At 50.4% G+C, this 67,221-nt stretch overlaps 7 protein-coding genes across 10 annotated transcripts; 4 read left to right on the plus strand and 3 right to left on the minus strand.

The window, feature by feature from the left end:
* Positions 1-3,970: 3,970 nt before the first annotated feature.
* On the plus strand, positions 3,971-8,981 carry LOC130159674 (11-beta-hydroxysteroid dehydrogenase 1-like). 2 transcript variants are annotated; one of them, XM_056361526.1, is made up of 6 exons: positions 3,971-4,407; positions 5,064-5,194; positions 5,775-5,886; positions 6,524-6,709; positions 7,580-7,723; positions 8,406-8,981. In XM_056361526.1, the coding sequence occupies exons 1-6, from the start codon at positions 4,320-4,322 to the stop codon at positions 8,624-8,626; spliced, it is 882 nt and encodes a 293-aa protein (XP_056217501.1). In that variant the 5' UTR covers positions 3,971-4,319; the 3' UTR covers positions 8,627-8,981. The 2 variants fall into 2 exon arrangements, with proteins under 2 accessions (XP_056217501.1, XP_056217502.1); XM_056361527.1 differs by lacking the exon at positions 8,406-8,981 and adding an exon at positions 7,815-8,287.
* Positions 8,982-10,208: 1,227 nt separating this feature from the next.
* On the plus strand, positions 10,209-14,360 carry LOC130159672 (11-beta-hydroxysteroid dehydrogenase 1-like). Its single transcript, XM_056361525.1, has 6 exons — positions 10,209-10,401; positions 11,366-11,496; positions 12,089-12,200; positions 12,333-12,518; positions 13,072-13,215; positions 13,648-14,360. Exons 1-6 carry the CDS (start codon positions 10,314-10,316, stop codon positions 13,866-13,868), a joined length of 882 nt encoding a protein of 293 aa, XP_056217500.1. The 5' UTR covers positions 10,209-10,313; the 3' UTR covers positions 13,869-14,360.
* A 149-nt stretch (positions 14,361-14,509) lies between these two features.
* On the plus strand, positions 14,510-30,471 carry TRAF3IP3 (TRAF3 interacting protein 3). Of its 3 annotated transcripts, none has more exons than XM_056361521.1 (16): positions 14,510-15,001; positions 17,807-18,165; positions 19,461-19,575; positions 20,104-20,161; positions 20,383-20,407; positions 20,833-20,862; positions 21,108-21,203; positions 25,268-25,339; positions 25,607-25,747; positions 26,451-26,579; positions 26,796-26,931; positions 27,709-27,771; positions 27,853-27,912; positions 28,466-28,614; positions 29,761-30,033; positions 30,207-30,471. In XM_056361521.1, exons 2-16 carry the CDS (start codon positions 17,863-17,865, stop codon positions 30,288-30,290), a joined length of 1,734 nt encoding a protein of 577 aa, XP_056217496.1. In that variant the 5' UTR covers positions 14,510-15,001; positions 17,807-17,862; the 3' UTR covers positions 30,291-30,471. The 3 variants fall into 3 exon arrangements, with proteins under 3 accessions (XP_056217496.1, XP_056217498.1, XP_056217497.1); XM_056361523.1 differs by having other exon boundaries at positions 29,920-30,033; XM_056361522.1 differs by lacking the exon at positions 14,510-15,001 and adding an exon at positions 15,111-15,323.
* A 582-nt stretch (positions 30,472-31,053) lies between these two features.
* On the minus strand, positions 31,054-32,376 carry C16H1orf74 (chromosome 16 C1orf74 homolog). The gene has a single exon (XM_056361528.1). The coding sequence runs from the start codon at positions 32,205-32,207 to the stop codon at positions 31,368-31,370; it is 840 nt and encodes a 279-aa protein (XP_056217503.1). The 5' UTR covers positions 32,208-32,376; the 3' UTR covers positions 31,054-31,367.
* Positions 32,377-32,830: 454 nt separating this feature from the next.
* Positions 32,831-40,366, minus strand: IRF6 (interferon regulatory factor 6). The gene is made up of 8 exons (XM_056361524.1): positions 40,210-40,366; positions 36,809-36,985; positions 35,706-35,910; positions 35,134-35,256; positions 34,884-35,030; positions 34,263-34,655; positions 33,710-33,828; positions 32,831-33,401 (listed from the first exon to the last, which is right to left on the minus strand). The coding sequence occupies exons 2-8, from the start codon at positions 36,980-36,982 to the stop codon at positions 33,180-33,182; spliced, it is 1,383 nt and encodes a 460-aa protein (XP_056217499.1). The 5' UTR covers positions 36,983-36,985; positions 40,210-40,366; the 3' UTR covers positions 32,831-33,179.
* A 4,192-nt stretch (positions 40,367-44,558) lies between these two features.
* GUCA1B (guanylate cyclase activator 1B) lies at positions 44,559-51,580 on the plus strand. Its single transcript, XM_056361977.1, has 4 exons — positions 44,559-45,036; positions 47,144-47,293; positions 48,709-48,823; positions 49,446-51,580. The coding sequence occupies exons 1-4, from the start codon at positions 44,833-44,835 to the stop codon at positions 49,571-49,573; spliced, it is 597 nt and encodes a 198-aa protein (XP_056217952.1). The 5' UTR covers positions 44,559-44,832; the 3' UTR covers positions 49,574-51,580.
* Positions 51,581-54,195: 2,615 nt separating this feature from the next.
* GUCA1A (guanylate cyclase activator 1A) lies at positions 54,196-59,426 on the minus strand. Its single transcript, XM_056361976.1, has 4 exons — positions 58,989-59,426; positions 56,926-57,075; positions 56,279-56,369; positions 54,196-55,897 (listed from the first exon to the last, which is right to left on the minus strand). The coding sequence occupies exons 1-4, from the start codon at positions 59,184-59,186 to the stop codon at positions 55,737-55,739; spliced, it is 600 nt and encodes a 199-aa protein (XP_056217951.1). The 5' UTR covers positions 59,187-59,426; the 3' UTR covers positions 54,196-55,736.
* Positions 59,427-67,221: the final 7,795 nt, after the last annotated feature.

The raw sequence follows: 67,221 nt of genomic DNA on the forward strand, positions 1-67,221 counted from the left end.
TCTGCAGAGTGATGAATTAGACATGTATTAATGGCTGATTTTACCACAATGACCATATAAAGTCTTATTTAAAACCACACAACAATAAATTCGGGGTGCATGGAAGCTTGGTAATCCATTTAACATCACTTTAACTATGATGAATGACGGACTTGCCAGGTGCAGTAGATTAAAAAGCTTCAGCAAACTTCCCTGCCTTTAAACCACGGCACGACTCTCCAAACCGGCCTGTTTCCCAGCCCCATCTCCAACCCCTCACAGCTCTATCCTGACACCAGACAATCGCAGCAAATCCTGGCCAACACAATGGCCACAAATGCAAACCCATGCAACCAGCAAAGAACATCCACACACGTCGGCAGCGGAGCACAGCAGAGTCATTCCGAAAGCCTGTGTGTGAACTGCAAAGGCAAATTTTAATTGTAACTGCTGGGATATACCAGAAAGCAACCAGATGGAATAAGATGTACAGTCAGTACTAGTAAGGACACCTGAGGCAAGCTATGGTGTGGAAGCATATGGAGCATTTAAGGCTAAGTTAAACTGAAGTCCTGAGGGATAAGCTCCTGAGGAGAGCCACACATTGCCCAAGGTGGGAGTTACATTGCCAAGTTTGCATGAGGTTTATTTCTATTATTCTCTTTAAGACTCAGCCGAATCTAGTTTACTCTAACCTACAAAACGTGATGTTTTCCTGGTGCATTAAATCCTCAGGCAAGTTGCAGCTGGCATGAGCTCTGGTGAGCATTTGTCTGCACCCATCCTTCAAAGATCTTATTTCAGCTTGGAGCTCTTGTCCAGGCTTTCATCACACAAAGTTGAAGGCCACCTAAGACCCTGCAGCCCTCCCTGCACAGGCCAATTGGTTCAAGGGCATGAGCCGAACATCTTTAGAAGCCCTCACTTGCTATTTGTGGTTTGGACTCTGGATGTTTCAAGAGCGGCCAGGCTAAATTTAGGGGCCCAAGATAAGCATATCAGCCTCTGCCACCCAACACCAAGGGCACCGGGAACATGGACAGCGGCCAAGACTCAAAGCAGCCACAGCACCAACAATCAAATATCAAAGCAGCAATTCCTGATTTGGTCACACAGGAAGAAAATCAATGTCGCGCTTAGAAATGACTTGAACATCACAGTATTTTCTCTAAACCGGCAGTGAGTAGAAATACCATGTCAAAACAAACACAGTCCTGCAATCACCTCAAGTCTCCCTTGGGACCTGAGAGTGCATTTTCCCGAAACGGTGCAGCCGGGACAGTGATGGAGTTTGCAGGGTGTCAGCACTGCCCGCGGGCCATGCCCAGAAGCCACAGTGAGACGGCGTGCAGCCGTGCCAGGACACACGCACGTCTGTCATGGTGCAACAGCATCCCGCTGACAGGCACATCAGCCTAAAGTGTCACTGAGGGTGGCCCTTTATAAAGGTGATATCCCTATCTGTAAAGAAAGGAATTAAATCTGTGTTCATGGTAAAGTATGCCGGGTCTGCGAAATTAACATTTTAATGTCTATGTGATAAAGGAGAGCAAGGGGCGGTGGCGGGAGGAAAACGCCCTGCTTTAACAAAGATTTGATGACGGGTTGAAAAAAGCCAAATATTACTCAAAAGAGAAAAAATAGAAGCGGTATCCCAATTTCTGCCAAGTGCTTTAGAGTCTCTGAGCTGCACGCACAAACCTGCCTGAGCCTCAGCCCTGCCCCGGAACGCGCTCCCTCCAGGCAGCACAGGCTGCGGGCACGGCGGGGGCTCTCCAGCAGCCCCCCTCGGCTGCTCTGCCCGTTTGCTGTCAGAACAAGTCCCTTTCCATACCCATTTCCTCCAAGCGAGCTCCGGGGGCACAAAATGAAGCCACCCCCCTGCACAGAGCAGCACAGCGCCTAGCATCACCCCTTGAACAACGCGGCTTCAAAAAAACAAGCAATAGAGAAGGGACTTGTAGCAGGGGGACACATCCAGGAAAACTTGGGTGAAGCTGTTTCAGAATCAACAGGCTGCCCCCCTCCCCCCGGGGCGCCCTGTCTGCGGAGCGGGCATGCCGTGCCACCCAGCTCCCCTCTGCCAGAGCAGGAGTGTTTGGCAGCAGCAGGGCCAGGACCAGCTGAGATCAGAAAACGCTTCTCCACAGTCACTTCTTCCTGCCCTCCTCTCCCATCCCTCGCTCCCCGCCCTCAGGAAAAGGTTAAAAACAAGTTCTTAAGTTGCACACAGCAAAACAAACCCAGAAAAAGCTGCGAGTAGGAGTGAGGAGCAGCAGCACCCTGGAAGGGCAACAGGCGGCAAAGAGCAAACCCACGCGGACAGCAAAGCAGGGACGGATCCGGCAGCTCCTGCTGCCGCCGCAGCCCCCAGCCCTCCCGGGGACCACGCCAGCACCGCCCCACGCTTCACCTCACACAGGACACCCTAAAGGGCACACGCAAAATTTTCTTTTATAAAAAGTTTAAGTTATGTCCAAAATACTCTGTATCGCAGTCCTTTCTTATCAGCTACTTTGTTTCACACAAAAACCCAACCCAAACAGACAATTGCCATCAAACACCACACCGGCAGGGCAAGCGCAGCGTTCGGCTCCATAGTCACCAGGCTGCCTCCGGCCACGCATCTCCTCGCACCAGGCAGAGCAAAGAGCACGATACCCTCCCAACGTGCTTGCAGCCAGTGCACAAAGGTTGACAGTTATTGCTCTACTGCAGTATCCTAACGCTAGTAATAAAAGACAACATCTGAAAAGAGCCTCTCTCCCTGCTGGCAACACAGACAAGACCACAGCAGAGGTAAGGTTAATGAGTTTTTGGTTTTTTGTTTGGTTTTTTTTTTTCTCCCAAGCCAAGGAATGAAATGGTTGCCCCATGACCATGACCCAAGTTAAAAGCAAAAGGGGGCAGGAAGAGGCAGAGTGGCTGTACTGGTCCAACCTGACCAAAGGGGGTTGAGTGCTTCTTATCAGAGGGAAAGTTGAGACAGAAGTAGGAAGGCAGAAAAAAACCCACAATCCATAAAGCAGAAGCAATGCCAGAGAGCTCCACTGCCATACCAGGTATGCCACTAAATTAAACCATCTTTATTTTAAAGCTGTGATAGGGGGAAAAAAATAATTCTTTACATAATTCTTTCTGACTGGTTACAGTAGGGGGGGGTCTGAGAGGGACAACCACGGCATTGTGCCCACTTATATCAGAGCACGGTGCAGCCCCCGCACTGCGGATCAGGCTCTTGTCCCAGCAAACGCGATGTTCCGCCGGCTCAGGAGCTCTAGCGAGCAGATCCAGGGGCACACAAAGCTCCCGCAGTGCGTCCCCATCCCATGTACCACAGCCGGTACTGGTACTCCACAACAAAGATACCGGTGCCAAACCAAAGCTGGAACATAGCTTACACCTATTGCGCAAGATCGATGGCTGTGAATTTGCTGCTGCTCAGGGAGCTAGCGGATATTACGTGGGTTTTCTTCAGACCATATTCGCTTAAAAAGTAAGAACAAAACTCTTGCAAAACTCAAAGCAGGAACCACGGCAGCAAGGACCATTTTTCCCTGCAGAAAACAGCATTCAATATTGCATTGCAAACCTTCCTGTGCCTGCACGGCCCCCTGGAGCTGGGGTGGTCACAGCCCCGGTGGTGGGCTCAGCTCAGCCCCTGCTCCCTCATCTGCTCACAGGAGCAGGCAGAGATGAAAAAAATAAACCCTGCCTCTGCACAGCATTTTTGGAGCCATTTAGAGGTGGTACGCACTGCTGGGCCCCGCTGCCCAGCATCCCGGCGGCAGGCAGCTGCTTCGGGTCATGGAGCAGTGATGCCCTGGGGAGCACAGGACCTTTGCTGCACCCCCCCCCCACACGCACAGCAGCCCCCAGTCCCTGACCCGCTGCGAGCAATGGGACCCGGACTGCACATCCACGCGGACCCACGGACGTGCCAGCAGGAATAAGAGACAATGTTTAACCACCTGCACTGGGCTGCCTCTAATATTCTCCAAGTGAAACTTGACGCTGCTGAGCAAAGACACACCTCTTCCAGGGTGTTGTGCAAAGTTCAGCATTTTAACGTAGGACAGGAAATATGAAAAGAGCCGGGCAGAACCCAAACAGCACCGCCGGTTAGGCCGAGGCTCGCCAGCTCCAGCGGGGAAGCAGATCAAAGGGTTTGCTTCACTCATCCATCCACCCGTGATTTTCCAGTGCTTTGGAAGTTGCAGCTCCTTCGCTAACAGGTTTTAAAGGATTGGCATTGCTGTTTCCCCCTGGAGCAGCTCTGCAGAGGGATTTTTTCCCTCCCTTCTTCTCTCTCATGCTTTATTTCCTGACTCCACAGTAGGATGGGTCAGTTGCAAAAGATTCTCATTCCCTTTTTGGGATTGGTTTTGGCCTTCTGGTTTTATTCTGCGAGGGAGAATTTCAAACCGGGTAAGTATTAAAAGTGAATCTGTCTTTAAGGAAAAAATACTAAAAGCCATGTTTGAGTGTTTTGCATAGAAACTGTGCAGCGCTTGGACCAAACCATGTCTGAGCCTTTGTGTGGTCGCTGATACTGGAAAGTTGTTTCAAAAAAAAGATTGGAAACCAAACTGAGCAAGTAATATGCAGAAATACTTCCTGAGGGAGCAGGTGAGCCAAGGGGTCTGAGATGGAGAGGGGTCTGAGACGGAGAGGCTCTGAGCACTCCATTTTCCAGTGTATAGCAGAAGAATTTATAAACATGACTTCTACAGGTTGGATTGCAAGTTTTGAAGCATGCACTTAGTCCATGATTTTTATTACAAAACAGTCAGGGCGTTTATAAACGGTGTCCTGACTTGTGGAAAAAACTGCTGAAAGATTCGAGCACCGTCCCTGTGTCACTGCATTCAGTGAGGAGCTGCAGCTGCTCCTCAGCGCTGCTTTTTCCAGCAGATGGAAGAGACGTCCTGGTACGGGACACTTTGCACTTGCAGGCTCACTTAGCTTCCAATTAACTACTTACCCTGAAGGCATTAAAGGGATTTTTTTTTCGGGTTTTTTTTTTATTATTTTAGTTTTAAATAGCATTTGGATAAATTAAATTCCTGTGCCTTGGTCCCCAGAGATGCTGAAAGGGAAGCGGGTGATTGTCACTGGAGCAAGCACTGGAATTGGAGAGCAGATGGCATATCACCTGGCACGGATGGGATCCCACATTTTGATCACAGCACGGACAGAAGCCAAGCTCCAGAAAGTAAATGGCAAGCTGAGCACTCACACATGCGTGTTCATAGCAGTGCACACACAAACATGTGAAGGCCAATCTCACACCACAGGTACATACATTAATATATGCACACGTAATTGCCGTGGCACACATACCAGATAGGTGGTTACGTTCATGGGGATGCATCCTTGTGCTGCCTGGGGCTTCCACATGCACAGAAGTCCCTCTCCTACAGATGCACGCACTCTGTGTAGCACATAGAGGTTATTTGAACTTGCACGGTTATGTACACATACCCCCATACACACAGGCTCCCTCAGTGCACACACCCACCCTCATTCCACTGCAGTGATATACAGGCTCCTGCTCACCCTGCACGCACGCAACTCCAGCACAGACCGCATGGATAAAGAGCCAGACTGCCTTGGGTAACGCATTCACCAAAGGAAGAATTTTTCAGGCTCCCTTTGAAGCTTAAAAGGCTCCAAACATGCTCCAAAAACTCCAAACCACTTTTCTAAGGCAGGGACACATCACAGGGAGCACAGATGCTCTTGCTGCCCGGGGCAGGGAAGGGGGTTTCTGACATGTGGTGTTGGTGTGGCAGGTGGCGGAGCGGTGCCGGGAGCTGGGGGCAGCCTCTGCGCGGTACATCAGCGGCACCATGGAGGACATGGCCTTCGCCGAGCACGTGGTGAAGGAGGCAGAGACCTCGCTGGGTACGTTTACAGCCTGCTTGCTGCAAGCGACAGCAGAACATCACTTCTTACCTTGGCCATGCTGCTTTTTGCCATGCACCCACTAAAAAAAAAAAAAACCAAAACAAAAAACAACACAGGAGACATGGAGATGGGGAAGATTTGTCCCCAGTTCTGCCCAGCTTCATCACTCCAGCTCAAACTGAACTGCGCTCCCGATTTCAGCGCTGTGCCCTCATAACATCCTGTTACAGTACCATAATCCTGGATTTCATCACCCCAAGCTACTGCGGTCTGAAACCGTCCATCAGGCCCCTTGCAGCCTCGCTATTGTGGGCATGGGTCACGGCTGCGGAAACATAGTGTCTCAGCTCTGCATGGAGCGCTCCCTCCCCCACCCCAGGCCCACAGACAGCCCAAGGGTGATTGCTCTTGTGCCATGGTGGTTTTGTATTGAGCCAAAAAATAAAACCACAGCAAAATTTTTACTGGCAGCCACCATCCGGACTATAGCCCTACTCCAGAGAAGACAGGCCACAGCTCTGACCCAAAAACCTGATTTCTTTCGATTATGTGTATTCTGCTCCCCGGAAAGGCTCCGTTTTGCTGGTTGCAGCCCTCTCCCGCCCAGCACTAACACCTGTTCCTCTGCTTGCAGGAGGCCTTGACATGCTGATTCTTAATCATGTTGGCACGTCGTACTTCGATTATTTTAACGGGGATGTTGGGCACGTACGAAAGCTCCTGGAGATCAACTTCCTCAGCTACGTGGCCATGACCGTGTCTGCGCTGCCCATGCTGAAGGAGAGCGAGGGCAGCATCGTAGTTGTTTCATCCATGGCAGGTGAGTGGGAAGTGAGGTGGGTGACATGGGATTCAGTCAAAAGGCACCATGGGCTGATTTTCAGAAGTAGCATGCAGAGACACCAGGCATCCTAAAGGAGCCGTAACTGCTTAATACACTCAAAAAGAAAAAACAAACCACACACACGCGGGGAAAAAAAAAAAAAAGAAAAAAAAGGAAAAAAAGAAAGAAACCATCGAGATCTTTTTTTTGTATTTTCTTGATGGAATTTGTTCTCTGATAGAATCCAATTGCGCCAGCTTGCTTTCTGACCAGCCCTGTAATTAAACCCCACACCCTGGTGTCAGGCTCATTATAGCAGCAGAGCTCATATACCCCCTATTTTATGGAGAAAAGTGGAAATGCAGTAATTTCTCACTGCGTTGGTTCTCTGACAATCTTGGTTTGGTAGGTCAAGTTCCTGCTAATATTTGTGGAGTGAGTTAGACTGATTCTATTCACAAAAACATGACTCTGTTTGAATAAATTTCCCTTCAGTCAGGAAACTAAATTACTAACAGATGTCCCCACTCACAGCTGGTATTTTAGTCTTCTGATGATCAGCTTAGCTCAGTGTCCAGAGACAAGAACTCAAACTTTGCTCCATCTCTCCCCTCTGAGGGTTTCATAGTTACTGCGGGTTGCTTGTACCCTGAGCAGAGACATGAGCCATGGGTGTTAAGGCCTTAAGACCTTAAAAGAGCCAGAGGCTGAGGGGAACATTTGTGGTGCTGCTGTTCAGGTGCCAGGATGATATTGCACCAACAGCAAAGTCCCTTTGGGGTAAAATACTTTATCTGACGATGGGCAAAACAGAGGTTCAGGCAGAGCAGCTTTCTGTGCTGTAACAGAACTTCACTCTGTGTCCAGGTAAAGTCGGGTTTCCCTTTACGGTCCCCTACTCTGCAACTAAGTTTGCCTTGGACGGATTTTTCAGCTCACTGAGGCAGGAATTCAGCATTCAGAGCGTTAATGTTTCCATCACGCTCTGCATCCTTGGCTTCATCGATACTGGTAAGATCAGTGCTGTTTGATCCGGCTGATCAGGAGCTGAGCATCACCTTCTCAGTTTCTAATCCCACCTTTCGCCTCCCTCTGCCACCAGCTCTCCCCTTTTACCTGCGCTGCTGCTTTCCCTCCAGCCCTGCTGTGGTGTGAGTGCATGCAAAAACCCTCCACTCTCTGGGGGGTCCACCTCTCTTCCACCAAAAAACAGTCTCAAAACTCACTTCTTTCCCCACGCTACATTAAACCAGCCACTGCATACCGGCCGGCACAGTGTAACGTTCCATGAGCCCGCATGGATGTGCCAGCCACCTCTCTCCCGTTAATCCCACCTATTGATGCGACAAGAAGGTACGGGGATGCGGCGTGGGCGGCTGGAAGCGTTCTGCGGGCGCTGGGCTCAACCCCACAAGCGACCCCCCCCCCCCCCCCCAACCCCCGTACCGATACACCCGGTTTCCACAAGACATTTCCCCAGCCCCGCTTCTCCCCGCTTCCCCATGCGCACGCCGGCCTCCCTCCGCCCCGCCGCTGGCTCTTCACCCCCAGCCAGGCTGAGGACCAGCATCCCGGGGGGAGCAGGAACATTCCGGGGCGAGCAGGAACATGCATCCCGAGGGGGAGCAGAGCATCTCCCGGGCGGGGGGGGGGGGGGAGCATCCCCGGCTGACGCCGTTCCGCTCCCGCGCAGAGAACGCGGTGCGCGCAGCCGCGCACCGGCTGCTGGTGCCGCCGGCGCCGCGGGAGGAGTGCGCGCTGGAGATCCTCAAGGGCGGAGCGCTGCGCCGCCGGGAGCTCTACTACCGCTACGGCTCCACGCGGCTCCCGCTGCTCCTGCGGGACTGGGCCGCCGAGCTGCTGGACTACCTGGTCAGGAGCCGCTACCGCCTGGACAGCGCGGAGAAGAATTAGCGCTGTCCCCCCCGCCCCCCCCCGGCACCGCCCGGCTTAACGGAGCGGCCCTCACCGGCGGCTCGGGAGGGTTCCCCGGTGCAACACCCTCCTCTGCCGGCGGGGACGGCGCTTGCAGCCGCCTCACCTCGCGCGGTGGGACGGGGTGTCCCGTGTGCCCCCCCGCGCAGCCTCTGCTTGCGCTTTCGGAAGGAGGGGTGCACTTGGAAGCAGACGCGGCACCCCCGAGGGGGCGGCTCGGGGCGGGGGGGATCCCCTGCATCTGCAGCATCCCACCTGGTTAGACCCATTCCCTTCCCCACACTAGGGAAAACGTAGGCACAAACTACTCAGTCAATAAAATTTACTAACAGTTCTGTGTGTTCTGTGGGGGTTTTTTATCCCCGTTTTCTCCACTACCGAAAGCTGCTGCGAGTAACTCCACTTTGACAGGAAAGCCTTACAATAGTCCTTCATTATTTTAGGAATAACCGTCTTTTAGCCTATTTTTTTTTAATGGCTCAATTAAATGCAAATTTTACCCCCAGCAAAACTTCCCAAACTTGGTAGACAGTTTCTTACACAAACATCATAACTGGAAAATGCCTTCTAGATGCACAGAGCTGCTGAACTGCTACCCTAAGCCGAGCGCTCGGGCACCAGGAGCCACGCACACTGAGCGCCAAAGCAAAGGCCAAGCCCGCAGCGAGCCCTGCACTGCTTCCCCGACTGGCAGCACTGCCCTAGCTGATGCAGTTACATCTACCACGGTCCTGGCCATCCCAGCACCAATTACAAAACCTCCCCCAACCCTTCCCGCTGAAGCGCTCCTCGGGACAGTTTCCCCCTCACTTTCTAAAGAAAATCAGGAACCGGCATTTCTGTTCTCCTTACGCCAGGATCGCCTACACAAACCAGTGCACACAGAGTAGGTTTTGCCCTTTAAACTTTCTCTTTCAGAAAGTTATTTGCAAACCCGTTCACCATATGCCCAAGCAGATGCTGAGCAGTGTGACACTCAACCCTTACGAAAGCTAAAGATCTTTATTATTCACCTGCTTGGCTCTTTTACTGCCTTTTGCAATCGGTGGATTCCTCAAGACAAGAGTGCAACGTTTGAGGTATAAAACAAACCCAACAAACTCTCAGTGTTACACCAATGGCGATACCATGCAGGATAAGCCAAGAGTACCAGTAAGGTCTAAAACCACAAACTTTGCCAGCCCTGCTCTCTAGATTTTCACATTAACCTGTACCACAGTGATACTGCTGATCAATAAACCCTTGCAGCAGCCTGCGAGGAAGGGAAGCGTTGCCTCTGTTTGAGAAGTGGAATGGAGAGAGAGGGAAGGACATCCATCCCGTGGAGGTCTGCACTGAGGGGACGCAGGTGTCCCAGCCCCAAAGGCTGGCACTGAACAACACGCCCACCGCTCTATGGAGCTAGAAGCTTTTCAGTGCCTTAAGAAACCACACCTGAAAGTCCTGGCAGGACAAGGGTGCAAGGGACAGCCTAAAGTCCAAAGCGACACTCTCTGTTAGGTTAATGTTTGCTAAATCACAGGAAGCACAAAGAAAAGGTCCAACAGATACAGCAAACTTGTGCAAGATAAGAACCCGTGCAAAACTGCAATCACTCCCAGCCCCGTTCACCACCCACAGCCAGAGCCACGGAGCCTGTTGCTCCTGCCTGTACTGCTGCAGAGGGATGGGGCTGCTCCTGAAGTTTTTCATTCCCTTGCTGGGACTGGTACTGGCCTTTTATTTTTATTCAGCACCCGAGAATTTCAATGAAGGTAAGTCATTGGAAAAAGATGCTTTAAAACCACTGGCAGCAAGGCTGCTGCCAGAGCGGCAGTGTGTGCCCACGCAGGAGCGCGCAGGCCGTTTGAAGGGCCTTTCATAGCACAGCTGGAAAAGCCAAGGCACGGGGGGCAGGGGGCTGAGGGCTCGGAGGGGAGTTCAGGCAGCTCCTGGGACAAGGGGTCAGAGCACCCTGTGCTGCACGGGAAACCTCACAGGATTATACTGGATCTGCTGGGACACACGGTGTCTGATCCAGTAGATGATGCATTTTGGAAATTATTCAGCCTGGAGCAGAGAAGGCTCCGGGGAGAGCTTAGAGCAACTTGCAGTGCCTGAAGGGGCTGACAAGAAAGCTGGGCAGGGGCTTTTTACAAGAGCATGCAGCGACAGGACAAGGGGAATGGCTATAAACTGAAAGAGGGGAGATTTAGATTAGATATAGGGAAGAAATTCTTTGCTGTGAGGGTGACGAGGTGCTGGCACAGGGTGCCCAGAGCCGCTGTGGGTGCCCCATCCCTGGAAGGGTTCAAGGCCAGGTTGGACGGGGCTGGGAGCAACCTGGGCTGGTGGCAGGTGTCCCTGCCCGTGGCAGGGGGTGGGAACCAGATGGTCTGTCAGGTCCCTTCCAACCCAAACCATTTGATGATTCTATGAAATACAGAATTTTCCACTTTAAACATTTAATACTTTTATTACCCAACTCTCGCCATTTCCTAAAGCTGCTCCCAGACCAGGCTGGGTGCAAAGCTCAAGCCTCACACGTGCTCCCCACCAAACCGGGATTAACAACCGGGCTCCGGTCAGGGTCTGCATGAGCAGCGCACACTGCAGCAGGGCAGTGGTGCTGCCTGCAGCTCCCTGCACCTGAAGGCGAGGGGCAAAGAGCTGCGGTACCTGCATGCGGGGTGATGGTGTGGGCTATGCCAGCTCTGAGCTCTGCATCCTCCTCTCCAGAGATGCTGCGGGGAAAACGAGTGATCGTGACCGGAGCCAGCAGTGGCATCGGGGAGCAGATGGCATATCACTTGGCACGCATGGAGGCCCACCTACTGCTCACGGCACGGACGGAGGCCAAGCTGCAGAAAGTAAATGGCAAGCAGAGTGTGCCAGGCTGGCAAAACACATTTGCAATCCAGAACCCCACAGGCAGGCAGAATGCAGATATTCACCTTGGCCCAGGCATGCAGAGATGCCAGATACCCTACAGATCCACCACAGCATTTCCCCAGCATGAGCCTGTTTGAACACACACAGAGCCCACTGCAACAAATTGCGTATTCAATGCTAACAGCATGGCATTTCTTTCTCCGCAGTCTTCAGCTATGAATTCTGCCACCACCAAAGACAACACTAGTCTGCCCAAGTCCTGGTCTGCTCAGCCCTTGCCCTTTCTTAAAGCCTGAACCGTTTTTGCATCCCGTATACAACAGAATCCAAATTAAGCAATCACATTCCTATTTATAAATATTAAATATTTGGCTCAGATGTGCCATCGTCTAAGTCTGCAGCCAGAAACATTTCTCTGAGCAATGTGCCTCCTCCCGTGAAGGGAGACGGGTTTCCAGTGGGACAGAGAGATGCACTGCCCATCTGCCCCAAGACAGCCTCAGCCTTCGTGGGATGGGGGGGTCTGCGGAGGGGAGTCCACTGCCAACACCGCTCTCGCTGTCACTGCAGGTTGTGGAGCGGTGCCTCCAGCTGGGCGCCGCGTCTGCCCGCTATGTGAGTGGCTCTATGGAGGACACCGCATTCCCCGAGGTGGTGGTGAGGGAGGCTGAGAACACCTGGGGTAGGTGGCGGGGAGCTGCCCCTCCTCACTCCCCAGCACACCCCGTGCTACGTTGTGGGGCCATCCTGGCCACCAAGAAGCTGCTTTGGTTTGAGATGCTGGTTGCCAATAGCAAACATGCTCTGCTTGCAGGAGGCCTCGATATGCTCATCCTAAATCACATCGGTTACTCCTACTTCAGCTACTTCAACGGGGATGTTGGGCATGTACGAAAGCTCCTGGAGATCAACTTCCTCAGCTACGTGGCCATGACCGTGTCTGCGCTGCCCATGCTGAAGGAGAGCGAGGGCAGCATCGTAGTTGTTTCATCCGTGGCAGGTGAGCACACAAGGCGCCAGGCGCTCCCCGCCCGCATCCCTTCCTCTGCCTGCAAGGGATCCCTGCTGCGGCTCTTCTTCAAAGACAGAATAAGGACCATAAGGCAGACAGCCACCCCGCTGGGAGTCAGGATCAGTGTAAGGTATCCCAGATGCACAGTTTGAGTCCTCTGGGCCATTTATATTCTATGCCCTGTCCTGCTAGTCTCTTTGCACCCACTAATCACCTTCGTGCATTGGAGTCAACGGTACACCACAGCAGGTTATTTTATGTGCGTGGCCACAGATTACACACACATTTGCTATACGTGGGTATGCACGCAGGAATACAAGAACAGAATCACCCACAACTGAAGGTACTTTATGCCACTGTATGCCATATGTTACATTTTAAACATTCCTGCATTTGTTTATTTCTCTCAAGCATTTGTGACAGCTTACTGTGTCACCCTAAATCACAATATTATAGTTACTTGAAGGGCAAGAGGAACAGAGAGCCATGCAGCTCGACACCTGCCCAGTACACAAACCCCAACTTTGTGTCCCTGCTCCAGGTAAAATTGGCTCCCCATTTGCTGCTCCCTACTCTGCAACAAAGTTCGCCTTAGATGGATTTTTCAGCTCCTTGCGACATGAATTCATCACAGACCAGGTCAATGTCTCCATCACACTCTGCATCCTGGGCTACATCGACACAGGTAAGCTTGGCATCACTGGGGCCTCGCAACTCCGTGCATTTCAGACAGGGCTGAGCCCACCAGCCACCCTCCGGCCCTGGGCTGCTCAGCACACTGCTTCCCACCGCTGCTGGACCCTCAGCCTGCAGTGGCTGGGCAATCGTGGAAACGGGACCTCCGCTCCTTAAAAGTGTGGCCCGAGACCTTTGACTCTGCTATCCTTGAAGTAAACCCAGGGGAGGTGGGGATTCCATCCAGTGTCACTCAAGAGGTGAAAGGAATGGGAAGGATATCGCCATAATTGTTATTGAACTATTCTAAGCCTCGTTAAGTAGGTCTGGTCCCCAGAGTTTGTCAGAGGAAGCTACAGACACCCCGACTAGGCTGGTGGTGCCTGTGGCAGCCCCTCCATCTGACACTGCTCCTTCCCTCCCTGTCCTCCCATCCCTGCAGAGAACGCTGTCCGAGCAGTCTCGCACGCCATCCGGGGCACACCAGCGCCGAAGGAGGAGTGCGCGCTTGAGATCATCAAGAGCGGGACGCTGCGCCAGCGGGAGCTGCACTACCCGTCCTCAGCGGTGAGCAGCCTGCTCCTCCTTCATGCCATAGCCCCCGACTTCCTTGACTCCTTCATCAGGAGCAACTATAAGGTGGAAAACATCAAAAGAACATAGCTACCGGGGCAGCGAGCACGCCAGGACACCTTGTGCCAGGCACGAGGGAACTGGGTTTTAATCCAGCTATTCCAGCGCCCTTTTCCACATCACTGGGGCAGCCCCATGCTGATGCACCCTGGCAGCCTGAGACGGGATGCACCAGAAGACTACAACACACAGCATGAAAACATCCTTTTTAGTAACAAACTCTTGCAACTGGCTTTTTCCAACCAAGACGCACTTCAGAGAAGCTCCAGGTGGCAGGATCTGCTGCCAGTGTCCTGCTCACCAGCCGGAACCACTCCCCCATCGAAAGCCACGGCAGCAGTGGTGCTGAGCGCTGCAGGAGGCGAGCTGAGCCGTGGCCCAGAACAAGGATTAGGGCCAGCAGCACAAACCACCCAAAGCTACAAGAGGGCCTTTGAAACGGGGATTATTTTTTTTTTTTGGTCATGTATCCCTTTCTAGGCTGGTCTTTGAAAAAAATAAATTCTGTATTATTTTACAAGATCTCTGCTTTTACTTACATTCCTCTTCCATGCAAACAGGCATAGAGCCCTTATCAGCGCCCAGCTGGTTAAACCAACCTCCCTGCATGATTTGCATTAACGCTGCTTTCACTTCCTAAAGACCTTAATGAATTTCTGCCATACATGACCTCTCCTCAGCTGCCGATACACACTTTTTTTCCTTTCCAATCTGCAAGAAGCCTTAAAATAATAGCATTACTGTACTTCCCTAAGTCTGGATTTCTCTACCCCAAAGCAGCTCGGGGAGACTCCGTCACCAAGTGCCACAAGCAGCTCTGCGAACCAGCGCTCAACCTCCGCCTGTTGGAGACTAGTAAAGGCAGATGGCCCAAAAGATAACTGCTAGCTCTGCGTAGAGAGAAGCTAGACACCTTGGGGTCCCAGGATACCCCGAATCCCCTGCGAGGCAGGCCCCTGCGCCCCGCAGCCGGGCTGTCAGCAGAGACAGGAACCGGGGCTCGGCTGCGGCTGCAACGTTTCCTGTTTTACAGAGCAAGAAAAAGAGTGAGAGCAGCAAAATGAGGTGGTTGGCGTGAAGATGACAGTTGGAGCGTGTTCGTGCCTGATAACCCCTGGCTCCTCCACTGCGCTCACAGGGTAGGACGGGACCCCTCGGGCCAGGTAAGTGCCCGCAGCGCTGGGGCTGGCGAGGGGTAGAGGGGCGCAGAGGCTGCCGCGCCCAAGGCAGCAGCACCCACCTTTTTCCCCTCTTTTTTCACCCCGCTTTCAGCCGACAGGATTGACACCAGGAGGTTGTAACATGAACCAGCAAGAAGTATTTTTTTTTTTTTTTGTTTGTTTCCCTTGAAGCGAGAAGCGCAACAGCTTGGCAAGCAAAGATAAAGGACATGTTTTTTAATTAGAGAGGGTAGTTTGGGGTAACAGAAGGCGGAAATAGAGTATTAGCTTGTCAAGAAGGCCTCAACAGTTTGCTCAGCTTGGGGTGAGTAATGGACTGTGTATTTCTTTAAGCCTTACCTTCCTTTAAAGCACATTTTTTGGTTAACTGAGGCTATTACAACAGCTGCTCTTGGGACAGGCTGGGCAGCCAGAGGCAGTGCAGGTGGGAGAGGGGCTCAGCTATTCCCAACAGGACAAGCTGGATGAGTGGGAAGCGAGCAGGACATCCGAGTCTGGGATTGAACATGCAATTGAACAGTTTCTAAAATTAAGAAAAAATTGGTTGAAAAATGCTTTTCAAGCGCCCTGAAGAGTTTGGAGAAGTTTCACTGCAGATACAAGCTACAGATTTCATACCCAGCTTCAAGGGAGCACGTTGCGGGCTGTTGGCATACATCCAACCTGCATTTCTCTGCGTGAAGCTGTTGGCCAGACCTTGCCTTGCCTGTCGGGCCAAGGAAAGCACGTGTGCTCCAAAAGGAAAGGGATCCTTATGGTACGGACACGAAAGCTGCACAGGAACAACTTGCTCAGCCTTTTATACCCCTCTAGCTGTAAGCACATCACAATAAGAAACACCTGAATAATGAAATAATTTTGGGATCCTTCAGAAAAATTAAGCTAAAATTAGAGCTGCTTCAGAAACTATTCAAAGAGGAGAATATTCAAATAAAAATGAACAGAAGTGCAGTGCCATGCTTCAGGGGTCTCAAAGCCTCCACCCCCGTGGAGCAGCGCCGGGAGCAGTGTCCTGGCAGGGGGGGTTGCAGGCACCTTCCCTGCCCAGAGCAAGAGCTGACGGCCCAAAAGTGCCACTCCCCTTCCAAAGGGAGCCCCTGCAGCGAAGAGGTGCACTAGTGATGAGCTTTGAGTACACCAGAGCCAGCACAAGGACAATAAAAAGAATTATGGAGCAGATTTTAACGCAGACTAAAAAGCACGGAAGTATTATGTAAATGGGGTTTACTTGTTCCCATTTTTTTTTCCATTAGACTCAACAACTTCCTAATTGCTCGAGACCGAATGAGACCAATGAAGTTTTGGCGGTTTTGTTTGACACTGGAGAATATTTAACCTGCAGTTTGAGACAAAATTCCGCCCCCCTCTTCCTACATTAACATGATTTACTAAATATGAGAAAAGCCCCACAACAGACACGGCCACAGCAGCTCCCAGGCCGAGACCCCTGGGGCTTGGCACCCGCTGAGAAATGCTCATGGGATATGCACGGGGGTGACGAGCCTCTTCCCTGCCGATGGGGTAAAGGAAGAGAAGGGGACAGGGCTTTTGCTCAAGGGGAGGAAAGAAGAGGAGCAGTCATGAGAAGTTATTGCTCAGCTTTCTCTTAGACTGATGCAGAGGCAAAGGCCCCGATACACTCAATATGACCAAAGTACAGTAAAAACCAATGCACTGGCAGCTTGCAGCTGTGCAGAGGGAGGGAGGCGGTTTCATATCTATGCCCTGTCATGCACACAGACAGTGGAGCAGTGCTGAAACGGAGGAGCTCCTCCTTTGGCCAGGCCACAGAAACAGAGGCAGAATTCGTGCCCAAGGCAACCTGGTACCATTGAGAGCCTGTGCCCCCAGTTCTTGAGCACAGCTTAACGATGAATTAATCCCAAATCGCAATGATCAGTCACCGCTCTTGTATTTGCAGTGAAGGGACCAAGTCACAGCTTGGCTAACGCAGACCCAGGGCTGCAGCCCGTAGGGCGGGCAAGCAGAGGGTCAAGTGGTACACAGCACCTGACCCAAGAGCTGGGGAGGGAGGGAGCAACCAGGAGAAAAGCACTTTGCAGCTGTGGCCGTCAGAGAGCAGGTGTGCTCAGACCTGCAGGGACTTTGCCAGGCAGTCCATTAAAAAAATGCAACCAACCAACCAACCCCACCAAAAAAACCCACCCAACCCCTACAACACTACAAGGTTTCCATTGCTCCAGATCTCTGTCGGCACACAGAAAAGGCAGCTACTACTAAGAAATAAAATGCAACTGCTTGAAGAGTAAGTCACACCACAGCACCACTATATTTGGGCCCATCAAAAAAAACCCCAAAAACAAAAAAACCCACACCCGGGCAAAAGAAAAACACACTTAGAAGAAGTTTACTGCAGAAATAGCAGCTATCTTTCTTCCTGGGTTTTATGTTGCCTAAAGAGCTCTAGAAGTATGCACAAAAGAATTTGTTTGAACAACAGATGGATTTTATTTTATTAGGAAAGGAATTCTCTCAGGGGAAGCAGTGGAAGCATCATTGCTTGGTAATCAGGCCAGCTTCATGAGGTTGTGTTAACTGTTGGAAATTCTGTTCTCAGCACCCCCTGGGTCAGCAGCCACCCGAGGGATGCGCAGGCGCAGTGTGGTGTGTTTTACACACAAGTTCACAGACAACAGATTTCTCCAGGAGCATCACTTGCATCCACTGCACGAGACTCCAGGATCAGTGTCCAATACTGCACATTCACTTAATCTTAGAAATAACTAGTTTTCACTCAGATCGCGTCTTTTCCCTTGGTTTCATCAGGGCAGAGGACCCCAGAGCAAAAGAGGGGGCGTCTCACCAGTAGATCTGCACCCAACATGATCAGCCAGCCTGAGAAGGCACGGCTGCAGCACAGGCGCCCGAGCGAGAGCTACGATGAGAAGTGCGAGCGGCGGCATGAGTTGCGGGAGACCCTGCGACGGCGAAACAATGTGACAACCTGCCGGCGCCTCGGGAGGGGAGTGGAGGAACCGTTGCAGAGTCCTCGGGAAAAGGAATTCCTGAGAAGGAGAAACCTGGCAAGCGATGCTGGAAAGACACTGCTGGGACGCGAGCCTAAAGCATGCATCCCGCTGGACCCCTCCTCACAGGTGGAGTCAAGACCACCCGACCTGCTCCAGGTAACGCCCGCCCCCGGAGCACAGCTCACTGCTCTGCCTGCTCCAGCTAGCACCCACTAAAGCATCCACAACCTGTCCAACGATCGCAACAGCATTGGGATCCAAACACAGTACAGCCAGTAAGTGAGAATGCACAAACAAAAACGTGCATTTCCTTATAAACCGCAGAGCTGGGAACAGGTAAATGCTGTCACCTCACCCCCAGCATACTCCTCTCCTGTTTTCCAAACCCTGAACCAGACAAGAGATTTTCTGCCGTTTCTCCAAGTACAGCCCCACATCCTAGCCACTAGACTACAGTTTTGCACTTACACAAATTATTTTTACCCTTGAAAACTAAGCTCTAAACACCTGGCTTCCCTCCATCACCTTTGCTGTTAGCAGGAGGGGTGCAGGAATTTGGCAACTCCCTGGTACTCATTACCTACCCTGTGCTGCACAGCTAACACAGTAACCCAGAGGGCTCACCACCTCGAGTATCACCTATAGAATGATGCAGCGCAAAACACCCCAACCTGAGAGCCAAACAGATTTCCTTCCAAATTGGTATCCCCATGCAAAACAAACAATTTTCCCGGTACATTGCAAGTTCATCCTAGAGGCTTCACAAAGCTACGTGAGCAGGGATGGTGGAACGCGAGATGACTTAACACAGGCACACCCTCAAGCTCCCTTCGCAGCACAGGAGCGTGCACAGCAATTACCTGCCTCCTGTTGCCGCTTGGTTCACCGGGTTTAATCACCCGCTAGACAGCAGGAATCTGGAACAAGCATTTACATGCACACGGCCCATGCACGGCACCTTCCCCTGTTTGGTTTTGCAGAGGTAGCCAGGGGCAAGAGGCTGGGGGGCGTGCAGAGGGGCGAGGGGGTGAGCACTCTGCTCCCCAGCCCTGGGGGGAAGCGCTGCAGAACAGGTACCTCTGCTCCAAGGAGGCCAAAGAGTTAGCAGAGACCTGACCCAGGGACCCAGCCCACTGCCACCATGAGTCCTCAACTTTTCCAAAAACAGCTCAAGACACTTTGAGGAGGTTCCTTGTCCTGTTCTGGGGTGTGTGTGCCCCACCCCCACAGAAGCCAGCAGGTTTCCTCCACTTCCCCACAGAGCTCTAGAGCTGCTGCAGCAAAAGCAGCAGGTCCTCATGGATTTGCCATGGTTTCTTGGCATCTCCTGGATGTTTTTCACCCACAGGTCACTGCAGGTACAAAGCCTGGCCCAGCCACAGCCCCTTCCCCTCCATTCCTCTCCAGAATGGGCTGTGAGATGCTGACTCGCGCTTGCCCTCTTGTTCCAGCACCCATGGAGCTGCCCCACGTTCCTTCCTGCACACCCCCCGCTCAGCCTCAGTGTCCCCCTCGGCATTTCGGCAGAAGCTGTCCCCAGGCAAGGTGCCTCCATGAACACCCAAGGTAGGTGAGGGATGCTCGGGTTTCCCGGCACAGCAGCAGCTGCCACGTTTCCCTCCCACCTCTAAGCCTCCATCGAGCTGGTGGCTCCCCCCTAACACGAGCTCCCCTGTCAGCAGCCCCACACCTGTGCTAAGCTTTACCATCCTGGTTGGAGTTTCCCTTGCAGACTGCAGGTGTTAAGACTATTTTTCCTGTGGAGGAATAAACAAGCCCAGCTCACAGCTTAACCACCAGTGCTGCTGAGCAATGCTCTGCCCTACAACTTCCCTGTAAGCACCCCAGACTATTCAGGGGTCTGGGGGCTAGCTTCAGTCAGCAGGGTTACTTAACTTCTACTTCTCTGTCCATCTGAGCAGGACTCTGCCTCTTGTCCCTATTGCGCTACATTACTGGGCACTGTTTAAAGAACTGCTCTCCATCCTAGATGCAATGCCGTCTGAGAGCAGAGAGAGACACCCAAACAGAAGAACATCACGGCCCCTCAGACAGGGCAGGGATCATTCACGTCCTTTCGCTCTGCTTTCACAGGAACCCAGACCCTTACAAACCCAGGCGCAGGAGTGAAAGACTCAAGCCAGCAGACAGAGTAAGCCGGTCCTCCCCCAGCTCCCTGGGCTGTGAATTCAGATACCGCAGGGCAGCGGCCCCCGATGCCCAAACGCGCTTCACCCCAGCACCGGCTTTGGCTGGGCAAACACCTGCACTCTGCTGGGGCTGGGGGCGAGCAGCTGGTGTCCAGAGCCATGGACTGCTGCAAACCCCTGCATCCCCGTACTTCAGTAACACAATATTTTTTTTTTTTTTTAGTTGTGGAATAGCAGTTTTAAATAAGGTAAGGAAAATACAGATAACAACTAACCTTGAACTCCTGCAAATGAAATCAGTTTCTAAAATTTCTGACTGGGACACTGACTAGTGCTAAATTTCTATAGTTTCAAAAATAATGACACTGCTCCCATAGGAGAAAAAGGCACTCCTGTCCCATGGATATCAACTGTTCTCATTCAGTCCCTGCCCTGATTTGATACACTGCGTGGCAAAGATGCCATAACCCCAATGCTGTACGCTGCTGCAGAAAATATTTTTGCTTCCCTGGACAAAGCAAACGAATCCCCAGCAGGCTCTGCTCCTCCACCCAGACACAGCCTGTCAACTTCAGCTGTACTTCAAAATATTTGGATTTTGTAGCCAGCTCATAAAATGTTTCCAAACTGAAACAACCCCATCCTTTTCCAACATTTGCCCTTTCCCTTTCAGGAAATCGTGCAGCTGTCCAACTACCTGAAGGTAGGTACCAAATATGTGAAGTACCCACTGGGAAAACAGGTCTTGGGCAAGCACAGCAATACCTTGTTTTTAATTATTATTAACCAAATGGGTGTTACACACCAGATTTCAATGTGGCCAAGAAAACCTACAGATAAGCCACTGAATTCAAAGACCTGCCCGAAACCCCCCGAGTGGCCCAAGCCCTGGGCCCGAGCCAGAGGGGAGCAGAGGGTCCCCGCTGACCAGCTCTCTCTTCCCCACAGGAGGCCCTGCACCGCGAGCTGCTGCTCAAGCAGAAGATGGTAATTTTGCAGGAGCTTTTCTCCACGCTGCTGCAAGCATCAGAAAAATCCTGGCAGGTACCAGAGAGCTGCAGGAGGCAATTCCTGCTGGTGCTGGGGGGAGGTTTTGCCTCGATGGGAGGGGGCTTGTGTGCAGAAGCAGGAGCACCCCACATGTCTCCCCTCCTCGCTCGGAGCCAAGCTCTATCTCTGCCCAGCTTCGGTGCCTCTACAGGCATGGAAACGTTACAGGTTTTAAACGCAACGTTGTCACCTCACAGGGAAGACACCACGCAGAACCGTTCCCCACGAGAAGCTGTTTGCTCTGCCTCTTTCCTTGCTATCGCCTTTCCTTTTAGGGAGGGTTGAATATAAACTCAGAAGTTAGGGGGTCGCTTTGCTTGAAGTTTTCCCTTTTGTGCCCTAAAAATAGTTACAAAAGTACTTTGCTCTCAGATCAACAGGAAATGTAAAACCCGTTTCTCCTGTAAGGTTTGGGTTGTTTATACTCGCCTTTCCCACTTGTTCTTAAATAAAGAACAGAAGCATGTAAATGGAAGCAAATAATCAGAATAAACCCAAACAACCATCTTCCACCAAGTTTTCTTTCCTAGTCAAAACAAGTTTCAAGTATCTTGAACCAATTTATTTTTTCCTTCCCCCTCCCCCCCCTAAAAATTTTAGGTGCACCAAACCGGTGCACCCAAGTACTGGATGGGGGAAAAGGCAGACGGTTTCTTAACCTGAGCACACAACAGCTAACCCACCCGCCCAGCACACGCAGCTCCTGCCAAGCTGCCAGCCACCAGTGTGCTCCTCACTGGGATGCGCAGGGACATCCTCCGAACACACCACTGCCCCTGTCCCTTTCAGAGATGGGTCCTGGGCCCCAAACACAGGTCGAGGGACTCAGTACCACGATGCTCTCACACGCCTGCTTAGCCTTAAGTGCACTGTGGAATCATGGCCCTTCATCAACCTGTTTCCCTGCAGCTCAAAGAAAATCCTCTGGGCAGTGTTGAACAAGGACCAAGGGAAAAATTTTTTGTTATCAGGGGGTAAAATTAAGGTGATGCATTTTATGCAATATATATAGTGTTTTACAAAGGATTATTAAATCAAACATTAATTTAAAGTTCATTGTGCCATTAAAAAAGCAGTTTGAAAGTTCTGTTGGGGCAGAAAAGCGAATGATTGGGTGAGATAGTACAAAAAACTTGCGTTAGATGTTCTGTGGTTAGAAACTTCCGCCTTCGCTTGCTTCTTCAAATATAATATGAGCAGGAAAAAACACCCTGACACACTCTGCAGGAAGTAGCCATGAAACCTCAGATTAGAAACAGGTGGGTGCACTTTGCTTCTTGCTATCTCTGCTGCAGAAGAGAGACTTTGCTGCTGCATCTTGCATTCAGCCTTTTGGCAGACTAAAAATTAACTTGCCGCTGGCAATGGAGACAACAGGGCAAGCAAGGCAGCTGCTGTCTGCTCGGAGGGAGTCTCCTGGTAGCTGCGGGCAGGGGCAAGGGGCTGCTCCAGGAGGTGCTGGCAAGGGGAGGTATGGACAGGTCCTATACCTTAACCCTGTGCTGTGGAAACTGAGGCTTGGTTGCCCACTTGCAGGCTGAGGCAAGATGCTGAATGTTTGTTGCAGCAGCTTTTTAATCCTTTCTAATATTTTGGGTTTCAAAGAAATGCTATTGCACACATGTGAACGCTACGGCAGTAGCTCTTGAAACAGCCCCAGAGTAATTTTTGAGGCGCTGCTTGTGTTCATGGGTGCTTCTGTCTTGATGGAGCAAGTGAATACTCCGCAGGAGGACGGCGGTGTCATTAAACTGAAGGGATAAAGCATTCAGTTCCTCCCCCCTCCCATGATTTTACTTCTGGGTTAGGGAGACCTTCCTACTACAGGTCTGTACCTTAAATCCCCCATCTGTGGTAAAATTTGCTTAGTTGATTCAAAAAGGCAGCCAGATGAAGGAAGCTAAGTAAGTCTCGATTATAATTAAGAAGAGAACAGCTTGAAATTAATTACTCTTAATACAGAAGAAAATCGCTACTTTAATATATTATTCTTCCCCTCCTGACCTCTGAAGCTGAGCCTGACTTTTGGGAGTCCCTCGCAGCTCTGTAAAGTTTAAGCTCTTTGTCTTTTCCAGTGCATCGCTACTAGTTCTTTTTCTAGCGCCAGCATTGTGTTTGGGCAAACTGGAAGCCTTCCAGAAACAGCATTGATTGTTACTGCTTTAAACCAACTATTTAATATGATTAAGGGAAGGAGTATCAGAGAATTCACTGATCACAGAACAACCAAAACACTACGGCCGTCAGCCAAAACCAATTTAAAATACTTACATGGCACTTTAAATGACAGCAGTAGAGAAACGCAGAAGAGTTTGGGAGAGGTTTTGGAGCTGCCCATTCAGGTAACCTCTGACTCTCTGAAGGAGAGGGCTGCACAGGATTCAAATACTATATTTGCAAGAGTGGGCGTATTTTTGAGCACATTAGCCCTAGTCCCTTTCTCCGCCTTGCTTTAAAATCGGTGTCTTTGTGCGCTCCAGTGAGGCTCAGTGCAGGGATCCCCAGGTAGCGTTCAAACAGTGTCACCAGAGCCACTGCAAAGAGAGGAAAAGCTACCACCATCTGACAGTGGTGGCTGGCAGAGGGTTTTTTGCTGTTGTTTTGGTTGGTTGGTTTGGGGTTGGTTTGTTTGTTTGTTTTGGGTTTGGTTTTTTGTGGTTTTGTGGGGGTTTCTGTTTGGGGGGGTTGTGTGTGTGTTTTGGGGTTTTTTTATTTATTTATTTTGTTTGGGGTGGGGGGTGTTTGGGTTTTTGGGGGTTTTTTAAGCCACCCCTTTCATGTAGGTAATCTTCAATATAAGCGCTTGATCGAGATTTGCTCATAACTTTACTGGTCAGAAGCATAATTTCTTATCCCCTCCCACATATACGCACACATGCAGTCACTCCTCACTGCCATGCTGTTCTGCTAACAGCCCTAACAGACAGCTTATGCCATTTAGAGAAATCTTTACACTATATGTTTTTGCCAATTTATAAGCTGCATCTCCATGAAAGGAGTTCACCAGCACATTTCTGCTCTAAAGCGTAGGAAGGGCCCAGTGCTCTGTCGCCTTGTACTTTGCACAGTCATTTACATCTGTGCACAACAGCCGTAACGCCACCGCCATCCAACGTGAACCTTTGCAGAGAGCAGAATAAATTACACTGCAGAGGAAAAACTAGGCATAATATTTCATGTATGAAAATACTTCTCAAAACTCCACCTACTCTAAGAGGACAGAGCCTTCAGTTCTTTGTATCAACAACTGAACTGGGAAGATTTGGTCTTTGGGAACGTAAACTTCTGTGCAAATGTAAACAGTGCTAAGACGCCAGAGAATCTGGTTTTGCTTGGGTCTAACAGCCATTCCTGCAGCATCAAGGGGTTGTTTTCACAGGCTTGACTTCAAACAGCAGTAAGCTGAGAGGATACCAGCGTTCTCAGTACTGGTGGTGGAAAAACAGCCTACATGAACTCTTTGCTAGAAATTTTATCTGAATTTGCATGCAGTTTGGTTTCACAAAACCCAAGAAGCCTGACTAACACCGAGAGGAGATTATAATAAGGAAAATGAATCATCGCTGTTGTCCTCTATCCCCCTGCCCAACTGCTAGATGTTGCAATGCAGACCCAACCTATTTCCTAAGGGAACCAGCAAGACAAGACCTTAGCACCAGCTGGAGCTTTAGGCAAGGAGCGCTGCAAGGAGGAACCACCAGCCAGGGAAGAGGGCTGCACATGGGGACAGGCGGCAGCTAGGCTTCTGCCAGACCTGTCCAGACGAACCTGAAATCCCCTTGCTCTTAACTTCTCATCTCGCTGCACATACCTGCACCCAGCAACCAGTAGAACTGCCTCAGGAGAATTTTTCAATGCATAGAAGTTTTACTTCCCCCATATCCCATTTATTCTGAGATGGTGAAGGTTTATTTGAGCTCTGAGCATTGAAAAGACTTTGACCACACTATTACAGATGGAGTGAGAAAGGGGATCAAAACCGCAAGCTAACAAAATACTGGGGTCTTATTGTATAGTTCATGATTCCACATATCAATTCAATTGTGTTTTTTCCCCAGGGTCAGCTGAATGAAGATAAACTAAAGTGTAAACTAAGGGCGCTTGAAAATCAGCTGCAGGCTTGCACCCAGGTAATGTCTGATTGACTGAGAAACAAACATGGGAGAATAAAGGCACCAAAATGAAATACCAAACCATGTAATTAGGTTGGGTCTCAGTTTCTAGAGCAATCTGATTAGATATGGATCTGAAAACGATTTTTCCTCTTTGCTGAAGCAATGCTATACAGCAAATCAGCAATAGCATTTACACACTCTGGATTTGCTAATCTTCAAATTTAGCAGGATTAGGAATACATCAGATGAGACCCTTCAAGTACTTTAATGCTTCCTTTCAAGAGTTACTCAAAGGAGTGTGTGAAGAAGATCCTGATAGAGATGGAGGACCAGAAGCAGACCTACGAGCAGAAGGCAAAAGAGGCTCTTCAGAAGATGCTGGAGGACAAACTCCAAACAGAGCAGCAGCTGCAAAACTCTCAGGTAAGCAACATGTTTTACACCTGGCTTTGCTTTAAGCAAGTCCCAACAGTGACAAAGAGCCCCCACATTTCAGGGAAAGGCAAGGACTAGCTTGTTATTAGCAACAAAGATGCAAAAATACCATTTTTTAGCTACTGAGCAAAGTCCAAAGCAGTTTAGTGATAACCTGGGCTCATTTTGTGAGCCACGCATCAGGTTATAAAACCAGCACACAACTGGGGAAATACACTGTTGTTTGACAGTTTTAACAGTAATCCCTTCTCCCTCCACCATCCCTTTGGCCCATCCTCTGCACTGCACACACAGAGGGAGTGACAAGCCACACACAGACATCTGGGGACAAGGTCTCCAGAGGTGCCTCCTCTGGAGATGCTCTTTCATATGAAAATGGATGTTCCCCAAGAGGTAGCCATTTGCTTTGACCTACAGGATAACTGGTATTTTTAGAAAAACAAGTAAATCTTATCCCAGATACTACCAGGCTTCTAAATCCTCCTGGCAGCACAGGAGCTCAGCCCCACAGCAAAGCCTCTGCCCACATTCGCTCTGGCCATCAGATGGCATCAGCCCCACGCGGGTTATCGTGGCCCTGATGCACAGGCAGCGATGCCCCAGCCCCGAGGATGGCTTTCAGGGCAGTCTGGCACAGTGCCACTCGGCCATGGGTCACAGCCCACCCGAGGGTCCTTGCCTTCTTCCCTAGAGAAGCCTGGCAGCGACGAGAGAGGACCTTGCCTTCTGGAAGGAGCACTACACTACGCTCAAAGCCGAAATGACCAAGGCGCACACCGAGCTGGAAAACAGCTTCCACGTTTTGCAAAGCGAACTGCAGGTACGCCAGTTCCCCGCAGGAACAGCATCCACGGGAGCTCACATTTTCCCATTTGCAAAGTAGGGAAGCCCCCAGGTTGAGATCACTAGATCATAAGTCCCTGTTGACCAAGCACAACTCGGTTCTCAGCTCGTGGCCACCTTTCCTTGCCAGACAGCTGGCTGGCCCACGGGCTGCCCAGGGCTGGGCTGATGCTGGGGCCCTTCTCGCCCCCAGCGAGCGGCCACGCAGAAGGAGCAGCTCCAGCAAGCTCTGCGCAGCCTGCAGAGTGAGCACACCGCGCTCCGTCAGCAAGCCAGCACCCTGCGGGAGGACAACCACCTCAAGGCCGAGCACATCAGCACCATCGAAGGTACTGTCTGCTGGGGATGGCGGGGGGCTCCATTCTCCAGACCAACAGAGTATATAACGAAATTACTCTTAAAGTCCTGGTGCAAAGCCAAGTACACACACACAGGCAGAAGGCTCGCTCTCTCTGAACGTACTGCACACCTCATCTTGCCAAGCAAGCTTCTGGTTTCCAAAGGGTTCCTAAAGTTGTTTCTAACTAGATTCAAGGACTTCAAAAAAAGTCAAGTGACTCTTCTAGAAGAAAGGATGGAATGGGAGACCTCAAAAAAAAAAAAAAATCAAAGAGGAGTCCTCAGCTTTGATGAGGACTTTTGCATCCTTATCAGACCCATCAAACCCAGCAATGCAAGCCCACTGGTGCCCCTTACTGTCTGAGGGGCTGCTGCCTGGTGCTAGGGATTACCAGCTTGTAAGTATCTGCTAATAGCTCCCAAAGCACCAATTCAGATAAAGGCAAGGAAACTCACACATACTTCACATGGCTATTTGAAAACACAAGGAAAAGTAAATGGGTGGTAGTTCTGTTTTCATAACAGGCCTCACACAAGCAGCTTTAAAATAAGCCATATATTAATAGAATGTAAGGCACACTAGAAACAGCTGCCAAAGCTGGAAAGGCAATTAACAGCTAAAAAAAATTTAAAAGATCACATCCCTTCCGAGAGGAAAGTTCAGTAATATCCACTCCATTTTACACACATATAGAAGGGGAAAGCTGCCATCCTTGCATAGAGATACACAGAGATTTACCCCAGCCTCGATTTTCCTTCCATTTCAGATAAATTGCAAAAAGAACAAAATCAGAAGGTAATGCTAGAGGCAACAATCAGCCACTTGCACGGTAAGTAACACAAAAGATGTGCAGAGTAAGAGGCCTGCATTAGCGATGCGGAAGATAACAAGCAGCTTTTTGCATTCACAGACTTGATAGAGAACCAGAGGAAGGAACAGAAGACCCTGGAGGCGGCGGTGCAAAGGCAAGGTCAGCACACTTTGTAACTCCCACCTAGCACTCTTCTCACTGGCCACGGGAACATTAGACCTGACTCTAGAAGAAGTCTGCATTGGTTTAGAATAAAGGATTATTTTAAAGCTGCACAAAGCAAGTTACTAGATTTTGCTAGTTAACATTAAAATGTAAGTGTATTTATGATGCAAACACTTTAAAAAAATAAATCGATTTAATTGCAAATTCTGCTTCAGTGGCTACACCCGGTTTTTTTCCAAACAAAATACATTCCAGTTTATAACTGCAATTACAGCTGTACTTGGGGGGGGGGGGGGGGGGGAAGTAATAAAAGGCATTTTAACTCTCCCTTCCCTCCATTTCTGGCAACTGCTTAGAAATATTGTTCTGAAGATGATTAACTTGCAGCTACAGCAGAGCCAGAACTGTGATAATTAACTCTGCTCCTGTGTCCTCTGCTGCGTGCATAGCACACAAATGTTATCTTTAAACTGCGCTGGGTAAACAAGATCTAAAGCAAACTCAAAGCCTGGACCTGTTTCTCATCAGAAGCCTGACTCTTTTCTAGACCAGGTTTTCACCACGCAGACCCCACCTCTCACTCCTGCCAAGGAAAAAACAGACACTCTATTAGAGCAGCCAGAGGAGGAGGGAGAAGAAAATCTGACGGATGAGATGCAGAAAAGGACATCCCAACTTACAGCAAAGGAGAACGAGGTGAGGAAGTCACTGAATCACAACTGGGACTGAGTTACCTGCCAGGGAGCGAGCTGCTGGTGCAAGTGCTCCAGCAGAAGCACAACACATCACGCAAAAGCTCCTGGAAGTAGCCTAAGCTTGCTATCTCCTGTAAGGATTCTCTCTGCTGAATTTTTATCCTGGTACCAGCCTTACCTAAACCCCTAATGTAGCATCTCCATGCAAGGGGAGGGCACCAGTAGCCTGGCACCCGGGGCCGTGGCAGTAGGGCCCTCCCCATACAAACCCATTTCTGCTCTCACAGACAGGAGTCAACAGTCTCACGGAGAAAAAGCTAAAGCCACGCTTTTAAGAGCTGAAACCCTGAGCACAAAGGAAGGAGAGGAGGAAAACAAAAGCCTTGCAAATAACAGGAAGGGACTACTAACAAAAGTAACGCCCTTCCAACCGGGCTGCAAAAAATTCAAGGCTTTCAGACCTCATACATGTTCTTTCCCATCTAACCATGCCTTCAGCCAACCAACAGCCCCGCAGTTCTTACAGCATTACTCAGCAAGGATTTACAAAAAAGGATTTATAACTTACTTTAGCAGAGCTTAGAGCCACATGGGAGAAGAGCTTGTCCTACTAACCCGTGCCAGTGAGTGCACCACCTACATCAAGCATCACCCAGTATCACCTGCGGAAGGGATTTTGTAAAGCACAATCACAGCAAAAGGGAACAGCTGGGTGTGGGGCAGCTGCCCCCGCGTTGGCCCTTGCCGCCTCCTTCCACAGCTGCTGCTCACGCACGAGGAAGGCAGCAGGGTCTCATGCTGCACGGCCCTTCAGGATAAAAGGTGCTCCCTGGGTTTTGTTGTGCAGCGCAATGAAGGCATCTGTCCCATGTCTTGGAGTGTTTAAAGGACTCTGCAATTGCTCTCACAGTTGGTGAAATGCATATTGAATTTCAGAATAAGAGGTAAACCCTGCCATGAGTTTGCACTCCACATCTTCTTCCTGACCTGCATGCTTCTACAGTCATAAAAATAATTATTGCTTCTTTCTCCCATGTGATGTGGAAGACGGCAACTAAGCCAAGCAGGTCATGGGATGGTAACAGACCAGGCATTGCCTTTGTCACCACATTCCCAGTAACACTGAGTTCTGCTCTGTCCCCTGTAGGTACACACGGACATACAGGTAGCAGAAGCGAAAATCCCCTGTTGCTGCAGCACCCATGCGCAGGCGAAGCGCTGCAGCTGCTGCGGGAGTCCCGCCAGTCTCGGTGTGTACAAAAGCGAGGGGATCCCTCCTGCTAACGGACCCTTGCTGTGCTTGCAGTGCGCAGAGCTGCGCTCCGAGCTGGAGGCCCTGAGCGAGGAGTACCGCTCCTGCCTGACCAGGCTGCGCCAGTGCCGGGATGAGCTCAACCGCTTCCAGAGCAAGCAGGGAAAGGTGGGAGGCGTTCCTCACCCCAGCTCTCAGTACTTTCAGACCGGGGCTGCAGATCGGTCTGGGAAAAATTCCCATTTATTTGTGCAGTGTGGAAAGATGAATGACATGTTTGCTTGGGATGAGAAGTTTCCTCTTCCCACTAATTTCCTAGTAACACTTGCTGCTTCTTGCAGAGACAGCACGGTCACTGGATCCCTCTCCTGGTGGCAATGATAGCAATGGCTATAGCCACCTTCCTCGCAAGTTACAGACCATGAAGTACCTTCTCAATGACTGACTTCACTGCAGGAACTGACTTGTGCTTCACCAACAGAAACGTGCCCTCGCTGCAGCGCACACTCTGCTGTTTTGTAGTTACATGTTTGGTTCATGTCCTGACCTGGTCTCACTCCAGACAAACCCCTGCGGCTCCAATAAAAGCTGGGAGATCACCCCTTCCCTCGGCTGCCTTAGTTACTTGGCTCCAGTTGAAGGTTGCGCTGCCAGTCCCTGTGTTGCTGAGGGACAAAGCCACTCCAGCTGCCGCTGCTGGGGCTCACGCGGGGCAGGAGGGAGGGGGCACCCCCTGCCCTTGGGATCCAGCCTCCCCCGTTTTCATGCCCAGCAGCTGAGAGGACTACAAAATTCTCTCCCTTTATTTATTGCCTCCCTAAATGGGAGGTATTTGACCCTGGGCCACCCCTACTGGTACCTGACAGCTCAGGGAGGCTTTTTAGCACAGCCCCCTCATACTCCCCCGCACACTACCTCTCCTGAGCAATTTTCCCAGTTCACCCTACTGTTCGTCTGGCCTGCCTCGTGGCCAAATGTCCCTGCAGCCATGTCTGCCTCCCTTCCACTGCCAGCACCACATTAGTTCAACGGAGACAGGGGTTTTAAGCCCCTTTAGAAGCTGCACTGTGCAGGTTTTATGGCCCTGGTTCAAGCACAGGCTTAGCTACAAGGCAGTGTGTGACACCACCTCGCACTAGTAGTAAATGATATGGAGCCTACAAAAAACTCCACAAATCTAAAATAACACGGTGTTTGATTTTTTTATTAATCCTCAGCTGTCGGCAGCAAATAAACATACCCTGAGGTTACATGATGCTCACCACAGCCAGGATCCAGGCTGCAGAGCAGCTCTGAGCGCGGACATCCACACGCTGCTCTTCTGGCAAGTACACGTATTTGATTTGCAACTGGCCTACAAGGTCGGGGGCCCGAGATCATCAGAGGTCGGCCCTTGGTGCTCAGGGGCCTCTGGCAGGAGCCTCAGTGGGCCGTGCACACGGGGAGCCAGATGCCTCGCCTCACTTCCTGATGCGAGTGAGAAAGGCCAAAGAGTCTGAGTTCTACAAGGCAACTGCTGGAAGAGACACCACCTCGCTGGAAATGCAGAGTCCTACAAAGTCACTCTGTGCTCTGAAGGCTTCCTTCAGCTCCTCGCACCAGGCGTCCAGCACCTCCTTCAGCTCCATGCAGAGGCTCTCCGGGATGCTGAAGGAGTAGATCTGGACCCTGAGACCGTCCCTTATCCTGGGGCAGGAGGCCTGGACCGTGAACACCCTCAGCGGCGTCAGCGCCAGGCAGTTCTCGGTGTCTTCCTCCATAGAGAAGGCGTAGGCCGCCGGGTAGCCCAGCAGCACCCCAACGATGGTGCAGAGGTTCCAGCCCGCGGGGACAACTTCGCTGGAGGACACGGGGCCGGCGCTGGCGGCCTCAGCAGCCCCTAGGTGTGCCAGGAGGGTGGCAAGGTGGCCCCTGATGGCCTCGGCCTCCGCGGGGCCGCAGAGGGCCGGGCACCGCCGCCCCGCCGAGACATCCATGAAGGGCGCCGGGCGGGCACGCAGCACGGCCGCCAGCCTCCGCCGGGCCAGGCCCGGGTGCAGCACCAGGGCCGCGCCCTCCGCGCCCAGCAAGTGGAGGCGGCCCGGGGCCAGCCCGGCCTCCCTCAGCCGCGCCAGGTACCGCCGCAGCTCGGCGGGGCCCGCCGCGCCGCAGTCGTACAGCAAGGCCGGCTTCAGCCCCGCCGCCACCGCCAGCACCTCCCCGGCCAGCTGCAGGGCGCGGCCTGCCGGCAACCGCCGCCGGGCCCCGGCCCCCAGCTCCTCCCGCGCCGCCGCCACCAGCCGCGGCGCCGACAGGCCGCTGCCCGCCAGGGCCTCCGCCTCCGCCCCGGCCGCCGGGCCCATGGCCGCCCTGCGCCGACGGGAACGCACCGCCGGCCCCAGCGCTTCCGGGTCGGGCTCGGCGCTGGCGTGGGCGGTGGTCCGGGGCGGAGCGGCTGGGTCCCGCCCGGGAGGGACGCTCCGCCCCGGCTCCGACCCTGGTGTCGGTTCCGCCCGGGCCCCGGCGCCGGGCCCGCCAGGCAGGGCCGCTCCGCTCTGCCCCGGTGCGGGTCCCGCCCGGCAGGTCTGCGCCGCTTTGTCCCGGTCCCGCCCGGCAGGGCCGCTCCGCTCCGCCCGGGCCTAGGCCCTGGCCGAGCCGCCCGCCCTGGGCAGCTCCGGGCCCCTGCGGCCTCTGTGACAAGGCCAGCGCGGTGTGGGACCAGGCCGCTGCCACCACTTAAGCCAGAGCTTGGAGAAGCGACGAGGCACGGCGGGGCACAGCCCAGAGCCATCTCCCAGCTTCCAGAGCTGCACTATTAGCGAGCTTCTAGCATCAGGTGGCTTCTCAGACCATACAGAGCTGGGCTTTTTAAAGTATATATGTGTGTACACAGACATTTCTGTAAAATAAGCACACTGGAAGAAGTGTCAGCCTCCCAGCTGGCAGCTACAGACCAGTTAAAGAGAGAATAAAGCTAGACAAGATGTTCTTCTCCAGGCGGTTTTAATAGAGCACAGATCATTATTTTTTTCCCTCTAATGATCCAGTACTTATATACAATGTATCGATAGTGGATTAAAAAAATATTACAGAATTGAAAATCTAATTTATACATATCAATTGCTTAAGCAAACAGCTGAAAGCAGTGGTGGAGCCAGAGGACTTCTGTAATCCCCTGTTTTGAACACTTCCAAAACAAAAGCACCATAGACTGCTGAAATTTAATTAGATGACCAGATCTACAGCTTTTTATTCAGATTTAGGCAAGGCACTCGTTAGGAAATACTTTTCTGTATGTACAACCTAAGAAACCACAGGGCAAAGCCAAGCGCCTGTCACTGTGCTGGGAGCGGCTGCGCCATGTGCATGGCGGGGGCCTGCATGGGCCACCCCTCCTGATGGTTCTGCAGCAGCCGGTACAGCTGCTTCAGGTGAGCCACGATGTTGTCCTTGATGTCAGGAGTAGAGATCTGGAGTCGCACACTGCCACTGTCAAAGGAGCGTGTGAAGTCACCAGAAAACATTTCATAGATCATGCGGGCCACAACTGGAATGACCTGTTCAGGAAGAAGCCAGTTGTTTTAGCCTAACGGTCACGCAGTATATTCCTGTTATTTTGCAGGAATCCCCTGGATGCAGGGGACGGCTCCCACAAGAACCTAGAGCACATCACAGACTGATGCTATTCGGCGCACATAGCATTTGTATTTGCTGTGACAAAACCCACCAGCCTTACTGGGGTTTCCTGGTGTCAGTAACCACAACAGAAAAGAACAGGTCTCAGGTATCCGTGGGCACCAATCCAGGGCCAACGCACCAGCCCCAGCCTTGCTTCACAGTGTCACTTCTCAGCCTCAGTTCCTACCTGAACCACAATCAGCTTCCTCTCCCTGGGCTTTCCATCAGGCCATTCTTCTCCAAAACAGAAGTATATCTCGTATGGTGGCTGTTTCTCAATTTGTCCTTTCTGATGGGCAATCAGCTCTAGGAAGAAAAGCAGAATGCTGCAGAGTTGTCCTCTTTCCACTAGAAACACGTTGTATCATCTCCCACCCCCTTGTATCATCCCAGGTCTTACCTACACACCGTTCCTTGTCAGAGCCACCTCTTACACACAATTGTATGCACAACATTATGCTGTACATACGCAACTACAGTTTACTTCTTGCACCCAGAGGAGCTTTCTTTAAAATCAAGATCCTCCAATGTTTTGCAGAGCATTACATGAGTGTAAGTTCATTTTCTTCTGATGTGCACCTGCTCCATGGTCCGCTGGAGTCAGGGAAGTGCTGTCACACACACACGAGCAAACAGATTCGTGCATCCAGGCTGAGCCCCAGTGCAAACCACCCTTAACAACAGTGCCAAGTGCCCAGGCCAGTATCCCAAGCTATCTTCCAAAAGCAGAAGTTACCTACCGCTTAGAAAAGTTTCCAGACAGAAGAGTTTGACTTTCTTTTGCCTCTCGATCAAATTTGGTGTGGTGGAGGAAGGCGCACAGGGACCAGACCAGTACACCTTGCACTGGCAGAGGCGGACTGCATAGATGGCATGGCCACTGACCTCCAGGATCAGTCCCCTGTCCATAACATCCAGCAGCCGACTTGTGAAGATCTTCTGCCTTTCATTGGTGATTTGCTCTGTTCCTGGAAACTTTACTTGCTCCAAACTAATAGGCCCAAAGAGCTCTTCCTGGTCTGGCATAGGACCCAGCTCTCCATAGAAAAGTCTGCATCCCTGCGGGTTGCTTACAGTCGTCGTCGCTCCGGTCTCCTTTCCTCGATATTCAAACTTGATTTCTAGGTCTGTCACTGAGAGAGAAATTGTCAGGCTGGCTTTCCTGGACCTTTGCATGTGCTGCATCAGCAGCAGAGACACACCACAGAATTTATGTTACACCAGGGGATGTTTAAACTATACACAATTCTCCATGCTAACAAGCAAAGACCCACAGGTAAAAAGGAAAAAAAAAAAAAAAAAAAAAAAGTAGTCTTTTTTTAAAGTGTGATGATGGAAGCACTATAAATCCATATACATACTTGGCAGAGAGCTGATCCAGAGCTCAGGGCTGCTGAAGAAGTCATGCTGCAGTGCAGTTGGGGGCATTTCCATATCTAGAGGTTCATTCTTCGGCCACACAGCTTCAGGGCTGCAGTTTTCTGCACTGGCTGGAGCCATTGGAGAATCTACAAAAAGGAAACAGTTCTCCAATAAACCGAGATTTTATTTCAAGCACGCACCAATTTACAAGCAAATACCTTCACTAACACATTAGCCTACACCACCAACCATTGATATTAAGAAATGGAAACGTCTCTTGAATAGGGACATGCTGAGATTGATTCAGTTCTTCCTCCTCTTCATCATCAAGATCATTATCCTTTTCATCCCATGGAGCTGAGCCAGTGGAACCTGCAAACAAGCACGTTCTTGTGGGTAGTCAGTGTGTAACACTGCGATGCATTTCTTGAACAAGTAATGTAATCCTCACATTGGCTCTGCACAATACTGGGAATTTATTTGTGTATTTTCCAAATAAGTAAAAAAAGGGAAAATCTGATCTGTACAACATACTATTTTCAGTTTAATACATAACTGTGGAAAGCTAAGGATACAGGCAAACTGTTGCCAATATTGGACCGTTCAGCAGAAAACATGCAACCATGTACAGCTTTAATAATTTTAGTACAGGTACGATGTGGTTCAAAGTCCTCCTAGTTTAAGTACAACCGGGCTTACGCATGGCAGCTGCTTTCTGCTGCACGCACAGGCAGCTTGAGAGTTAATGCCACAGAGGGAAAGGAACTTGCGTTGGACAGATGCCTGCTCAGTAACCAGCCCTGTGTCAGCAAGGCCCTCACCTGGATTAATGATTGATCCCTGGGACTGCGGGATATCGCACACTTCATAAATTTTAATAGGATTCATGGGCACCTCCTTGGTGCCATCATACATCAAATTAAATTCCCGGCTTTTGTTAAGAGCACATCGAAGCTGGGCTTTCCACTTTGCAGGGTCTGGCTCATCGACTCCTTCCTGGTACTTTCCCGTTTCCACAGCCCATGCCTGGGGACAAAGTACACTGTGCTCAGTCCAGCCCTCTCAACAGAGCAGCTTTTATCAGAAATCAAATTTTCAGACAAATTCAATGTAAAATTCTTCTCTTGCAGAAGTCTTAACTATAGCTCTTCTGATAACAATTCCCACTTTAATAATTTTTCCCATTAAAAGAAAGGGGAGAAAAAGGATGTAAATCCAAATTTTCAAAACCATTAGCCATTCTGAATGTGCATCTTCATACAAGTTAAGAAAGTATAAATTGTACTGGATTGTGCACTGAGTTTTTCTAGGTGTCTCAGGTCCAAAACCAGAAGTCATTTTCGACAGTGAGCTTCACTCTGCACAGGAGGAAGGGGCTTGGTTAAAATGGAGTGGAAGAGCAGCCACAGACACCCAGCTGGCCCTCTCCCTCTCTCACCCCACAATCGGACTATTGGTCCAAGATCCCTCCAAGGCAGAGGTCAGAAATTCCTCCAAGGAGTGCAGGAGTTATAATGAATCCCTTGGGATGAGACTATTAGGGACTGCAGTGATGAGTACTAACAGTTTGTGGTGGACATCTCAAGATTTATCTAACAGTACTTAATGGTTTAGGATGTGGTAGCTGGCTTGTTCTTAGCAGCAAACCAAGCAGATGAAGTAAACAGCAGTAATCTTCCAGAGCCTAGGCAATCAGACATGGTCTGGCCTTTGGTGGTTGGAAAGAGTTAAAGAACTCAACACCGTCTCAGGCTGTGCCAAGTCTGGATCCAGGTGCACAAAGTGGCTTTTCTGAGGTCAAAGAAATAGGACAAAATGTGCCTGGAAAGAGCTACTGAGATGCCTGTCCAGCTCCTGAGCCAACAATTCAGCCCTTTGTCTCTGTTTAAGAACCATGATATATCCAAGCCTTCCCCTCCCTCACCTTGAAGATGGTGTTCTCCTCCTCGTGCTGCGGGCTGTGCCGAGTCGCATGCTTCCAGGGGATCTGAAACCGCTTTGCTTCTCGGTTTAGCCAGATGAGGCCAGGATACATACCGCTATCCACCTGGGCTACCAGCCACGGCTTCAAGCGAACTCTTCGCGGATGTAACGCCATCGTCTGCAAAAGACAGGGATAATACTAGACCAACTGCTAAAAGTTAGTTGAGACTCATATGCTTTAAAAAAAAAAAAGAAAGTAATTTAATGAAAAAGGACCCTATGCTGTGTTACTGCTATTGTTTGTTATGTTACTGCACACTGAAACGGCTCATTCAGATCCAGCTAGATGACTCTTCTGACAGGAGGCATTACAAACGCATCACTAAACGGGGAACATAACTGTTACAAGAACAACAACTCATTATTAAATATTCCAGGTAAGCAGAGACGGCGCATTATTTGTGTTAACTGGGTGCGCGGAGGGCGAGCCCCGATCAAACCTGAGCTGTGAAGGCTGCACAGGAGAGAAAGCCACAAACAAGCCACAGCAAGAACAGGCAGCAGAATTTCAAAAGCCTCCACGTACGCCTTAGCAAAGGGCCTATCTGATCCTGCTCTTCTCCGGTGTGTCACACCTGCATCGAGGAGGGAAAAACTAATGTGCCCCAGCTGAGGTAAAGGTGGAAGCATCAGGCTGAAGCGGAGGGGCCTGTTTTATCAGACAAGTGTGCCTCAGAGTCATTTTGTGACTTTTTCATGAATGCTCTGAATGCAGTACCATAATTCACAAACATTGCTGACCCATAATAACCAGGATGTTTATCCAGAAGGACAGTAACTGCAAGTCTGCCAGCACTTGTGCTAAAAATCAAGTGATGATGACTTAAGGTTTAGGTTTCTGGGTTTTTTTTAAAAAGTGCTGTAGTTAACTGATCAAACCTGTTGTTAAGTAGCCCTTTGTTGCTACTACATTTGCAGCCAACCAACAATATTTTTCTTGTGCAGAACAGATACAAAGCCAACAAACAAAATTAACGACTGTCCCTCTGCAAGAAGAGGGAGCATTTGGTATCTTTAGATGTTGGGAGGGAACTTTTATGCTACATGTGTGCTTAGAAGGTGTATCTCCCATATTCATTTGCAAATCTTGAAACAGATGTGAGAAATTAGAAATATTCCCATTAATAAAGCAGTGACAGGATAAGTAAAACCTTTGCCATAAGCCCTGAATACTGCTGTAGGAGTTGCAAAATGTGTCTAGTAGCAGAGATAGAGAAGATTAAAAAACCCTATCCAAGAACTAGTCTAGGAACAGATTTTATTTGTTCAAATACCTGCAGATCCCATTCAGTTGCAAGTGTTCATACAAAATTAATCTAACAAAACTTACTTTATCTGTTAAGCAAAGAAAAAGTTTAGATTCAATTGGAAATCATCTTTTAATAATAGTTGGAAAACGTGCTTCAGCAAGGACCTGCGCACGTTAGCAGACTGCTTCCCAGGAACTGCAAAGGATCAGAAAGCAACTGTCAAAATTATTTTTGTGTTTCTGAAGCTCTGCTGTATTAGTTATCCATGTTGAAAATGCTACCAGAATCAAACTTTCAGTAGTGTTTTTGCAAAGACACGAAGTCCAGGTTAATCCCAGACTTATAATTGAGACCAAAACCAGGTATCGATTTTCCTTGTAAAGGAAGAAAAGAAAAAAAAAAAAAAAAGTGACTTCTCATCATAATGAAGAAATCCTAACTAAAGCTTCTTTCCACAATCTCTTTTACACTTAACTTTCCAAGCAGTCCCCTCTTCTACTAACGTACTCTGTGTACAACACATTTGCCAGACCAGGAATAAATTCAAACCCACACACCAAGGAGGAAAATTCATGCCTCTCATCAACCAAAACAAATTCGGTCACATGGAAGGTGTGCTGGTGCTGCCATACGAGGTTTGAATTGTCCCTTGGATCACAGACAGGATCACAGACAGCATCTGTCAATACGTGACATTACAATGCTTTATGGCCTGTTATCACCACAGACTTGTTGACACAATAACCAAGAGCAAATCAACTTGAATCCCATTGCTCAGCTCAGACGGTGAGTCAGCCTCCTACAACCTTCAACTTCGATCCGGTGGGATCCATGAATGCCGGAGGCTGGTCCCACTCAGAGAGCTGCTAGGGTGAGCTCGGGGAATGTCATCACACCACGAGCTGGATTCGCCAAGGGAGCCTTGGCCCGCACTCAACACCCATCAGTGCACATACCCAGTTTGCTTCATTCCCACTCAAATTGGCTGGGGGGTGGCGGTGTAATTAGCACCCCCTCTGCTGCTAATGCATCTCTAGTCAGTAACGTAATTATTCCCTGCACCCCAGTTATTATAACTGAGACTTTTTCCATGGAGGCAAGATGATGACCCCAAGAACAACTCAAGCGAACTCGGGACTGAGCAGGCACGCTGCAGCCACCTCACCGAGTGGCCAAGGTCAGGGGCATCCCCGGTGACCGGCGGTGATTCTCGGGGCTCCAGCACGGTGCCAGCCAGGTTAACAAGACGCAGCACAGCAGGAAAAGGTGACCGGCAGCCTGTCTCAGGCTTCCTCCACAGATATTTTTCACCCTCCGCCTGGGTGCATGCAGTGCTCCTGCTCCACCCTGCTCAAGCCCCTAAAGGAGGATGGGGTCTTCTCCAGGTCCATTGCTGCGATGCCACAGACCTCATTCTGTGCTTGTTATCTTCGATTACATTATCCCACCTTTCATGGATATGTATGCGTTATTTTCAAAGACAAGCAGCTCAACCCTTATTAGCCTTCCTACAGAGAAACAGGCTGGGTTTTCATCCCAGTGTCTGACACTTACCTCCCCACAGCAGAACCTACAGCTCCCACGCTTTGGGGTTCCGTACATCACCTCTCCCGCGGCCCGCCGTGCTCCCTGCCCAGCGCCCCCAACCCCAGCCCGGCGCTGCAGGCTGGAAGGGGCCGGAGCCGTGAGCGGTAACGGGGGTCCTGGCGTGGGGTCCGAAAGCACCCGTGGGTGACCGGGGCGGGGGGGGGGGGGGGCGCAAATCTCACCCTCCCGTAACTTTAGGCCTGGGTTTACACCAACTTGAAAGACGTAGCCTTGGGCTAACCCGGCCCAAGCCGCGGGCGCGGAGCGGGAATGGAGCAATAAATCAGCATTTTCAGCGGGTTTCGCTCCCCCCGGCTGCCTGCGGACCCCCCGCCCCGCGCTGCGGCCCCGAGCCGCGCCCCCTCCCACGGACACCCGCCCGTCCCGCACGCCGGGGCCCCGCCGCCCCACGCGTCTCCCAGCGCCCCCCCCAGCCCCACGGAGGACGCACCACCGCCGGGCGGGGCCGGTCCCCACCGAGCACCGCGACCCCACAGCAACTCACCGCTCCGGCGAGCAGGGGGCCGACTCCTCGGGTGGGGGGGGTGTTCCGTGCCGCCCAGCGGGGCCCACGCGTGGGCGCAGCGGCGGGGAGCGGGGCCGCGACTCTCACCGCCCGCCCTCACCTGCCCAGGTGCGCCGGGCGCAGCCGCGCCGCCCGCCCCGCCCCGCCCCGCCGCTCGCCCCGCCCCACCCCGCCGCTCGCCCCGCCCCTCGCCCCGCCCCGCCCCGCCCGCCCCCTGCGCAGCGCTGGGGCCGGGGGTCGCGGCTCGAAGGGTGCTTGGCCCAGCGCGGAGCGAAGAGCAAACGCTCAAGTCGGCTGGGACCGGCGGGGTTGCCTCAGGAAAGGGTTAAAGCTCCCTTCGTGCCGCCAGCCCCACCTGCGGCTGCGGGGGGGCTCCGCGGCGTGGCCCCTCGGCCGGGCTGCAGCCCCCTACCGCCGTCCGCAGGTCTCATTGCTTTTTCTCGTAGGTGGAGAGCCGTGACTCAGCGGTGAATCTTGGTTTCAAGAGATCATACGATACTTTACTGTTCGGTTTCAATGAGCCGGAAAAAGCCAGTGGGAATTTCCCTTCTTCCCATCATGAACATTAGGGATGGTGCTGCGTCCCCGTTTGGGAGATGCTGACTCGCATCCGAAGCTCAATCCTGTGCTAAGGCTTCGGAACTATACAACATCTTGAAAATCTTCACCCACAAAGACAACGTTAATTCGGCATTTTTCTTGGAAAGTTTGCCTTGCAAGGTGCCAGGTGCAAGGCAGATACTTCAAGCTTCATTCATCACTGAAATACAGCTGCCCCGCGGTAACGCTTTACCAGGAGTTTGCATGTAGTAAAATCTTTCTGGCAATAAGCAAAAGGCAGTAGGTGACACTCTAAGGTTACCCTTTTTGGGGTAGCACGGCCATGGTGGGCTTTAGCTGCATTTGCTCAGTTATACCGGACCATTTTTACATGCAAAACAAGGAGCAGGAGCTCCTCTAATAGCTTCTACCACATCATTGTTCCTGCTGTATAAAAACATGCAACGGTCCAGCCAATTCGGTGAGCAACTGGGAAGAGACACAGAGCTGTTGGGCTGAGCTTCTGGCCAAAGTATGAGGGATCTTTGATCTCTCAGATGGGTCAGCACAAAAGTTGCCGCTCATCCTCCCTGCATTCCTGCTGTCTGTGGGTAAATTTAAGGATGCTTCAGGTTTGCTTTCTTTGTGGTCTGGTGCTCGGGGAGCGCTGGAAGCAGACACCAGCAGTGATGCTGCACACTCACCCACATGCCTTGGGCTGTCAGAGAGCTGGGACCAGCCCTGGGCACAGCTTTGCTCTTTCTTGGCCTGCTGTAAGGTCACTTGAGATTGCCCAAGCCGCCGAGAGGGGTCTTAGGGCAGGTCAGGGCTGGAGTATTTAAAATAATGGAGCAATGTGGCAAAACAAGGCGAGAGCTGCTCTGGCGTGGGCGAATGAGCTCGCCTTGCCTCCAGTTTCACTAAGTTGGTCCTTTCAGGCCGGGCAGCTGCGTCCACCTGCACCCTGCAGCCTTTGTTACAGCCTCCACTGCCTCCACCGAGTGGTAACGCAGATGCCAAACAAATGAGTCTTCCCAGCTCTCTGCAGGGTTTGGTGGTTTTTTTTTTCTTGAGTTTCTACCAGCCTCTGCCGAAGCATGTGGCAGCGTGTTGGGTTAGTGAACTGACGGGAAGTAAGTTGTCTTTTTCCATGCTCTTGGCTGTGAAACTCTGCAGCTTTTGAGCTGTATAGGTGATAATCTAGGGATGGCTCGCTAGGCAGGACATGTAATCAGATGTTACCTTTTGCAGCTGATCATCCAAAGTGTTCACTCTGAAGTATAAAGGATTGATCCTAACCCTTCAGGCAGCCAAATAGCACCAACCTCTTTATTGCAGTGTTTTCTAGGAAGCATTCTATTTCTTTTTAGTTCTGCCTGCTTATGTTTACCTGTATCTGCATCTTGTTTCCAAATCAAATGAAGAAATCCTTTGGCTGATAAACAATACTTCATAAAGTGACATCATGCTGGCTGAGAGACAGCAGCTCTTTCAGTACAGTCTGCAGAGAACACACTTGGGACAATGAGAGTATAGGCAGAGGAATTTTCATACCAGGAGCTATAGGATTTACTCTATTTCAGTGCCAAATTAACATCAGTACTTTTATCAACATGATTGTATGTCATGATACCTGCAATAGCAGGGGCTAGGCTTTGTAACCCAGGTCTCTCACGGCCCTTTGTTCCTCCTGGAAAAGGCAGTAGTCATCAAAACAAAGGGGAACCATTTTCTCTCCTGGGAACAGATCACTAAGTTCCCATAAGGCAAAACAAAATTATGCAATGAGGCAAGACAATGTCCTGGGCATGTGGAGTCTTGCTGCTCTCGGCACTCACATTCCAGCGTGCAGCTTCGGTGCAGGAGGGCAGCACAAAATGGTGGAAGGCTTCACACCAGCGCGTGCAAAACTCCCCACTGCGCCCCAGGCAAAAGCACGATGAGCCCTCTGCACCCCTGTCCCGGCAGCAGCACCTCTGCTGCTTTAAAGAAAACCCGTGCCCTCACCTGATGCTAGCAGAGATGATTCAAGAAATAGGGTTGAAGGAAAAAGCTATTTCTTTACATGGTATATGGTAACTGAGCATGGGGAAACGGAGAATGCAACAGAAGTATCGTATAAGTACCACTGACTGTGGCTGCTAAAGACTTCTTTCGCGTAGGTCTAGCGAAGAGACAAATGCTGGGGGACAGATCCCATATAACTTTTTTGGACGAGCCAGACCTCAAGCTGCTCTGCTGCAGACAAGTGATCCTGGAGCCAGGGGCTAAAGCATCTACAAAAGGACGGGCTGAGTTTACTAATTGTGTTGCATTCTTCTAGGCACAAAGATATGCAAACGGGATTCCTCTACATTATTAGGTTAAAATACACCATTTTGTTGAAAGAGAGCAGTTTTAACCTTTTTAGCAACCCCTCTGGTCCTTGCCACCCATCTTCATCTTGCTGCTGTACTGCTTGTAGCCTCTTCTTGCTTAAGACTCTTAAGAGCGAAGCCATGCATTGCCTGGGTACCCTTATGCACAGAAGTACAAAGTTATACCATACTGCCGCAAATCTGTATGTACATGTAGTACCTCTGATGGGTTACTTACAGGTATGAGTAGATTCAGAGCAAACCCTGTTCTTACAGGAGGATATGAATTGCTGCACTGTTCTGTAGTATCAAATTTTAGACTGATTCCTAGCCAGTGTTTTTCCACCTGAGAAACTCTTCTATTCTAAAGTAGCAGGGGGAAAAAAAGAAATCCAAAAAAAGTGAACAGTTTAAATCCTTCTGGGCCTTAGCACTGCTATAATAGGGAATCTATTGTTTCCTATCAATACTACCCCAATCCTCTTAAAAGAGGAATCCCACCTGGATGCCGGGCTGGCTCAAACACGTTTATACCTACAGGTCATTGCTTTCTGGCTGACACAAATAATGGCTGGATGCAGAACACAGCGTGTGATACGGATGAAAGCTGGTGGCTCCAGTAAGGAAAGGAAAGAAGAGCAGGAGGCTGCACGGAGCGAGGGGGGGCTTGATCTCTGGCTGCGGGTGGCTGTGAGCTGTGCTGCCAGGCTGGGGGGAGCGGCTGCAGGACAGAAAGAGGCTGGGGTGGTTGTATGTTGTACCTGCAATAGAAGTGGTAAGAGTAAGCAGGAAGTGTATTTCAGCAGATAAAAGCACAAGAGAGGGAAGGGGAAAAGGAAAAGTCCATACTTAATAAAATATCAGGCAATAAAATGTTCCTGTTGCTCCTGGGAGTTTTAAGAATGAATTGTGAAATGAGAGAAATGTGCATATTTGTCTGTGTGTATTTACTGGTTCTCCTGATCTGTACAGAGTGAAGCCTATAGTAGGTATTCAATTAACTTTATGCATTAGCAGCTTTTTTTCATGTGAGCCGTGTTACTTGATTTGTCTTATTTTTTTTAGGGTTTGCTTTCTGCAATTGTTGTTTGTTACTCCGTCCTATTTCACTGAAACATTGGGTATCCCCCACAAGCAGGTGATACATGCTGGTATCAAAAAAACTAATGTTAGGGAAGTTTGCTTACAATCCCTTTTTGTTTTCTAGAAATACTACAGTAAAGTGAATGGGGTTATAAGTCATGTGTAAAGGGAAGACTGGCTCCCATTTTCTTTGTTATGAAGGCATTAAAGTGCTGGAGGACCCTGAGCCTCTGGGATCTGCTCCTAAATAGGGCACAGCTCAGAACACCTGAAGGTCTCTTACTCATGGGTGAGAATCTCCTAATGATCTTAGCTATTTTTATACATGCCCGATGCCACATGTTATACTGCCCTAATGCAGAGAAGCAATTCTACAATCACCAAGCGAGCACACAAGACCGTGGTGGTGAAAACTGCAGGAGAGAAAGAGGAAGAAGAAAGTAAAACACACACAAAAAGGTGAAATAGCAAGACACAATATTGGCATCAAATAAAGGAACAAGACAGGGAGAAGAAAAAGAACAAAAAAACCTAAAGGTGATAAAAGGACCGTACAAGCAAAGGACTTTGGCAGCGTTTTCCTTTTGCTCCTTCTTTTTTTAATTTTGCTTTACGGAGCAAAATGGGACAGCAGTTCACCAACGCCGAAGGGGAGCAGACGGAGATTGATGTTGCAGAACTGCAGGAATGGTATAAGAAATTTGTGGTTGAATGTCCTAGTGGGACCCTCTTCATGCACGAATTCAAGCGGTTCTTCGGGGTCCAGGATAACCGTGAAGCAGCAGAGTATATTGAAAACATGTTCAGAGCTTTTGATAAGAACGGGGTAAGTGGTGAAGGGTTTTTACAATTATTTGTCTCATAGTTTGCACATTTTCTGTAAATTGGGTGTGGTTTGGCGCAGTTCTCACCATTGTTGCCATGCTTCATGAGACTAAGGCAAGGGGGATGGATCTGCTGGGGCAGAAGGAGCACGTGCTGCACTACTGTGTGGGCTGGTATGGATTTACCTTCTCATAGGTCTGTACGCAAATTAAAGACAGAATGTACCCTTAAGGGACTAAGGAGGGATTAAAAGGTTGACATTTAGGCAGTTACATTTTGAGACTGTATTGTTGAAAGGTCCTCAAATAGCCAAAGTTGCTACATGGAAAAAAATATCTATCTGTTATGATAAAGAGGGAATTATAGTGGAGAAAAGTCCTATTCAGGCTTGCTATACATTGAAGGAAGCATATATACAGTATGAATAGGTGGCAGGTAACAAAATATTGATTTTAGCTGATCAAAAGCAAAGGAATGCTGAACAATTCAGACATTCTGGTTTTGATTCCCTTTGCTGTATTTGTCATTAGACACCTGGGAAAAGTGGGCTTTCTGGTTTAGTAGCAGTTCATGCATACCCCTGTGCTGCTGCAAAAGCCAGCGTGATACTAGCCTGCGATATTTTAGATACTCAAAAGAAATGTGATACAGTTGCCTTTCTCATCTTGAAATGGCTAAGCAACGGTGGCCGAACAGTTCAGGTTTGGTTGTTTTTTTTTTTCCTGAAGGTCTTGATCATATTCAAAATACAGGGTTATTTGTTGCTGTGTATCAAGATGGGAAAAGAGGAGACAAGTCTGTCATCTCGGATATACCAATTTCCCTTAAGCTTCCTTTAAAACAAGAGGCAAAGTCACACTGAGGTAACAACAAAAGTAATTTTTTGGGAAAGGATAAAGAAGCTATGGAAGGCATGGGCAGGTCAGACTTGTCTCAGAATCTGAAGCTGGCAAAACCCAAATTCCTGCAAAAACCTCGAAGTCCAGGTCCAAATTCAGTTCTGAAAGCTGTTCAGAAAGGGTTGCAGAGCAAATGGTACACATAAAAAGCAAAGTCCCGTTCCTAGTTTATAGGGTTGCCTAGTAAGGCTGAAAATCTGTTTTCAAGGGATGCTGGTACTTGCATTTATTAGGAATGCTAAATTAGTCCTGGGTTCATGCTTTTGCTTAAATATGTCCATGGTATATAATCAGTTGAGCAGGACTCAACAGTCTAAAGGATCATTAGGAATATGGTAAGAAAACAAACAATTCTCTGTTTGCCTTGTTATGCTTGCTGGCCTCCACAGCCCAGGAGCAGCAGTTTTCACTTGCGGAGTAAGTAACTGGCGGAGGTTTTGGTGCCCCCAGCAGAGCCTGCGGGGGGGGATGAACAGCCCAGATCCTCCAGAGGGTTCTGTTAACTGGGTGGGAAGGCTGAGCGGGGGTACGGGGATGAGGACGGGGCTGAGCCCTGGGGTGCTGCTGATCTGCATGCCGGCCATCTGCTGGAGGCTGCCGAGGAGCCCTGCTTCCCCGCCACCTCTGGGTTTTGAGGAGGATGAGCACTCGATGTGAAGCTTTTATTGTGGGTATCATTGTTGCTCCATCCTGAACGGTGACCTTTCATTGTCATAGTCTTGCTCTGGTGACTCAAGATCAAACGAGAGGCAAGGATGGAAGGAAGGGGTCATGGCTGGGTGTCGGTCTCAGCAATGAAGCAGCTGTGGTCATTGAGAACATTGAGAAGGGCAATCCCTTCCCAAAAAGTCAACACCTCCTGCACTGGTCCTCATCCGCCTCCCCATCCTCCATGTAATCTGTCTTGTCTTGGGGTGTTTAAATTGCTCACTCCTGGGGTCCTGGTGGGTGTCCCCCCTTATTGCACTGCAGGAGGATTGCTTTGCTCTCCACTGTCACGCTCCTCATGGCTCATCCTGGGTGCGGAGGGGTACGGCTGTGCTTGCTGATGGCCTGGGCTGGCACAACTCTTCTGCAAAGTGATTATATAAATAAATAGCTGTCCCAGGGGTTATCTTTTTGGCAGTTTTTCTCCAGGTTTTGTAAGCAGTTTTCTATCAGCCATACCCAGTTAAGTGTCATTCAGCTGCTGCTTTTCTGTTTCGACAGGATAATACCATCGATTTCCTGGAATATGTAGCGGCCTTGAATCTTGTTTTACGAGGAAAACTGGAACACAAGCTGAGGTGGACATTCAAAGTATATGACAAGGATGGGAACGGTTGCATAGATAAACCTGAGCTGCTGGAAATTGTTGAGGTAAGTAGGCATTGCCTAATCACTTTTTTTTAAGCAATCGCTGTTCTTTGGCAATGTAATGATGTTATATGGGTTTGGTGATAATTAGGTTTCAAGGCAGCTGTGGGGAGTGATGAAGTGAAAATGCCTGACCTTGGTGAAAGGGTTCAGTGGTTTGGAGCCCGATGGTGTGGCTGAGGGATCACTTATACCCCCTGTGGCCAGCCTGGCCCCTGCTGCTGCTGAAGCTGTCCAGAAGTGCAGCACCTGGGTGCTGTAGTGGAGCTCCTGTGTCTCTGCACTGCCTTCCCGTTCCACCTTCCTACAGCAAGATGCGTGGCACTGGCCAGTGGAAGAGGGTTTCGCCCCGTGTCCCTTACAGGAGCCAAGTTTCCTGCCCAAGGAGCTGCTGAGAATGCACTGAGGGCACAAATTAGTACAGAAACCGCTTCTGTAATTGTTCCTTTCTGGGTTTCTGCCGTGTTCTGTGCTTAGCTTTGAAGCACAGTTTAGTGACTGTGTGAGGGTGGGGGGGAGGCACGGGGCTTAGCAGACAGCCAGACACAGGGCACCTGGGTGTCACTGTAGGTGAATACCCTGGCGATGGTGCTGGATCACCCCTGCACCACAGGTGCTGTTACCCTCACACAGCAGTGCTTGTGAGGCTTAATGCTTATCAAACGTTGTAGGATCTTGGGTGAAATGCAATGTCAAGGACACAGCAGAAAGGGCCTGCTTTCCACAGATTCCTTTTTCACAGACTGGGAAGTCTGACCAGCCTGTTACCTGCAGCAGCAGCAGCGGTGTGGGAGCATCTGGGGAAGCTCAATTATAGTTTTGAGGTCAGCAAGGAATTGGCCGGAGCTGTGTTAGGCCCTTGCTAATCCCCTTTCTGGGCAGACTTCAGACAAAACCTGTCAGCCTAAGGAGTAAAGTTAATAATGAACAGGTGGTTGTCATGGGAGGAATAGATAAAATCTTCCCCTTTCCAGTGACAAAGTGGAACAGAAACTATGGTTCAAAATATGTGCTAATACAGGTTTGATCTTGCAGCTGGGCCACAAGTTCCCTGGGAGAGAGGGCTGGGTAAGTCCAGATGTGCCTGGCCTCAGATGTTAGGGAAAAAATCACTCTCAAATGTCAGATGATTTTCCCGGTTTTTGAAACTCTCTTTGCAAAGGAACCCTGAGGTCTCACCAATATGCGTAGGGAAAACAGGAGGACAGCAGCTTCAAAGAGCAAATGAAATAATCTGCGGTGTGTGTGAGCGTAAGGTTGGAGGTTTCATTACAGGTCTGAGGCTGCTGAGTGGCAGACCTTTCTAGAAAGGTTAAAACCGCAGCCAGTGTGAGAGACCTTTACGCTATTGGGAAGATAATGGAGTTCACTGCTTCTCATTTTCCAGCCCTTCTCTTAATCTGTGGACTTCTTTTCAGTCTATCTACAAGCTGAAGAAAGTGTGTCGGTCAGAGGTGGAGGAGAGGACCCCGTTGCTCACGCCAGAGGAGGTGGTGGACAGGATATTTCAGTTAGTGGATGAGAACGGGGATGGTAAGTGACTGATGGCTCAGATCGCATTCATGCGTAGTGAGGAGTTATCTGTGCTGGGCAGGCTAGCTTTAATCACGGCTATCTGTCGAGAAGTCACTCAGCATTGTTAGTCATGTTAGACACGTTGGGTTTGGTTCTGGTCTGTTTGTTAGAATCAAGAGAAACTTGGTGCTGCAGGACGAAATAGTTTTCATTGTTATTTTAATGTAAAGTGCAGAGGGGTCACTGTTCTGTCGGGATTTTGCCACACCGTTCTCGTCCTCTGAAAGCCCCAGTAGCCAGAGCACTGGTCCCAGGCCCAGCACAACTAGCCTGAGCAAAGACAGTGGCTCCAGTTGAACTGGAGCATGCAGGATCAGACTTGCAATCGTCCTGGAGGAGCATGTGCAAGCTACTGCCCCATTCCATGTTAGCCCACGGGACGGGGCAGGTGTGAATGCGTTGGGTTACAGCGCGGTGGTTTGTCTTGCAGCTAGCTGGCCTTCCCCTACATGGGGAAATGAAGCCTGACTTTTGTCTTACTAGCATATTTTCTGAAACTCAGATGGCTTTTACTTCTTGCCACCTTCTTATCTGTCATGTTTTGTCTTCCCATCCTGTGTCCTCCTCATCTCACCCACAGGGCAGTTATCTCTTGATGAGTTCATTGATGGGGCCAGGAAAGATAAGTGGGTGATGAAGATGTTGCAAATGGATGTAAACCCTGGGGGATGGATCTCTGAGCAGAGAAGAAAGAGTGCTTTGTTTTGAGAAAATTGGGGTTTGATACAGCTGAAAACCCGATGCTGACTACAACTGTGGCTCTCTTACTCTAGGGTGGTAGTGGCTTTCCTTTTTATTACAATCTCAGCACCCAGATGAAAACTTCAGTGGTTTAAGAAGCCATATCTCAATCTAAAACCCATGTGCTTCATACTGCTGGTACCCAGAGACTATTTTTGGCCCATGAATAACTATTTCTGTGTACACAATACCATGTTTGCCAGCTCTGGTTTTTGGTTACACCCCAAGGAACAAACTTATTGTGGCTTCCTGCAGTGGATCCTGGGCAGGGTTTTATTCTGATGACAGGCTGGATGGGGAAGTGAGAAATCCTGACACAGTGGTACTGTCTCCAGTGCGGACTAGTTGCATCACTCATGCCTGCAGAGATACAAACAACATCAAACCCAAAGAGACACCAGAAGAGGTGCTCTGGCAGCCTTTATGCATGTTTAGTAGACTACACTAACGTAAAATTATTGAACACTAGCATATCACTATCAAAAATGAGAATTGGATTATAAGCGATAGCCAAAACAATAGACAGAGCTGAGGAAAACCTAATGTTTGGGCTGGACAGGTGGAGCAGGAACTCCTTGCATCTCCCCCGTGTGAACCGGAGTTTGTTCCTTGTACCTGTTCAGAGACCTGGGTTTCTGTGGGGCTGGAAAAATGCAATTTCCAAACAGTGAGCAGCAGTGGAAACTGTACTTCTTGACAGTCACATTCAGAGGACAGATTTGCACAAGTGTGATTCTGCTCCTTTTTGGAGCCCCTGTTTCTTACTGAACCATCACTCTAGAACAGCTTTTCCTGCCCTGTGGAGACTGAATGAGCTCCAGGAGCTCCAGGACCGTCACTGCACTGGGAGGAATTTTGTGTGGAAGGGGAGAGAAGGGAAGAGCAGGGTTTTGCTCGGCGGTGCCTCTGTAACAAGAGGACTAGCACTGCTTTATCGGCAGGACCACAGGCTGGAACAAGTGACAGAAAATCTGAGGGAGTTACGGCAGTAGTACAGTGGTTTTACACTGGACTTAATTTAGCCACCAACTATAGATATAAAATTTGCACAGGTTCTAGGCTGAGCTCTGCTATTCTAATCCACATTCCTACATATATACGTGTATCTGGAAAGAGATTTTGTGTTGAACCAACATTTTGGCTCACCTTTATTAAATGTATTGGCTTATTTGCAAGAAAAATTTCCCCAGGGAAGTAACATGAGATTGTTTTATTTTAATTTTCCCATGGGACCAGGGGGCCAGGTCATGCCCATGAAAAGATTTGCAATCCTTTTTTTGTGGCCTTTAATTATGACTGCAGTATCTTTCATTAGTTCATTAGTTTGCTGGTTTGTGGTCTCATCAATTTGACCGATGTTCAAATTCAGGAACTAGAGGAAGTATTCAGGATAAGGCACAATCAGTGCTAGAGTTCAAATGCATATACATTTCGACTTCTAAATAACCTTTCTAAGAGTTCTCTGTAAATACACACTAGCTTGTGACATGCTTACTTATAGGAACTGATTAGACTCCTGGTTCATGCTGTAAGGCAGCTGTTTAAAGCTCGTTTAATTCAATAGTTTATCAGCCAGAGATCAGAAAGAAAAATCTTAACTTCTGAATTGGGGCCCTGGAAGAAAATATTCACTTTACTGATTTTTTTCCAACTTGTGGACAAATGTTTTCATGGGAGGATACAAGTATCTAATTCCTTAAATTTCAGCATCTCAACCAACATTAACACGCTCTGCTTCTCACACAGTTGTTAAGTGGATGTTTAGTTCCTACAGCTGCACGCTGCAGGTTTGCTTCAGTGCTTGAAATTCTCTTGTTCTGTTCAGCTGGTCAGATCAGGCGGGGAAGGAGCTGGCTGGCCCCCCCACGCCGGCAGTCCTCTGCTGCGGTGGTAGAGGGCATCCTAACACTGAGCACTTGGGCAGTTGGCAGAAATTTTGTAACCATGAATTTAATAAAGAATCATTTATTACAATTCTGCTTTGTAGTATTTATTTTTCACTTTGAAGGTGAAGACCTGTGTGAGCACCTGAGTGTCTGACCAAAACTGTAGCCTTTAAGACTTAGGTAAATGAATTAAAGGGAGTTGTGAGGTGTGACAGCTAACCTGGATGAGACAAGTGTAAGGCAGAGATGCTGCTGCTGTTGTGGATGCAGAGTCAGAAAGGAGTCTTTCTGGTTAACTTACGTGTAATGACAACAAAAAAGGTAAGTGTAGAGTTAAAAATAATTTCTCTGGATGCATACAATGAAGTGAGCTGGCAGCGCTGCAGTCACGTGGCCCCTGTTTTAACCCTGCTGGGGCTGAAATGGGAACCTTGAAGAATTTAGGGCTCCAAGTGTTGGACTTGGCAGCCAGGTGGTTCCACATCCCCTGGCCTGGGCAGACCTAGGATGGCAGCGGTGCACACGGCCGGTAACGCTTGTGTGAGTGCTGGCATAACCCAGTGGAAAATTGTTCCTCTTATCGAATGCATAATCTTTTGTCAAGAAATCACAAAGTGCTTTAGTCTTAGTCCTATTTTTAAATCCATAGGTATAAACACTTTGATCTCTTCCCAAACTCAGTTCAACATTCACATCAAGCTGTTTGCCAGGCATTTTGCATAATCCATTTTCCAGACTTACAGGCCAGCTAGAATTGGATTTGACTGATCGGATTTCTTTTTGGTCTAAACTGGGAAACAGGATGGTTTGGAAAAGGCAAATGCTGTGTGATTTTTCTGAGCTTCTACCATCTGCTCTGATGTTTGATGCCCCTGAGGTTGGGTAGGATTGAAGGTGAAACAAACGGGTTAGAAAGCTGAAGGTGAGGCTGTTGTTGAAGGGGGCTGATGGGGAGAGGCACCAGGGAAAAGGAGCCAGGGGGGTATCGCATCCTAAAATACTACAGAAGGTGCATTCCTGGGGAAAGTGCTGAGCAGCAAAATGATGAGGCTGAGAAAAAGAGAGGATAATTACATTGAACTTGATGCTTAGCCATATTCTTCATTTGTCTATACACTTGATGTTCTGAGAGGGGATGTTCGCCCATGGGTAGCTGGAGTTTGGTGGCTGCCCAGAGGAAAGATTTGTGTCCAGGTCATTCCCAAAGCACCCGTGTGCAGCCTCCCCTTGAAGACATCGTGCTGAAAAACAGAGTGGCCAGGCAGGGGCTTACACATCCCCATGCTGATTGCTATGGGGACTTTTTGTGGTCTTGCCGCACTGTCATTTTCTCCCAGCACCCATGCTCAGCTCTGGCAGTATGGGGAAACCTTTCGTTCCTCCTCCTCTTCAAAGGAAAGTGCACCTCAGGAGTTTAGGAAGTATCTCGAGCGTATTACCCTGCTGAGATAAATGGCATGGTGAAAAACCGAAAGCTTTTAGTGTAGCTGTAACTCTTAACAAACCTGGCACCAGAGACTTGTCCCAGGTCATGGCAAAGGGGTGCAGAGGTGGGACCTGCTGTGCAGCCCTGCCAGCCCCTCACCACGGCAGCTCCCAAAAAAAGCCTCTCCCATGCTCACCAGAGGGGCTGTGCTGCCTCATCACCAGGGATATTGTCACAAGAGTGAGCAGTGCGTCTGTGCTGGCACCCAAACAGCCACCACTAGTTTGAAATAATTATGCCTGAGTTAGGGCAAAGAGAGTCACAATATTAGTTTTTAATTATTTTTAATTTGCTTTCTTAGAGGCTGAAATAACATCCTTTGGAGAGAGACGCTGAGGTTTGAAAGGTGCCTTCGGCCAGCCAGCAGTTCTGAGACAGCCCTTTTAGAATAACTTTGTCTTTATAAATAGAAATCGGGCTTGTCAGGGCTGCTTCTCGCAGCTTCTGGGGCACGCAGAGGAGAGAGCTGAAGGAAGCACGGGCAGGACTGACCGTGTCTCTCAAGCTCCCTCCTCGCTGCTGTTGTAAAGACAAAGTGCGGTAACTTTTGTGCCCGTCTTTTGAGGGGGAATTAATGTTGTTGCAAGAAGTATTGCACCCTGAGTAAACAGCTCAGCCTGGCTCTAACAAGACAATTGCAGCCTGTTCTTTCTTGCACTGGTGTAAGCGGAGTGGCTGGACAAGCTGGCCCATCAAAGGGTTCCTCTCTGTGACCCGTGGTTTGTGCGCCCACCCAGCACCACCGGAGCCCGAACCGGGCTGTCAGGGGCCGTGGCTGAGCATCCCGCACCCGCTGCCTGTCTGGGCAGAGAGCAGGGGCAGGAGGGACCTGTGGGGCTGCCACACGTGGCCCAGAAGGCAGCAGGGAGGAAAGCAGGAGGTGCCTGGAAATGTGGGAGGGTAAAGCAGAGCTCTGGAAGAAAGAATTGTAGGACTACCCAGCGGGTGAGGTTTTATTAAAGCAAGCAACGCTTGCTCAATGCAGATGAGGTTCAGAAGAGCAGGCAACACCCACGGGATGCAAGAACCTCAGGGAGCAGCCCCTTTTCTGCCCTGATTCTGAAGAAAACAGACCTCTCCCCACGCTTGTGCTGTTCTTGCAAAAGAACTACCTTAACAAAGCCAAAACAAAGGTTCCTGCACTTGTACAAGACAGCTAATCTGTCCTGTTGGAAACAGAACGATCGATTGAAAGAGAGAAAAAACACAGCCTGGAATAATGTTGTAAAATACCTTTATTAGTTCACTATAACACTGGAAGTACAAAAGCTTCCAGGTAAAACACAAAAAATTAAAAAGATGCACAGGAAAGATGGTCAGAAAGTTGCTTATGCATTGCAAGTATTCAGTGCTAAGTAACAAGTCTTTCAGCTGGACAAGAAATCCTTCCTGGTGTCCTGTATTGCCTCACTGCACCTGAAACTTGCTCCCATCAGATGAGGAACCTCCTCTCCAGGAGCAGCTGAGGCACAGCCCCCGCTGGGTGCGGGAACAGAGGGGGGGGGGGGGGGGGCAAGGCTACTGCTGCCGCAGCCTCCCTTGTGCGTATGCTGGCTCCTGGGCACGGCCCCTGCTCGTGGCACCAGCAGGTGAGATTGCTGTGCCCAGGATGCTGTATTAAGAGGTGACTGGGTTTAATTCCACAGGGGATGGTACTTGAGCCCACTGTGCTGTGGGGGTGATGGTACCCGTTGCCTGCTCAGGAATACTCAGGTACTTGTGGCCACTCGTGGCACGGACACTGTGCCTAGCCCGTCTCCAGCAGCGCACCCCTCTGAACTCCATGCAGGCGATTTGCTGCTGCTGCTGCCGTTAAAACCACCTGATGCTCGAGCGTGCCACAGAGTGTTACTGACAGGAGAGTTTAAGTTTGTCATAGAGGTGATAAGACATGCAGGAATATTCCTACAAACATCAAAACTTTCCCCTCTCAGGTTACTGCCATTGCAGCCCTTCCAGATATTTCAAGGAGAAACATGCCCCTGAAGTTCAGATGGTTGTTATAAAAAGGCACCATTCTATGTTTTGAATGCTTTTAAACAAAGAAAATCCACTGCATTCACCACTCCCCTTTTTCTAGCTCATAGATGTTTTTACCTTAATTATCCCTAACAATTGCTAACAGAATAACAAATCAAAGACGGAATGACCAAAACCGCTGATCTTGTGCTCTGGAAATATATATGGGAAGAGAAGGTTCAGGTCTGCTGCTGAGGTCCTTTGGGGATCCCTTCTCACCGCGGCCAGGTGCCAGGCAGCCCTGCGGTTCGTCCCCCACAGACGCTGGTGTTGGCCACTGCCTTGGTGTGAAATTTGAGGTTCCCTTGGTGCGTTATCTAACTGCATCGCCTGGTGCCGCTCCCCCTTCCCGGGGGGGATGAGACTCTACCCCCGCTCAGCAGCAATATCCAGAGCACCCAGGCCAGCAAAGGGCCCCGTTGGCAGCCCGGGGGAGGCTGTGGGCTTCCAGCGTGATGAGCAGCTGTCGCAGCACCCTCTCCGCACAGCAGCCTTCCCCTCACCGGCTGGCGCAGCGGGGCCAGGCTGGGCCAGGCAGTCCCAGTGGGCCCCAGGCTCCCCACACCATCTGCCAGGGCAGCAGCGCCTTCGGAGCAGATCCTGGTCCCTGTGCTAGCGGGGGAATCTACCGCGGTCGCACTGGTGCTGGGACAGCTCACCGGCTGCCACCACCGCAACCCGAGTTGTTTGAGTAATGTGAGGGGGGAAAGGTAGAGATGCAGGGAAGCATCCTGGGAGCCTACTGGGCAGGCTCCGCTGCCTGCTCCAGCTCGTGCGGGTTCTTCCCGTCGTTCTGGATCAACTGGACGATGTGTGTCAGGTCCAGGCTGCGGGTGAGGATCTCGAGCAGCACTTCGTCCTTTTGCACGCCCTCCATGAACTCCTCCAGGGAGAGCTCGCCTGCGAGAGCACGTTCAGAAAAGGTCCGTTAAATCCTGCAGCCTTTCTCCCCCCGCCACCGCCTCGGAGCAGCCCCCCAGCAGTGGCACCGACTATAAAATGGGACCTTTCCTGAGGGCTTGGGTCTGCGTGTCGTACTCCCCAAACCCCATCACAGCTAAACCCCGTGCAGATCCCCGCCGGCATGGCGAGGGGCAGTTTGCAGCATCCCCTCGGGCTGGCTGCAGCCCACGGAGCGGCTGGGGAGCCAACCCTTCACAGGGAGCTGCTCTCTGCTGGCTCTCCCCATGTTTTGGGACATCCAGCATCTGGAATTGCTCTGGCTGACTGAACTGGGGAAGGTGGAAGCAGTATTTGGCATTGCATAAGAAAGTTCCTCACCGTCTCCGTTTATATCAATTTTGTCGAACACCATGTTTGTGAATTCCTCAGCTGTCATCGTTTCATTGCACCGGTTGATAGCTCGAATAGCCTGGAGGGAAAGAAGGACACAGAGGACAATTACTGAGCGTTGCATAGGTTTGGGTGTCCATCGGCACAAGTGGCTGAGTGACTGCACATGAGAAGCCAAACTTTTTTGCAGGCAGTTAGGTTCTAAAGGGAGTAAGTCCTTTCTAAAAATCTGGAGATTAAAATAACTTTAAAAGGCAATCAATGCATTAAGAGATTAAGTGGGCATACTGAGACAAACCAGGAGCTGTTCACCTCTGAAAATCCTTAGATTAAATTCAAGTGCTTATCTCAGCCAGGGTTTCAGTGGACGTGGTTAAGCAATGTGCAAAGAGACAAGGGGTTGCTGCGTGTCGGAGCGTGCAGGTGCCCGTGGAGGGTGTTCGAGACAGGTCTGGCCAGGGCAGCCAGCCTGGCAGGAGCACCAGCGGGGGACAAGCAGCTGGTTGGGCCAGAGCCTGCTAATTGTACCAGGGAGCTGACTTTTGGGTTGGAATACCCTTGTTACAACCTTCTTGGCTACCTGTGACTGATGACAGTTGTCCGTGATAGAAACGGGAAAAGCTGAGCCCACTCACTTTGAAGATGTTCAGCAATTCTCCCCGGTCAATGCAGCCGTTCCCGTCCACATCGTAGAGCTTGAAATACCACCGCAGCTTCTGATCCACCTTCCCTTTCAGGACCAGACTCAGAGCTGCCACGTACTCCATAAAATCTATGTAGCCATCCTGAAAGCAGAAGGTTAGAAGCTAGGTGAGATGAAAAGCAAAGAGTCAGGCAGTAAGTGATTTTCCTGGTGTCACTTTTGGAAGTCCCCGCTGGAAGACCTCAGCGTGTGGCCACCACCCTGAGAGCAGGGGCTGGGGGAGCAGCAAGGCTCCGGCACAGGTCCCCGTGTGCCCACCAGTTAAAACCAATGCACCATACGGTGAGGGCTCCATGTGAATCTGTGCAGAGCCGTGGCATGCTGGTAACAAACCGACTGGTGTGTGCACCTGGCCTGAGGACTGGCAAAGCCTCGAAAGCGAGCCTGTGCTAAGGAAATCGCTCTATGCAAAGCAGTGGTAATTGAGCGGTCAAAGAGGAGCAGGCTTATGCAGATGAACCCTGATGGTTAGGTATCTGAAGGATTACCTAACCTTACCCTGGCTGCACACACCTATAGCTCTTCGCTGCAAAAGGGTCTCACATGCAGACCTCTGGGAGAGGAGTGAACTACGGAGTTACCCCAGCATGTTGCTGACATCTCAGGCCGGGCAGGCGCTGCTCTGTCCCTCTGCCATTTGTGTGTCTGCTTCACGTTTGATCACGTCAAAAGCACAAACAGTTTTATCTTTGACTTTCCTCCTAAGTGTTTGCTCACCACCAGCTCACGCCACAGCATTAAGAGACGTTCGGCTGGACCCGCAGACTGCTCTCCAGCCAGGTTACCAACGCAAAGCTGCCGGGGTGAGCTCACGTGCCAGAAACCTGCCCCCAGACGTTGCCCCATGACCTTCACAGCCTGTAGGAAGCCTGCTAAAGTGCCTAGTGCCTCCACACAGCGCGTCGATGGCACACACCATGAAGGCACAAAGCACTTTGGAGGACAATGGTACCTGCTACAAACCACAAACAGCCTTCGTTAGAGAATGAACCAGTCTTGTCAATGAACAGAGCCACCGGAGCATGGGGCCGGTTCAAGAAAAGATCATCTGCTTTATCCCACTGCTGCGGGAGCCAGATTAGGTATAAATAGCTCCTGAGCCCCCACCAGCAGGATTTCCTGCACACCAATTCCCTCTTCAGGCAGGGCCAAGGCACAAGCAAGACACCTAAGGGATTTAGGACCGGAACTGTCTTATTTTTGGTGGGATTAAGCCCACTAAACCCTTCGGATTGTCATAAAATAAATTTCTCATCTCACGAGGTGCAATTTCAAATCATTTGCAAGTAAAGGAGGATGTTGTTTCCTCTCGGAGACACAGCATCCATCTGCTTCACTGGCTCGGCTCCTGAGCTGGGCAAACCGTGCTCCCAAAGGTGTGCAGGTGCTCCGGGACTGCCCTGCTCCGGGGCTCCGGCTCAGCGACAGCCTGGGGTGCAAAGCCTCTCCGCAGGGAGCAAGGGACCTGAGCTCCTTATCATGTGGGACTGAGCACATGTAATAAAATCAATGAAACTGTAATCCGGTTATAATTTAAAACAATAGAAAAACAAACCCACGCTGTTCTGTAAACCATAGCTCCTGCCACGCTGCATGGCTCGGGAACTCACTGTTTCTGCATGAATGCAGCGCTTGTTCTCACGCTGCTCGCTTGTTCTTTGCTGTCACAACATTCGATATTTAAGGATTAAAGGGCACTTCATTTTAAAGGGATCACAGGCTACCAGATAAAACCCCCACTATTTCAATAATTTTAAACCAAAAGGAAAATATAAATTCTGAAATAAGTCTATATTCTCCCAGAGCAGTCGGCAGCTGAGGAGGTTTTGCTGACATTTTTTGCCTTACATAACTTTTACAATCTAGAGCACCAGACCATACGTACTTACATACACATCTGTATTGCACACACACAAATACACCGCACACCATCACACGCAGGGAGCAGAGCACAGCCGGTCCCTGCACGGGCTAAGTGGGAAGGACAATATTTACCTTGTTAAAGTCAAATGTCTCAAACATTTGCTCAACGTATTTGTTCGCTGATGGACTCAGGTTCTTCAAGCCAAAAAACTGTTTGAACTCATACAGGGTGAGCTGGCCAGACGGACACTCCGTCATGAACTTCTTGTACCACTGGTGGCACTCGGTAGTGCTCAGCTCCTCCACGGCTTTCCCGTCCATGTTCCCCATCTCCACACCAAGTGCTGGTCACTTTGCAGCCAAAAATGGATGTTTTCTGAAAGTCAACGGCTTGCTTTTAAATTCTGCTTCTTGCCTTTAAAGTCCAAATGTCCCTAAGCACTGCAGGGATGACAGTATGGGGAAAAACCAGACTGCTTGGCGCGTGGGCTGTACCGCTTCAGTGGTGGTGGTGATGGATGAAGAAGACACCTCTCCCCAGGAAAACCCAAAAGCACAGGACCCTCCTTGGACATGCGGGTGGCATTTAAGCACCCAGCAAATCCCTCCCCGGCCAATGAGGCTCAGGAGGGTGATGGGCTCCTGCCAGGCATTAAGAGCTCAGGGTTAAAATAGAAAGGCGGTAAAATGGGAATCTTGCAGATTACAGGCCCAGCAGGAGATTATGAGGGTGGAATTTTCTCCATGATGATGTAATCTCCTAATCCACTTCATTTATGATTTTGTGTGGGGTCACACGAGCGGTAACTTTTGCATCAAAATCAGAGTAATAAGAAAGAAAGAAAAAAACCACTGGGAAGGCGCTGTGCTGTGTTACTGTCTCTTCGGTGCCCCGCAGCCTGCGGCGGCTGGCGGGTTGCCAGACGGGCTGTCAGCTTGAGCCTGAAATTCAGGGAGGGGGAAGTGCCGTTGCAGCTCCTACAAGAGATGCTCTGAGGGTAAATTTGGTGTGCTGAGACAAACATAGAAACATAATTGCTTTGAATGGTAAAGCTTTAAGTGCTTTAAATGAAGACACCGGATGCTACGGTGACCTTCTCCCGGGGCAGCTCCCTCCCCTCCCAGCGGCTGGGTCCCCGTGTTCCGTCTCTCTGGTCCTGCCAGCTGAGTGTTTCTTCCACGGAATCTCCCCACTTGTGGCACGCCTCCGGAGCATGTCCTGGCTGCTGCATTACCAGCACTCTGCTGACACCGGTGGGGTTGAATTCACAGCTTTGATTTTCATTGATGATGAATTACCATGAAAAATTCTCCATGTAAACATGACCGAAACTAATGTTGTTTTACTCTGACACACAGCATTCAGAGGAGGACTGGGAGATAAAAAAGTATATCCTCAGGGAGCAGCATGGGCCAGCTCCTCCACTAGAAATGAAATAAATGTGACTACCGGATCTCCACCCAGAGAGCCTGACCCAGAACACTTACTTTTTTATATCTGGCAACTTTAAGGCAAAGTACCCAACTTTTACATGTTGCAGCGCTCGGTATTGCTTCTGCACTGAAGCAAATTAGAAATAGCTCTGCTAGAGCAAGCGGTCACACAAGTGTAAAACAGTTAGGAAAAAGGAAGTAGACTGAGGAGCGCTAATTGGATGTGCTAATCCTGCACTCACCGGCGGCAGCAGGGCCAGGTCCCCACCGTGTACAGCACCTGTGAGCAAGGTGAGCCTTCAGCGGGTGCCCTGGGCTCTGAGCCACCCACTACAGGGGGCACGGCTGGGGTAGGCCCTCCTGAAGCACACAGAGGGGTTGCGATATTGAGGCATTCATTACTAGCACAAAGGTTGCATATTAAATGTGGATACAGGCTCGCCAACTCTTTCAAGAAGTACTTGCTGAAGGTGCATCCTGTTCTCCAGAACGGGCAATGCAAAAGCTGAGCCGTTTAACGCTGCCTGCTGGAGAAGAGCTGCAGGGACGTGCCACCCCAACTCCAGCTCCCATCACTAGCTCGTTTCTGAGTGCCACAAATGAGACGTGTTTTTCCATTCACAAAGAACAATACTTTGCCTGTGTTTAGGAAAGCCTAGTGAAAGAAGATGTCCTTTCAAAGACGGAGCAGAATTTAGGCTCTGCCGAAGAAGCTGGCAGAACCTTCCCAGGTTTTGCAGCGCGTGCTGAGGCCAGGCTCGTGCAGACAAGCCTGGCTGGGTGGCCACCCATGCAGTGCTGTGCGCTGCTGACACCCAGTGCCTCTGTGTAAGCAGTTGGCAATAAATGACAGGACAAGTCAGACCAGGTTTTTAGAACACAATCGACACTGTGTGTTTTTCTGGGGAGCAGTGACACAGCCTCACCACCCATTGCTCGGCTCACATGCTCACTGCGGTCCTAACTCGGACACTCAGTGGGAAGCTGAAGTCACAGTGGTCACTGGTTTCATTGCTTGGGCTTTATGGCTCTCGCCTACGGCTTTGTGCCCACAAATGGGTCTCCATTTCACAACGTTTGCACTCGAGACATCCATCACCTTCCTGGTGTGATCGGTGTCGCAGCAGTAGCGGTACCCGCAGGTTGGTTTCTGTGCAGTGTAGAAGGGGCTGTACGAGTTGGAGCAACTTGGTTTGTAGAAGAGAAACTCGAAGAAGCTGGGCTGTCGGCCCCCGAAATGGGCAACAAAAGGAATGAAGCGAGTGGCCAAAGGCTGGTCCTGGTGGTGACGTGCTGGACACTGCTGGCTCGTTGGGATGGGCAGCACGTGGGAAACCTCCTGCATTGCTTTGGTCTCCTCCATTCCCTTTGGTCTCTTGCGGTCTTTGCCAGGGGCTTCTGGTGTTTTAGTCACCTGTGGAGCAAAAGAACCAGACAAATGCATTGCAATTGCCCCCCACACTTTGCCATCGTTACCAGTGCTTAAGGCCCCGACCCAAGAGTTGCATACTGGTGACCAGAAAGCGGCAAGTTAAACAAACCAGGAGAGTTAGGGAGTGCCAGCCTGCCTACACTTGCTGCAGGGGCAGTTAATACACAGTATAAATGCTGAGAAGTCAGGGGTTTACATTTTTTTTTAGCTAAAAAATTTAAGATGGTGTTACTTAAAGAGAAAGTGAGGTTAAAATCAAATGATGTACTGGAAATATGGAAACTATTTAGTGACAATACATATTGAAGGAATGCACATGAGGAGGCTTAAGGGCTTTGATTCTCTCGACTTGCATTTCAGCTGGTTATTTGTAACAGTGCAGAGTCAATATGAAGTCCTGCCCAGTTTCTGGTGCTCCTGCTGTCAGTCTGACCTGGCTCACCCTGTTACCACTTTTAGGGGCTACTACGTTTTCCTTCTGTGTTTGGCACAGGGGAGCCCCGGTCCCCAGTCAGCATCTCAATTATAAGAGCTCTGAATGACAGCAATACATGCTCCTTGTTAATGCTTCACCAAACCACAGCCATGGCAAACCAGCCGTGAAAATGGGTCAACCCAGTCTGACCCACAGGACGCAATGGGGCGTACCGGGGATGACAGAAACGTAACACTGACCCTTAACAAACACAGCCTGGGGCATCAGCTCAGCAGGCTCCAGGTCCCTCTGCTGATACCTAACACCACCCTGTGCCTCGTATTGCTGCACTCATTGCTCTTACCGAATCTCTAAGTGGGTTTTGCACCCTGCCAGAAATGTGAAGGGAAAAGCGGCGTTGTTGAATCTTACGACACAAGCTCTTCCTCATCATCAGTTGGGTCACATTTCTGATGTCTTGGAGCAAAGTCAGTGCTGTCACCTGTATGCACGGCACGGGGGACCAGGGACTGCAGAACCAGTAGGTTTTGCCTGTGCCTTTGCATGACCCCTTTGCGGGGGAGGTGGTGTGGATGCCTGCCCCGGGACACACACGGGGCTGACCTGTCACCCATGGCTGCTCCGAGGCTGTGCTCGACTGGGAAAGTACTTCTGCTGCTGTTATTTAACTGTGACTCAGTTATCTTGTTTTCACTGGTGACACCTCTGTGCTAATGGAAACGGGCTCTTCCCCCAGCAATTAGCTACTTTACTCTTGTCCTAAATAAACACTTTGCTGTCTGGCTTTATTTTTAACTTTGTAAAGAGGTTTCCTAGTTTCTGTGATGCTCTGGCTTACTTGGTGCTCTATTTCTGTTCCCTGTAGCTGGCTCTGAACTCGGGCTCCTAAACCTATTAGGAGGGGGACACCCGCCACTTAGAAATCTCCTTAAAGCCTTTGAGGGAAATTACCAGATCCCCACAGGTTCACCACCGCTTTTTGTCATTCATTTCCCCAGCACAGCCACCTGCCAGGTGCTTGAAAGCCTCTGTCGCTGGAGCTCAGGACAAGCATTATTTCAGCAGTCGCTGCTGCAAGGAAACGTCAGCCCATTTTTAACACGGGGGATAAAATAATGGGATTTTGACTCCTGAAGAGCAGATTTTGTACCACTACAGTCGTTTCATGGTGGTTTGTGTATCCCCGCTCTGAACACATGTAGATTTGTTCAGAAATTATTATATTCACATCCACGCAAGATTACAGCTCATGGTTTTTCTTGCTTTGGAAGATAAGAGACAAGTACACACATGACTGCGCTGCTGCAACTGCACCCACCCAGCAGGGAGGCGTTGATGTTATTAAAGCAACGCGCTTGGGGTGCAGAGGTGGGGCCGTAGTTACTTTGAAAACCCAGCTGCTAAGTCACGTAGATGCTTTCGAGATGTGCTAGCCCTGCATGCGCTTGGTGATAAGAGGGCTGACAGTAATTTCCAGTGATGGGCAGGACACCGTGCCAGGGAGTGCTGAGCTTTGGGTTTTGCTCTTGCCATGGGGTTTATCTGCCCTGGGGGTTCCCGCTCATCCTCTGGGGTGTCTAAAGCTTGGCAGAAACACCCTTTGTGCCCGGGTGAGTGCACCTGCTTACGTGATCGCTGCCTTTGAGGGGAAGCACCAGCTCAGTGTCCACAGTGCTATTTATGGCACTGCCGGAGCTCCGTGCCTGAATTACAAGTCCCACATAATCCTATTGCATCCAGACACACATTTAGAGACCTCTAATCCCTCCCAAATTGTCTGTTGTCTCTCAGAGAGGATCCTCACAGGTGGAGTCACAGAGGGAAGGCTGCCTCCATTAATCACGACAGCAGAAGGGCTCAGACACCCGCCGCAGACGAAGCGTTCCCCCGGGCGGCTGCTGAAGCCCTGCCTGGCCACCAGCACTGCCTGCCCTGTCCCTGCGCTGCTGCCAGCCCCTCGCTCCATAGCGAGTCCCCACTCCTGCAGCTCCTCGCTTGTCCCCGCGGAGCCATCCCGGGGCTACCACATGCGGTTTGCTCGGAGGTGTAAGTGGCCACAGGGGCAAGGCCAGCTGTTGTCGGTGCAACCGGGATTTGCACAGCAGGGGAGGGATGACGCATCACACCAACACCATCAAGACCCTTTTGTCCTGGCCACCAAGGGTCTTCCAGCCCCTTGCCCACAGGGACATGGCAAGCGGGAGTCCCTCCTGCCAAACTGTGAGCCCCAGGCTCCCACCTGCGTGGTCATGTCCCTGGTGAGGACCCCAGCACGGGGGGCTGTATGGTGCGGAGGCTGGAGGCAGCACTGCTGGGGTGGACAGTGCTGGCCATCAGGACCATTGTGACAACAGGGGTGTCACTGGGGTGCCCAGGCTGGGCAGGGCTGCTCAGGCAGAGGGTGCAGAGGAGCGCAGGGGCTCAGCCGTGGAGACGAGGGTGCTGTTTCTCCTGGCCCACGGGACCACGCAGCACAGCTGAGGCCGCTGCGGGCTGCTCTGCTGGCCCTACCACCCCCACCAAAATGTGGCCTTGGCAGTGCAGACCCCCACCCCCCAAGGACAGGAGCCGTTTCCCTTTCCACAGGTGCAGTTTGCGGTTCTGCAGCCACTCTTGAGGGTTTCTCCTCCCGTGTGTGTCCCCCTCCTTTGGGTCTGGCCAGGGAGCTGTGCTGCACAAGCCCTTCACACACCTGTGAGCGTGGCAGGGAACGATCTGCATCCGCAGGGTGCAGCTCCTCACGCTGATGCAAAGGCAGATTGTTCTGGGGTGTTTACCCGTATTAGGATCAAAAGCAGCCTCACACTGCGGTGTGTTACATCAGAGCAGTGCTCACATGGCTATTTCTATGCCATAAAATCTGCTGGCCATCTGCCAAGTGCTTTCCCATGCTTTGTGCCCAGCCCGGTCCACTGGTCCGTTTAGCTGTGTGGCCTCTGTCACTCAGGAGATCACGGTGGGTGGCAGTCGTCCTCGCTTAAAAATACAGCCGTGCCACCAAACCGGGCATCTTTTCCGCCTCTTTTGAGTTTGCACTTGGCAGAAGCCAGCCTGCCCAGCAGCATACCTAGCACGTTCTTCTTGCTAGTCCTGAGCTTTTTCTGGCCTTCTGGGGGGGAAGTCCGTGCTTTACTGGGAGGTGGAAGGTAAAGAACAAATATTTTTCAGCTGGAACAAATAAATGGGAGTGTGCATATAAGCTCTTGCAGAATTGTTTAGCAGCTTGTGTTCACTGGGGTAACCACCTCAAAACACGCATGCCTTCATGTTGTGAGGGATGTTTTCCTACGCTCACCACCCAGGGTGAGACACCACCATCGTTGCAGGGTGGCACAGGCACAGCTCACCGCCCCTGCGCCCGCAGGTGCTGCGCTGCAGTCCCCCCTGCCCCTGGGGCAGAGCAGCACCTCGGAGCAATCCTCAGGGAGCTGAATCACACTTGCCTGTTCCCACAGAGCATCGCTGCAGCCCTGCGGCCTCTTTGAAGTCTCTTTGGTGTAATGACATTTTGTGGGACACCTTCGCGCACGAGCCCTGGCTTTCTCATTCCATGGGAGTTTATTGGCTTCTTTTCTTAAAATAGTCCCTCTTCTTTTCCTTGACTTTGTCTCTCTGTATTTCCTGTCCAATTTTTTCAGTCAAAGGCTGTGAATACCAGCAAGCACGTATGTCTTGGCCGTCTCGTGAAGATATTGTGTCCTTTGTCTTTCCAGAAGTGAGTGGGTCCAGTTCATCTGATTTCTGCTTTTGAGAGGTGCCAGTGAATTTTTGTTAAATGCCTGGGGCTCAGTGAGGTGGGTTCCCGTGAAGAGCTGGCTCCAGCACTGGTCTCAGGAGGGATGCACTTTCCCATTTTCCATCCTATTACCACTCCTATCTGCAGGCAGCACTATCCCTTGCCCTGCGATCTCGGCTAAAGCACGACGGCAGGTCCCTGCAGCGTGCTCCCTGTGCAATGAGCCCAGGGCATGCAGGAGTCACGCTCGTGCAAGCGTTTGCAGGATCTTTTCCTCTCCCTGTCTCATGCAAACAGCAGTTAAGATAACTGTCAGAAAGGGCGCGAGCCACACTAATTGCAGGCCGTGTGCACGGCACAGAGCTGTCCCTTCGGCATCACCCGCTGCTCCTAGAGCGGATCTTGGGAGCAGCAGCAGGAGCCGGGCGCAGGCTGTGGAGCCTCCCTGCTCCAGAGTGGGAAAAGGTGTCTGACCCGCTGGATGGAGCTGCACGTCTGCAGATCAGGCTAAATTCTCTGAAAAATGTCGTAAATAATTATAACCCCAGTACTACAAGCACAGGATTGAATCCACGTGGTACATTTTAACTCTCTTTTTCTTTCCCCAGTTGCCATTCATGTCAATTCACTTTATTTAAGTGCTGCCTGACAATTTATGCCGTGATTAGATTTTCCTTTTGAAATATCATAACAGTGCTCATTTTGCATTGTTCATGGTTGAGTTAATGTGCTGCCCTACCTATACTTTGTGGCAAAAAAAGGTTGTGAAAAGGTAGTTTCAAAGTGATTAAATAAGTGATACTTATCACTGAAAAAAAGAAATCTATATCATTTTGACTCTCAAAATGTGGTGGAAATAGAATAGCTATTAGATAGGATGAACTTACCCGTGAGCTCATTGCCAAGTTAATGTTTTGACAGCTATTTTGGGTTTAAAGTTCTCCAGAACTCCCAGCATTTATTAATAATCAATGTTACTCATTAACTCTCCTTTTTTACTTGTATGACACAGAAAATCCTTGGCAATGCTAGACACTAGCTTTTGTACCTGAAACAAGAAATGATTTGGGGTCAAGTCCCACCGCCTTCGAGCTTTGCATCACAAAATGCCCCAAGCCCTAATAACACGGGGGTCGTGTTGGGGAGGGGGATGTTTCTGGCAGTGTCTGGTCCCGTGGAAGCCGGTACAGATCTGCGGGGGGGCTCATCCACATAGAGGACGGGGACTTTGGTGCTTAGTAAGACGCTTCCAAAAAACTCAGCGGTAATTTGCTTCCTAGCATAGAGAGGGCAGGGGGAAAGGATTACACTTCAGCTCCCCCCGGCT

The sequence above is a fragment of the Falco biarmicus genome, chromosome 16 (genome assembly GCF_023638135.1).
Source record: "Falco biarmicus isolate bFalBia1 chromosome 16, bFalBia1.pri, whole genome shotgun sequence".
NCBI lineage: Eukaryota > Metazoa > Chordata > Aves > Falconiformes > Falconidae > Falco > Falco biarmicus.

Coding starts and splice junctions, on each gene's coding strand:
- GUCA1B (XM_056361977.1), top strand. CDS start 44,833: ATGGGACAGCAGTTCACCAACGCCGAAGGGGAGCAGACGGAGATTGAT. Junction 45,037..47,143: donor GAGCTTTTGATAAGAACGGG/GTAAGTGGTGAA, acceptor CTGTTTCGACAG/GATAATACCATCGATTTCCT. Junction 48,824..49,445: donor AGTGGATGAGAACGGGGATG/GTAAGTGACTGA, acceptor TCTCACCCACAG/GGCAGTTATCTCTTGATGAG.
- TRAF3IP3 (XM_056361521.1), top strand. CDS start 17,863: ATGATCAGCCAGCCTGAGAAGGCACGGCTGCAGCACAGGCGCCCGAGC. Junction 19,576..20,103: donor TGCCTCCATGAACACCCAAG/GTAGGTGAGGGA, acceptor CTGCTTTCACAG/GAACCCAGACCCTTACAAAC. Junction 30,034..30,206: donor TCCAGAGCAAGCAGGGAAAG/GTGGGAGGCGTT, acceptor TGCTTCTTGCAG/AGACAGCACGGTCACTGGAT.
- C16H1orf74 (XM_056361528.1), bottom strand. CDS start 32,207: ATGGGCCCGGCGGCCGGGGCGGAGGCGGAGGCCCTGGCGGGCAGCGGC.
- LOC130159672 (XM_056361525.1), top strand. CDS start 10,314: ATGGGGCTGCTCCTGAAGTTTTTCATTCCCTTGCTGGGACTGGTACTG. Junction 12,519..13,071: donor AGTTGTTTCATCCGTGGCAG/GTGAGCACACAA, acceptor TCCCTGCTCCAG/GTAAAATTGGCTCCCCATTT. Junction 13,216..13,647: donor CCTGGGCTACATCGACACAG/GTAAGCTTGGCA, acceptor CCATCCCTGCAG/AGAACGCTGTCCGAGCAGTC.
- GUCA1A (XM_056361976.1), bottom strand. CDS start 59,186: ATGGGGAACATGGACGGGAAAGCCGTGGAGGAGCTGAGCACTACCGAG. Junction 56,370..56,925: donor AATTGCTGAACATCTTCAAA/GTGAGTGGGCTC, acceptor CTTTCCCTCCAG/GCTATTCGAGCTATCAACCG. Junction 55,898..56,278: donor AATTGATATAAACGGAGACG/GTGAGGAACTTT, acceptor GTGCTCTCGCAG/GCGAGCTCTCCCTGGAGGAG.
- LOC130159674 (XM_056361526.1), top strand. CDS start 4,320: ATGGGTCAGTTGCAAAAGATTCTCATTCCCTTTTTGGGATTGGTTTTG. Junction 6,710..7,579: donor AGTTGTTTCATCCATGGCAG/GTGAGTGGGAAG, acceptor CTCTGTGTCCAG/GTAAAGTCGGGTTTCCCTTT. Junction 7,724..8,405: donor CCTTGGCTTCATCGATACTG/GTAAGATCAGTG, acceptor GCTCCCGCGCAG/AGAACGCGGTGCGCGCAGCC.
- IRF6 (XM_056361524.1), bottom strand. CDS start 36,982: ATGGCGTTACATCCGCGAAGAGTTCGCTTGAAGCCGTGGCTGGTAGCC. Junction 35,911..36,808: donor AGGAGAACACCATCTTCAAG/GTGAGGGAGGGG, acceptor CTTTGTCCCCAG/GCATGGGCTGTGGAAACGGG. Junction 33,402..33,709: donor GGAAGCTGATTGTGGTTCAG/GTAGGAACTGAG, acceptor CTTCCTGAACAG/GTCATTCCAGTTGTGGCCCG.